A 72,089-nucleotide genomic window follows, 5' to 3' on the forward strand; every position below is an offset into this window, starting at 1 on the left:
TCCCAGGCACTGTGTCACTCAGCACACAGAAGTACTTGGCCGAGTCTTTCCAATGAGCTGGTATTTTCCTCAGGTGGAAGGACTTCTCACTCCTCCTCAATTCAGCCTCAAAACCTTTGATGCCTGAAATAAGATTGTCTCCAGACTCGTACTTCAGGAGAAGCTGGAGTCCTTGGTTGGGGTACTGCACGTACCAGAAGAGGTATGGTGAAACAGAAGATGAGTAGTTGCACTTCAGCTCCAGACGGGCTCCTTCAGAGACAGTGATGTGGTCATCAGGCTGGGTCACTGACTGGGCTCCAGCTCCTGATGAAACATCAATGCTGAATCAGTGAACTCAGCTAAAACAAAAAGTTTCTCTTCAACACGGAGCAATATTCCACGTGTGGACAAAGGAGTAAAATGGAGCAGTACTCACTCAGAAACAGGAGCATCTCAAGCATCAAGGTGAACACCAGGGTCATAGTGGGGCAGTGAAGCGGCAGTGAGCTCCTTTCTAACAGGTTCCCCACAAATGAGTCTGAAGACTGGCTGACTTGAACCCAGGTCTCTCTGAATAAGAATGACAAAGGATTTATATTTCTTCTGATGGAGGTTGTAGGGAGGTTGTTAGGAAGAGACGCTGTCTTAACCAAACGCCTACCTCTGGTGTCTGAGATGCTTTACATCTCACTGTGTAAAAAATGGTCAGAATATCTGTTTAAACCATAGCGGTTTTCTGAGGTTCTTCTGATCTTTTACAGAAAAGCCATTTCCAATTTAAGCAGCAGTGCCCTCCAGAGGCCAAATAGAGAACTACGGAGAAGTTCACTGTTCTCATTAACATGCCCCATCTTTTTGCTGCCCTTCTATGGCTGAATTTCTAAGCATTATGATTATGTACAGAAGAGGATTTATATGTTGTCAGCCTTGAACTGTATTAAATTTAGCTTTAAAACACACAGAATTGTAATTTAAAAATTATCTGTGTTACTGAATAGCACCGGGAACCATATTCAATATCCAGGGGTAAACCAAAATGGAAAAGAAAATAAAAAGAAAGTCTATGTATGTATAACTGAGTCACTTTACTCTACAGAAGAAATTAGCATAACATTGTCAGCTATCCTTCAACTTTTAAGTGTTGGATACAAAATAATTTTTAGAATGAAACATAAAATCACAATGTTACAATTTTTTTTAGTTTCCAGATGTAACTATGAGCCAGACCTGACTGAGCAACTTCACTTTGACTTTTCACTTTCATGCCTTGGAGAAGGAAATGGCAACCCACTCCAGTGTTCTTGCCTGGAGAATCCCAGGGATGGGGGAGCCTGGTGCTCTGCCGTCTATGGGGTCGCACAGAGTCGGACACGACTGAAGTGACTTAGCAGCAGCAGCAGAAAGAAATAATCCAATATATTTCAACTGCAGAAAGAGAAGGGCCATTAATCCATATGCCTTCACTAGTAAAGGCGAAATTGAGACATTCTCAGGTGAAGGAAAACTAAGAAAGTGGTCACCAGAAGACCTATCCTAATAATGTCTAAAGGAAGCTCTATAAATAGAAATAAAATTATAAAGGAAGGAGTTTTGAAACAACAAGAAGGAATCAAGAATACAATAAGCAAAAATATGGATAAATACAGTAGACTTCAGTTATATTTGGTGAAAATATATTATAGCATTTTATATGTTATATAATAATATAATATAATTATATATCTGGAAATAATGATAATACTGTCTAATGAGGCTCTAAACACACATGGAGGAAATACTAAAGAAAATTATTTTATGAATGGGGAGAATAAATAGGTGTAAAGAGAGGCAATATTTATACACTTCATTCAAATAGGTAAAATAATATTACCAATAGACTGTGTTATGTATAATGCAATAACTGGAGCAACCATATAAAAACATCTAACAATAAGACACATCTAAACATTATAGGAGCTTCCCTTGTAACCCAGACCATAAAAGAATCTTCCTACAATGTGGGAGACCAGGTTCAGTGCCTGGGTTGACAAGATGCCCTGGAGAAGGGAATGGCTACCCACTCCAGTATTCTTGCTTGGAGAATTCTACGGTAGGTTACATCCATGAGATCGCAAAGAATCAGACACAACTGAGCAACTAAGATACACACACACACACACACACACACACACACACAGCACTGCAGATAAATTGAAGTATAATCCTAGAAAATGTTGAATAACTCACAGGAGATTAGAGGGAAAAACATAGGGGACCCCCCAAAAAAAGCACAAAAAAATCAAATAAAATGGAAGGCTAAGCCCTAAAATATCAAGACAGTAAAAGCAAGTGATCTACATACAAAAACTAAGACACAGAAGTTGATCTGAACACACCAGTGACAAAACAGTTCAGACAAAAAGTAGATTAAGAAACATGACCCAACTATAACTATCTGAAAGAAATCCTTTTCAAATAAGACATAGTCATCTTGAAAGTAAAAGGATGGAAAAAGATGTATTGTGCAAACAAACATTAATCAAAGTATAATGGCCATATTAATACCAGATAAAGTGGACAGACTCCTGAACAAAGGAAACTACCGGAGACAGAGAAACATTATCTGCTGATGAAGAGGATGATTTACCGAGAAGACATAGCAATCCTATGTATATGTACCAACTAACAGAGCTGAAAAATAAGTGGAACAAAAATTAGAACTAAAAAGAAAAGAGACAAATCTAGAAATATAGGTAAATACTTCAATATTCCTCTCTCAACAACTGGTAGAATAACTTGCCAGAAAATCAGCAGATCTATAGAAGAACTCAGTATCACCATTAACCAGTAGGATTTAATAGTCAGCTATACAACACTCCACCCAACCAGAGCAGAATATACTTCTTTTCAAGTGTCCATGGAATATATACCAGGTAAGTCCAAATCTTGGGACCTTAAAAAACTCAACAAATCTAATGTAAAAAGCTGAAATAGAAAGAGTATGTTCTCTAACCACAATGAAATAATAGTATAAATAAATAACAGAAAGATACAGGAAAATTCCCAAACATTTGGCAACCAAACAACACACTTCTTAATCATCTATGGGTCATAGAGAATGTCTCAAGGGAAATCATTGAATTTCTCATGAATTGAGTAAAAACGAAAATACAACATACCAAAACTGGGGGGACACAGCCAAAGAAGTATTGAGAGTGAAATTTTAGCACTACATGCAAATATTAAAAAAAAGAATAAAATCTCAGATAGATTATCTAAGCTTCTACCTGAAGAACCTAGACAAGGAAAAGATAAATTAATCCAAAACAAGCATAAGAAAATAATAAAGATAAATGGAGAAATCAATAAAATTTAAAAGAGATAAACAATAGAGAAAATCAATGAAACAGAGTTAGTTCTCTAAGAGAATCAGTAAAACTGACAAACTTCTAGCAAAACAGATGGGTGGAGGGGGATGGGAAGAACAGGGACAATGTCAGCAGGCTAATTAGCAGTATGGCATCCTTTGTGATTGGATAAGGATGAACCATATAGTGCATACACCTGAACCATATAGCTCCCTCATAGCTCAGTTGGTAAAGAATCCCTCTGCAATGCAGGAGACCCCGGTTCGACTCCTGGGTAGGGAAGATCCACTGGAGAAGGAATAGGCTACCCAGTAGTCTTGGGCTTCCCTTGTGGCTTCCCTTGGGCTTCCCCTGTGGCTCAGCTGGTGAAGAATCCCCCTGCAATGCGGGAGACCTGGGTTTGATCCCCTGGAGAATTGAAAGGCTACCCACTCCAGTATTCTGGCCTGGAGAATTCCATGGACTGTATAGTCCATGGGGTCACAAAGAGTTGGACACGAGTGAGAGACTTTCACTAACTAACAGTTGGTCCTGAGTTGAATGAACTTCCAAAGTATTATGATAAGTAAAATAAACAATGCAAGAATGCCATGTGTTGTATGATTCCATTTGCATGAAATACATAAAATAAGTAAATCCATGGTCAGAAAGCACGTTGGTGGCTTCCAGGGACATGTGTGTGGGGAGCATGGGGAGTGACTGCTTCATGGGTGTGTGGTTTCCTCTTGGGGTGATGACAAGGTTTCAAATCTAGGTAGAGGGAGTGACTGTGCCGTGTTGTGAATATACCAGATGCACACTTAGTTGTTCGTTTAAAAGAGTGAACTGTGTGAAATGCTACTTAATCTCAACAAAACTACTGTTTTTTAACTTTTCATTTTATATCAGAGAATAGCTGATTAACAATGCTGTGTTATTTTCAGGTGTACATCACAGCAATTCCGCTATGCACATACATGTATTTATTCTTTTTCAAATTCTTTTCCCATTTAGATTGTAAAACTATTATTTAAATTGAAGCTGATGAGAATCTAAAGATCAAACAATTCACAATATAATTTTAGATCATTTCATCAGATTTTTAAAATTTATTTATTTTAATTGGAGGGTAATTGCTTTGCAATATTGTGATGGTCTTTGCTATATATCAACATGAATCGGCCACAGGTATACCTGAGTCCCCACCAACCTGAACACCTCTCCCACCTCCCCTGCCACCCTATCCCTCCGGGTTGTCCCAGAGCCTGGGCTTTGGGTGCCCTGCTGCATGCATGGAGCTTGCACTGGTCATCTGTGTTACCTATGGGAATGCACATGTTTCAGGGCTATTCTCTCAAGTCACCCTACCCTTGCTAACTGCCTCTATCTGGAAGGAAAGTTAATATAGGAACCGCTTAATGGGAAAAGTTTCCTTAGTGCCAAGACAGGACGTGGTTGGAGCCTCATCTGCAGTCTGAGTACTGGGAACAGGTTCCCTGGGTGCACTGCGCCTCACAGCACAGAGGTAGGTGGTCGAGTCACTGTGCTGAGAAGTTGCAATGTATAAAGCACTGTGTCTTGATGATTTATCCAACGAGACTGTAATTCTTCCACGTGCTTGCTCTTTCTGGTTCGCCTGAATTGACAATAGAGATGCGGGCCCTTTCCCGGGATCCTGCCTGAACCACTGAAGGGACCACAGAGCGCTGTCGGTGTGACTGCGGTTGAGAACCAAGCCTTCTCCCTCTCGCGTGCAGAGCTTCAGGACTCTGACTCGCGTCCTGTTTACTGCTCGCCCCTGTTCAGAAAGGGAACACAGAGACAGGCTGGTTAGCGGCGGATTGTTCTTTGGAAACTAAGTTTAAGTTTACTTTTTTGCTCTCCACAGGAACTCCCGGAGACCACGCAGGTACAGCTCCCTGACTTTCTCTCTTTCCTGGAGAGGAATATCAGGGAGTTGCCCCTTCTTTGCCCGTTTCCAAATCCCTCTAACTCACAGTCTAGTTGTAACCAAATGATGAGCAGGCTCAGGGATGCGTCCATTCCTCTGTCACGCAGACTCACTGAGAACTGAATTCTTGTGTCTGTAAAATGTTCAAGGACTCACAGGATAAAAGATCTGCTTTGCTGCCTCTTGTGTTCCCAACTTTCTACAGGAAACAGCGTCAGCCCAGCCAATCAGAGCAAGTCACAGGCAGGAAGGAGGACGGCGCCAGAAGCCCAGCTGCCAAGAGTGGGAGTTGCCATGGAAACACCATCATCTCTGGACCCAGCCCAGCCTTGCAGGATACTGCTCATCTCTTTCCCTCCTACTGGGGAAAACAATTGTTAACACATCAGATCTGTAGTATGTGGCTAAGTATGTACTTAGAGGGGCTTCACTGACAGCTCCAGCAGTAAAGAATCTGCCTACAATGCAGGAGACCCAAGTTCGATCCCTGGGTGGGGAAGATCCCCTGGAGATAGGAATGACAATCCACTCTAGTATTCTTGCCTGGAAAATTCCATGGACAGAGGAGCCTGGTGGGCTACAGTCCATGGGGTGGCAAAGACTCAGACACTACTGAGTAACCAATACACAGAGGAACCTAGAGAGAAATGTAAGCATAAATGCTTATGCTAGAAAAGAAGAAATCGTAAGTTTTACTGCACAGCTGCAGCTGAACCTCTTCAGATTCCTGTAACTGCTCCCTCCTCTTGCCACTTCAGTTCTTAAGATTTGTTTTCTTTAATTCACACTTTCTTGAAAATCCCTTTCTATCATTTCTCACCCATCAGGTTGCAAAAAGAGTTAAGAATCATAATATTCACATTCAATGTGTGTGATAAATCAGGAAATGGGCACTTTCACATTCTATACCTGAAGTATAAGCTAAATAAGATTCATAGGTACTATTTACATATCATTGGCCAGAAATTCCACTTGTCTGAGAATTTTTTAAGAAATAGCCTTATAAATACATTATAAAATTGCATATTGTATGCAGCAAGGATATTTAAATATCCTTCAATACATATATTCAATATGTTATGATAGATCTGTATTATAATATACTATACGGTTGTCAAAGGAGGAGGCAATGGCACCCCACTCCAGTACTCTTGCCTAGAAAATCCCATGGAAGGAGGAGCCTGGTAGGCTGCACTCCATGGGGTCGCGAAGACTCAGACACGCCTGAGCGACTTCCCTTTCACTTTTTACTTTCATGCATTGGAGAAGGAAATGGCAACCCACACCAGTGTTCTTGCCTGGAGAATCCCAGGGATGGGGGAGCCTGATGGGCTGCCGTCTATGGGGGTCACACAGAGTTGGGCACGACTGAAGTGACTTAGCAGCAGCAGCATACAGTTGCCAAAAGAGTAAGTAGACCATTTCTGACTTGCAAAGATTTTTTGACTTATTCAAACTGGTTATTTACATTTTAAATTAATTCTTTTTGGAGTGTAACTGATTTACAATGTTATGTTACTTTCTGCTATATAGCAGAAATATTTTTGAACTGTTTAACTCTGGAGATTTTATTTTTTAATTCTCATTTTATGTTGCCTGCAGCATTTATCATAGAAATCCCTTCATCTTTACTTTTTAAAAAATTTTTTAGTTTTTTATTTTTTTAATTTTAAAATCTTTAATTCTTACATGCGTTCCCAAACATGAACCCCCCTCCCACCTCCCTCCCCATAACATCTCTCTGGGTCATCCCCATGCATCAGCCCCAAGCATGCTGTATCCTGCGTCAGACATAGACTGGTGATTCGATTCTTACATGACAGTATACATGTTACAATGCCATTCTCCCAAATCATCCCACCCTCTCCCTCTCCCTATGAGTCCAAAAGTCTGTTATACACATCTGTGTCTTTTTGCTGTCTTGCATACATGGTCGTCATTGCCATCTTTCTAAATTCCATATATATGTGTTAGTATACTGTATTGGTGTTTTTCTTTCTGGCTTACTTCACTCTGTATAATTGGCTCCAGTTTCATCCATCTCATCAGAACTGATTCAAATGAATTCTTTTTAACGGCTGAGTAATACTCCATTGTGTATATGCACCACAGCTTTCTTATCCACTCATCTGCTGATGGACATCTAGGTTGTTTCCATGTCCTGGCTATTATAAACAGTGCTGCGATGAACATTGAGGTACATGTGTCTCTTTCAATTCTGGTTTCCTCGGTGTGTATGCCCAGAAGTGGGATTGCTGGGTCATGAGGCAGTTCTATTTGCAATTTTTTAAGGAATCCCCACACTGTTCTCCATAGTTGCTGTACTAGTTTGCATTCCCACCAACAGTGTAGAAGGGTTCCCTTTCCTCCAAACCCTCTCCAGCATTTATTGCTTGCAGATTTTTGGATTGCAGACATTCTGACTGGTGTGAAGTGGTACCTCATTGTGGTTTTGATTTGCATTTCTCTAATAATGGGTGACGTTGAGCATCTTTTCATGTGTTTGTTAGCCATCTGTATGTCTTCTTTGGAGAAATGTCTATTTAGTTCTTTGGCCCATTTTTTGATTGGGTCGTTTATTTTTCTGGAATTGAGCTGCATAAGTTGCTTGTATATTTTTGAGATTAGTTGTTTGTCAGTTGCTTCATTTGCTATTATTTTCTCCCATTCAGAAGGCTGTCTTTTCACCTTGCTTATATTTTCCTTTGTTGTGCAGAAGCTTTTAATTTTAATTAGGTCCCATTTGTTTATTTTTGCTTTTATTTCCAGAATTCTGGGAGGTGGATCATAGAGGATCCTGTTGTGATTTATGTCGGAGAGTGTTTTGCCTATGTTCTCCTCTAGGAGTTTTATAGTTTCTGGTCTTACATTTAGATCTTTAATCCATTTTGAGTTTATTTTTGTGTATGGTGTTAGAAAGTGATCTAGTTTCATTCTTTTACAAGTGGTTGACCAGTTTTCCCAGCACCACTTGTTAAGAGATTGTCTTTACTCCATTGTATATTCTTGCCTCCTTTGTCAAAGACAAGGTGTCCATATGTGTGTGGATTTATCTCTGGGCTTTCTATTTTGTTCCCTTGATCTATATGTCTGTCTTTGTGCCAGTACCATACTGTTTTGATGACTGTGGCTTTGTAGTAGAGCCTGAAGTCAGGCAAGTTGATTCCTCCAGTTCTGTTCTTATTTCTCAAGATTGCTTTGGCAATTCGAGGTTTTTGTATTTCCATACAAATCTTGAAATTATTTGTTCTAGTTCTGTGAAAAATATGGCTGGTAGCTTGATAGGGATTGCATTGAATTTGTAAATTGCTTTGGGTAGTATACTCATTTTCACTATATTGATTCTTCCGATCCATGAACATGGTATATTTCTCCATCTATTAGTGTCCTCTTTGATTTCTTTCATCAGTGTTTTATAGTTTTCTATATATAGGTCTTTAGTTTCTTTAGGTAGATATATTCCTAAGTATTTTATTCTTTTTGTTGCAATGGTGAATGGAATTGTTTCCTTAAATTCTTTTTCTACTTTCTCATTATTAGTGTATAGGAATGCAAGGGAAGAAATCCCTTCATCTTTAAACATGTTTAAGGCTCAATTGCACTCATCTCACACACTGGTAAAGTAATGCTCAAAATTCTCCAAGCCAGGCTTCAGCAATATGTGAACTGCGAACTTCCAGATGTTCAAGCTGGTTTTAGAAAAGGCAGAGGAACCAGAGATCAAATTGCCAACATCTGCTGGATCATGGAAAAAGCAAGATTGTTCCAGAAAAACATCTATTTCTGCTTTATTGACTATGCCAAAACCTTTGACTGTGTGGATCACAAGAAACTGTGGAAAATTCTTCAAGAGATGGGAATACCAGACCACCTGATCTGCCTCTTGAGAAACCTATATGCAGGTCAGGAAGCAACAGTTAGAACTGGACATGGAACAACAGACTGGTTCCAAATAGGAAAAGGAGTACGTCAAGGCTGTATATTGTCACCCTGCTTATTTAACTTATGTGCAGAGTACATCATGAGAAACACTGGGCTGGAAGACGCACAAGCTGGAATCAAGATTGCTGGGAGAAATATCAATAACCTCTGATATGCAGATGACACCCCCCTTATGGCAGAAAGTGAAGAGGAACTTAAAAGCCTCTTGATGAAAGTGAAAGAGGAGAGTGAAAAAGCTGGCTTAAAACTCAACATTCAGAAACCTAAGATCATGGCATCTGGTCCCATCACTTCATGGGAAATAGAGAAACAGTGGAAATAGTGTCAGACTTTATTTTGGGGGCTCAAAATCACTGCAGATGGTGACTGCAGCTATGAAATTAAGAGACGCTTACTCCTTGGAAGGAAAGTTATGACCAACCTAGATAGCATATTGAAAAGCAGAGACATTACTTTGCCAACAAAGGCCCATCTAGTCAAGGCTATGGTTTGTCCAGTGGTCATGTATGAATGTGAAAGTTGGACTGTGAAGAAAGCTGAGCCCTGAAGAATTGACGCTTTTGAACTGTGGTGTTGCAAGGAGATCCAGCCAGTCCATTCTAAAGGAGATCAGTCCTGGGTGTTGTTTGGAAAGAATGATGCTAAAGCTGAAACTCCAATACTTTGGCCACCTCATGCGAAGAGTTGACTCATTAGAAAAGACTCTGATGCTGGGAGGGATCGGGGGCGGGAGGAGAAGGGGATGACACAGGATGAGATGGCTAGATGGCATCACCAACTCGATGGACATGAGTTTTGGTGAACTCCAGGTGTTGGTGATGGACAGGGAGGCCTAGTGTGCTGCAATTCGTGGGGTCGCAAAGAGTAAGACATGACTGAGCAACTGAACTGAACTGAAAGCTAAGTTTTCTTACCTGAGGATAGATTAATATTAGTTTGTTTGTTTTAGATTATAAAAAGAGTATCTAAAATGCTGAGTAATGGACTTGACATATGGTAGTGGTTCAATAAATGATAATAAACACTCTGATGTTGAAGATGAAAATGACAAAAAGACAGCAGGTAGAAATAAGAATCTCATGATAATTCTCTGATCTATTCCACTGAAGACATTGGGCAGACCTTAAAGCTATATACCCAAGATTAAAACTGAACAAAACCAGATGGTATGGATAAGAATACCTTGTCTCTCTCCTTGAATCAGGAAGCTTCCACTTCTTCTTCCCTTCTTTGTAAACCTCCCCTCTTCTTCTACCCACAAAGGGGGAGTGAGGAGGGCTGATTCTGTCATTCAGAGTCCATTTATGAGTAGGAGATTGAAAAAAAAGTGAAAATGCTAGTCGGTCATTGATGTCCAACTCTTTGCGACCCCATGGCTGGCATCCTGCCTGGTTCCTCTGTCCATGGAATTCTCCAAGCAAGCATACTAGAGTGAGTAGCCAATCCCTTCTCCAGGGGATCTTCTTGACCCAGGGATTGAATCCGTGTCTCCTGAACTGCAGGTGGATTCTTTACCATCTGGGCCACCAGGGAAGCCCAGAAGATCAGTTCTCAGTCTAACTTAAAACATACGACTCCAGAGTCCACTATTTCTGCTTACAGCTCCTGCATTTTGAAGTCTTTGCCTACCTGTGATAAAGCATTTCTATCGAGGGCTAATTTAGTGCCCTGGGAATGGCTGCCTCTTCTTTCTCTTTCAGCCCAAATGCCTGAAAAGTAAATCAAATCTTGGCCAATTTGAGGTGTGTCTTATCTTTCCACCTCATCCTTACAGGAATTCTGAGCTTGCTATTCTGGATTCAGAAGGAAGTAGGAAACTCTACTTAGGCATGAACCTCAAACCCACCTTTCCTAGAGGTAATCAGAGGACCAGTGATATTAGGTCCTGGAGGAAATTAGGTCCAGGGGTCAGCTAAAAGTCCTTCTTCACTTTCTGTTTGTATTAAGCTAATATATACAGCATCTTCAGAAATCTTCCCAGTGGTGAGCAGGGCAGAATTTGGCCATTCTTAGGTCCCTGACAATATCACCATAGGATATTAAATCTCCACTTCAAATGGAAATATTTTAGTTGAATAATAATGAATATATGACATATCAAAACACGTAAGATGGAGCAAAAGCAGTACAGAAAGTCCCTTCCTTTCCAACTTTACAATGGTGCAAAAATAATATGGATTCAGTAGAAACTGCACTTCTAATTTTGAAGTTTGATCTTTTCATGGGCCAGTATGATGCTGTCTTTTAATGCTGAACATCAGCAGCCACTTGCAGCTCCCAGTCAGTGACTTGATTGCAAAGGTAAACAACCAACACACAACCATCCTGAACCTAGACAGCCACTCAGTTTTTCATCTTCAGTACAGCGCCAAATACATTATACATGGTAGTCAGCATCAAATTATAAGACAGGCTTTGTATTAGATAATTTTGCCCAACTGTTGGCTAATATAAGTGCTCTGAACATGTTTAAGGTAGGCTAGGCTGAGCTATGATGTTCAGAGTTCAGGTGTATTAAATGAGCTTTTAACTAAAGATATTATCAGCTTATGATCAGTTTTGGGGCACATAACACCATTGTAAGTCAAAGAATATTTGTAATTAGAGACTTTATGAATTTAAATTATATTTGTCAGGAAAGAAGAAATGTTAAGAATTAATAGGCAAAGTTGCACCTCAAAGAACTAGAAAAATATCAAGTTAAAATAAAAGAAAGTAAAGGTAGCAAATAATAAAACATGAGCAGAAAAAAACAATTTATCAACCATCATAAGAGGAAAATAAATATATAAAGAACCCTTTATCTGTTAAACTAACTGAATCCATAACTTAAGGATTATTAAGTTTCTCCCATAAGGCTATGCCTCACTATAGTGAACTTTCTGAAAATTGTTTCTAAATCATTAAAAAGCCTACACAAATTCTTCTATAGGTAGAAAAGCAGCCATAAATTGCAAGTTACCACCATTACAATCTTGATGCTAAAAATCTGACATTAACATGGAAAAGAAAAAGTTGAATACTAGTATCATTCAGGAAAATGAGGGGAAAGTGCTCAATAAAATAATAGCAAATCAATGTTTCATTATGTAAAAAGGACAAAACAACATTCTTAAGAGCACTTAACTCTAGAAACGAAAGTTGGTTTCACATTTAAAAATCAATTTAAATAAATAAAGAATATTTATCAAAAAACATTATCATTAATAATCACAGTGAAATATTGAATGCTTTACCTCTGAGTTTGGGAATAAGAAGAATTCTATTCAACATTTTATAGGTGATCTTAGCCAGTTAAGTAGGACTTGCTATATCATTTGTGGGGTGCAGTTAAAATGAAAATGCAGAACACCAAGTGGGCTGGGGAGTCATCTGGTAGGACCACTGCCCAGACTCCAGACCTACTGAAGAGCTTTCAGTCGGTGAACACACAGAGGTGCTGGGCGAGTGGTCCCTGGAGAGGACGCGGAAGCTCTACAGATCCCCTCACAAACCTGACCCTACACGCCTCTGCCATCCGGATATTCACCTGTATCCTTTATCATAGCCTCTTATAATAAACAGGTAAAAATAAGTGAAATATTTCTCCTAATTCTGTGAGTCACTCTGGCGAATTAATTGAGCCCAGGGTTTGGTTTTGTTTTGTCTTGTTTGGGGAATCTTCTATCTACAGTCTTTTGCTCAGAAGCACAGTTGATCACTTGGGCTTGTGACTGTCATGCTTTTTTCAAGTAGAAAATGTCAGAACTGACTAGAATGATAGGATACTCAGGTGGGATTGCAGAGAATTTGTTGGTATGGGAAAAAACACATTTGGTGACCAGAAATGGTTTGTGTGAGTAGTAAAGGAGACTCATAGGAAAGAAGGACATAATAGGGCAGAGCTGGGTTTTTCCCTACACAAGAAGGAAAAAAATCTGTTTAAATTTTTTTTTCCTCACACACAGCTTTTTTCACAATAGCACAAAACTGTAATCAATCCAAACAACCCAAATATCTACTTCTGGGAGGATGGATAATTAAATTGTTAGATATTCATATAGAGGAACTCTACACATCAATTAAAAAAAGAACAAATAAGAGATAAGCAAAGCAACACCAATGAATTGCAAAGATATTATCTTGAGTGAAGAAAACCAGATATAATATATATACTATGCATGTAGATATTAACCAGGGTGAAACTTCATTGAGTTCTAAGCTTCAGTTTTATACACTTTATTATATGTGTTGTACCTCAGTTACAGAGAGAGAGAGAAGAGAGAGCCAAGAATCATTTTGAATATTGAGATAAATGTCAATGTCATCACCTGAGAATAAAAAGTGGTTCCTCTGGGGAGGCAAAAATAGACTATGTGGAAGAGAGAGAAGAAAAAGAGAGTGCTATTTGATTATGTAAATAAATGAGAGTACTATTTTGACTTAAAAAAAGAAATTTTATTTTAAAAAAGGATGAGAAAGTGAGAATCTCAGATGAGACAAGGTTAAAAATAATCATTGGCTTTATCATCACCAAAGTCACTGGTTTAAGTGAGAACATCTCTCAGAGTAATGCTCACAGAAGTCAGGTTCAAGGAGGGGAGGACTGGACTTGAAGAAATGGAGACAGTAAGTCTATACAGTCAACTAACTGATTATTAAGGAGACGAGAAATGTAGTAATAGGGCTGGTGGAGATATGACCTTCAAGAATGTATTAAAATGGGAAAGATTCCTTTACAGACATGTGGCCAGATTATTACAAGAGAATGTCAAAAAATTTATTTCAGGGAAGAAGGTACATTCCTGTGGCATCTTTTCGAGGGACCAAGACTCCATATCACCACTATCCCTTTCAAATCTACACGAGGGGAGCTCTGAGCTGTTTGAAAGAGCAGACTGACCCATGGGCACATGGGGCGTACTGTCTAGGATCCTGGACAGAATGCCCAGTAATCCCTGCTGTCTGGCTGCGTCACAAGAGTTTGTTCTCCATGGGACCACTTGGGAAGAGGCTCTGGGTGCTCAGCAGGAAGGAAAACAGCAAAGACACCCTTCTAGAGACCCAGCTTCAGGGTTTGGGTACAGTCTGCAGGTGCTGGGGGAGCATTGTGTCTCCACAGCGCAGAGGTAAGTGGTTGAGTCTTCGGGTTTGGGGGCTTCGATGTGCAGAGAACTTCCCTTCTTTAACAAGGTGGCTCTCAGTCTTTCTTCCTGCTTTTCATCCCCAACTGAGTAAAGAAGGAAGAGGAGTTTGGGGCCCTTTCCAGGATCTTGTCTATACCACTGTAGCCTGTTAAAACGGCTGACAGTGTAGCTGCAGTTGAGACTGAGACTGTCCCCCTCCTGGATTCTCAGGGTCTGAGGACTCTGCTCCACTCGGTCTTCACCACTCAACCCTGTTCAGGAAAACAAAATCAGAAACAACACAAAGCTTTCAGTTCAGCAGTACTTAAAAATCCCAACACAAAGCCTGGGATGAGCAGTGTCTAAACTCTTCTCTCTCTCCTCCCCGTCTTTGGGGAAATGTGCCCGTAGGGTCCCATCTCTTAACCTGCAACTTACATCCAAGCTGCAGCCACAAGACTATGAATGCACATTCCAGCATGTTCTCCATCCTGCCGTCTCACTCTTGATGCAATCTTAATGATTCAAATCTTCTCCCCTGAGGAGCTGCTCCTGTGTCTTAGTTCTTCTCTAATGTACAGGAGAGCCTTTCTGTTCCGGGCTCAGCCAATCACAAGCAAATCCTCTAGTAGCTGTCATGCTTTTGACTTTTAAGGCACTGGAAAAATGAAAGGAATGGAATCACTGCCTCCTGGTGGTCACACATATAAACATCTCACAGGACCAACTATGCCACCTACAAAGACAAATATTGAGGGAGGGACATCTTTTATGTTGATAGCCACAGTACGTAGGAGGTCTAACTCAGTAATCAGAAAAGCCTTCTCTGCCTGCAATTTTAATCGTGTCATTGTTCCTTGAATGTACTTTAAAGGTAAACTGCTACCAAGGGTTATAGGAGTTGAGCCCAAGCATCAGTATAATGGGGCTTACCAGGTGGCAGTACTGGTAAAGAACCCATCTGCCGGTGCAAGAGCTGCAAGAGACATGGGGTCAATCCCTGGGTCGGGAAGGTCCCTGGAGGAGGGCATGGCAGCCCACTCCCATATTCTTGCCTGGAGAATCCCATGGACAGAGGAGCTTGGCAGGCTACAGTCCGTGGGGTCACACAGAGTCAGACACGACTGAAGGGACTTAGTAGCAGTGGCATAGGTGTGATGGATTGTGTCTCCCTCTACGGTACACAAGAATCTCACAGTGAGACCGTAAAGAGACTAGAGTGCTGAGGGAAGCAGAGGGATAGAACAGCTGTGCATCTGACTGGAAACCTGTTTGGCAGAGAATTGGGAATATAAGTTAAGAAATCCATTTCTTCAAATAATTTTATGCCCGGCTTCAGGGACCAAGCATAACTAAAACTCAGGGTCAAGAACTTGATAGATCTTGGGAGAACAGAACGGGCGATCATAGCAGAGGGAAAGAAGAGCTCTCCGATATAGACATCAGACAGGTCAGAAAGTCGCAGGGCAGAGTGGGTCGCAGAAGACAAGTACAGCAAAACTAGCGTTGCTTAATGTGCTTGGGTCTATGACACCCACTGGATTTTGTCACTGAACATGTGTCTGTGTTGTGGACTTGACCACCGTTTATAGGAGCTCTCTTAAGACTTGTCTGAGCAGCACACTCTGCCCTAACCCCATCAGCTTCAATGCGGAAAAAGAGCATCAGCTCTCACCCGCACTGCTCTGATGTCACTTGACCCTTTACCCGCTCAGCGACAAGAAAGAAGAAGCAGCACAGACGTTCTTACAGTAACGGTGTTTGGGGTTTGTTGTTCTTGGACTTTTTATTTGAAAATTTGGTAATTTCTCAGTGATTTAAAAGTCATTGAACTAACATATCCATTTTAGCATCCTTTCATTTAATTCATTTTAACCACACTTAGCAAGCTCTCTTACAAGCATATTTAGAGGGCAGCGTTTCTTTGTTTCTAAAGGTGTATCTCAGAAAGAAGATGTGAAAGACAACTGCAAGATAAATGCAGGAACTCTTTGTAGAATAGACACTAAATGAATCCAGGAGCTGGATGAGGGATGTGTAACGAAGCTCAAGAGGTGACTTACAGTTGTGAACTTTATGAAACTTGTATGTCGTTTTAAAATACTTTTAATTTTAAATCACTATAGATTCATGGAAGTTTCCAAAAATGTACAAGGAGTCTCTGTGTACTCTTTATCCGGTCTCTTCCATGGTATCTAAACCAGGAAATTAACATTAGTGAAAGCCACATGTTTCAGTTTTCAGATTTCCCCAGTTTTGCATACAGTCATTTGTGGGTGTCTGTGTGTAGCTCTATTCAATTTTACACACGTACAGATTCATGTACTCATGTGTATCACATGTATAGGTTACACACGTACAGATTCATGGATTCACGGATATCACATGTATAGGTTACACACGTACAGATTCACGTATTCATGGATATCACATGTAGGTTCATCACCACAATCAAGATGCACGACTGTTTCATCATAGCAAGGCTTCCCGAGGCCATGCACACCTTTGCAGCCACACTGACCCCCTTCCCTAATCACTAACCCCACACAATCACTAGTCATTCTTCATCCATACAATTTTGTTGTTTAATAATGTCATAGAGTGGCTTCCCTGGTGGCTCAATGGTAAAAGAATCTGCCTGCCAAGGCGGGAAATGCAGGCTTACTCCCTGGGTCAGGAAGAGCCTCTGGAGAAGGAAATGGCAACCCTCTCCAGCATTCTTGCCTGGGAAATCTCTTGGAGAGAGGAGCCTGGTGGGAGTCCATGGGGTTGCAAAAAGTCAGGCATGACTTTTCGACTAAACAACAACAAAGCCCTAGAAATGGAATTATATAGAAGTAACCAATGAGATATTTTTCTCTTAGCATAAGTAGTAAAATCATGAGATCTATCCAAGTCACTGTATGTGTCCAGCTTGTTGGTCTTTCTATTTCTGAATAGCATTCCATGGCATAGATGCGCCACAGTTTGCTTAGCCAGTAACCCCTCAAGGACACTGGGTTGTTTCCACATTTTGACTGCTGTGAATAAAGCTGTTATGAATATTCAGGTACAAGTTTTTGTGTGAATAAAATCTTTTATTTATTTAGAATAAGTATCCAAATGTGTGATTCCATGTTTAGCTTTATGAGAAACTGCCAAGCTATTTTCCAGAATGTCCGTATCATTTTATATCTTCACCAGCAATTTGTGAGTGATTGAGTTTTCCCCACATGTTTGCCAGAATTTTGTGTTATCACCATTTTTTATTTTAGCCCCACTGAGATTTGTGTAGTGATATTTCATTGTGGCTTTAATTTGCATTTCTCTGATGGTTAATGTTGTTGAACATCTTTTCAGGTGCTGATTTGTAGTCTGTATATCCTTTCTTTGGTGAAATACCTGTTCAAGTCCAAGGCTCGTTTTCTTCCCTCATAGCTCAGTTGGTAAAGAATCCACCTGCAATGTGGGAGACCTGGGTTCGATCCCTGGATTAGAAAGATCCGCTGGAGAAGGGAAAGGCTACCCACTCCAGTGTTCTGGCCTGGAGAATTCCATGGACTGTCTAGTCCAATGGGTCGCAAAGAGTCGGACACCACTGAGCATCTTTCACTTTCACCCCCAGTTCTGTAACTTATCTTTTCATATTTTAACAGGGTCTTTTGCAGAGGAAAGGTTTTTAATTTTGATTCAGTTTGGTGTGTGCATGTGTGTGTGAGTGTATCATGCTTTCAGTGTCAGATCTAAGATTTACTGAGCTGCAAGCCTGAAGTTTTTCTCTTATTTTTTTTTCAGAGTTGTATAGTTTTATATTTTACATTTCAGTCCATGATCCATTTTGAGTTAACCTTTATAATGTATATATTTTTAAATAATTTTTAAAGGGGCTGTGTCATCATCTTTGTTCCAGCCTTTACCTATTTGTTGTTATCAAGTAACTAGTTCAAAGCAACATAACCAAAATGTGGATTGAAGACTTCTCATAGGGGAGTGAGAAAAAATTTGTTCTTTGAGCCTGTGACTTTCCCTTTTTATACTTACTGTGATTTCTCTACCTAAAGAGTAAAGTTAAAATTGTAGTAAAAAGCCAAGCCATTCTTAATTCATCGCCTCTGAAATCCTCCATCATGTATTATAGGGCAATGCTTTCTAGTATAGATTCAGATAATGGTTACATCTGTCTTATGATTGAAGATAACTGTAATCTCTTCTAACATTCACATTTCTTTAACTTTAAAGTTCTCTGAGAAAAATGCCTATCAATCTTTAAGTCATCAAACTGAGCTAAAAGTCAGAATCTCCTTTCTTGTCTATAACTTCTTTCCTATAATTGAGCATGAGTTTCTTGAAGAAGAGAATACTCTTTACAAATTGTCCCAAGAATGAAAATTCCCTCTTTCTGTTATTACTTTTTGAGAAAATTACAGGCTTCTATGGACCTTGTTTTCACAGATAGCATTCCAAGGTCAAACAGCTCATTTCTCCAAGGATGTAGTGATTCTTCTTTCTACTGTCCCAGGGGCAGAGTCTTTTAAATATCAATTTTTAAATACAAATATTACAATTGAGGATAACACTTTCTAAAAATTTTCTTGAGGGTTGTGAATCCAGGAGCTTAAAATTGTTCTTGATCAAAATAAGTCATGCCTTGAAAATAGAAACTAGAAAAAGAGACAAGGCATTTTTCCTGTCTTAGGCTAGGACTCCCAGTGGTAGGAGTGTTTATCCCTAAACTAGGTCTTTAGATTTGAAAGAAAAAAATGTACAAAGAAGCAGCAAAAGTCCTGGCAATGGTAAAGGTAAATAGAGATGGATAGTGTGACACCATGCAGTTGTACTCATGGGCAGTATCTAGTGTATGGAGAATACCTGTTACACAAAGCTCATTTCCTTTGAACCCTAGAAATTAGGATGGAAAGGGAAAGTACTGGGACTCGAAGAAAACTAAGGTAAGTATGACTTCCTTTCATTCTGGACCACTGCTCCTCCTTGCCCACTACCATTCTTAGCTTAATAGGATTCATATCTTTAGCCACAGCAAGTAAATATTCGAGGTTAAAATTCGAAGATTAAAAAGTCTAGAGATGAAAGCAGAAAGAGATAATACAGGGGTACATTAACATTGGCTGAAACCTAGAAGAATCACTGATAAGAGGGACTTCCAAGTTTACAAGAGAACCAGTCTATATACCTTACTATAGACTCACTCAGGTGATTAAGATGGCTCTGTCTATGCCAACAGGAGGGAGACCATTTAATTTAATTGCAAGCCTGAAAATAGTACCATATGAAGAAAATCTGTTCAAACAGAAAGGGAACTTATGACACATATAAACAGAAGTATTCTTATGCTGATGAGAAATGAACTGCAAGAAATAATAGATCCGCAATTACCTAACAGCATCCAAAGGGTAGAAGCTCTATATCTGTTGATTTTATGAATTAATTCTTCTTCTTCAGTCAACCAATATTTGCTGTGTAACCACTCTGCGCTGTGTACTGTGTAATGTACAATGCATTCAGGTTTCCTGACCCTGTGGAGCTCACAGTTATAGTCACAACAGAGATATTACTTTGCCAACAAAGGTCCATATAGTCAAAACTATGATTTTCCAGTAGTCACGTATGGATGTGAGAGTTGGACCATAAAGAAGGCTGAGTGCTAAAGGATTGATGCTTTTAAAGTGCGGAGTTGGATAAGACTCTTGAGAGTCCCTTGGACTGCAAAGAGATCAAACCAGTCAATCCTGAAGGAAATCAGTTCTGAATATTCATTGGAAGGATTGATGCTGAAGCTGAAGCGCCAATACTTTGGCCACCTGATGTGAAGAACTGATTCATTGGAAAGACCATAATGCTGGGAAAGATTGAAGGAGAAGGGGATGACAGAGGATGATGGTTGGATGGCATCACTGACTCAACGGACATGAGTCTGAGCAAGCTCTGGGAGATAGTGAAGGACAGGGAAGCCTGGTGTTCTGCAGTCCATTGGGTTGCAAAGAGTCAGACATGACTGAGCAACTGAAAAATACAATACATAATTATAGATATAGATGTAGATACACAAAAGCATATTAATTGCAACATCCCTTTTGTCTTGGGCTTTGAAGACAGCCTGCAGTACGTGAGAACACACGGAGAGAGACCACAATACAAGCTTGAAGACGCTTGCAAAACATGTATAAGCCACTCTTTAACTTTCCTTAGCCTATTCTGCACAATAATGATACATGAGAAAACTGATAATTCACTAAAGAGTTAGAATAAATAGGGACTTCACAGGTGGTGCAGTGACTAAGACGCTGAACTCCCGTTGCTAGGGACCTGGGTTTGACCCCAGACAGAGAATTAGATCCCATGTGCTGCAACTAAAAGCGGGCACAGCCAAATAGATTTAAAAACATTAAAAACAAAAGGGAACAAAGTGAAGCTGTGGTGTGTGTTTTTTCAATCTTCCTCAAGTTAAGGAGATTCAAAGGATTGACTCAGAGAGTTTGAAATATTCCCCTGGAGTCTGGAGGATTTTGAAGCTCACGTTAGGTTGCAATGACAACTTCTCTCACTTTACTGTGGTAAAGAACCTGACTGCCAATTATAGGAGATGCGAGTTCAATCCCTGGGTTGGGAAGATTCCCTGGAGAAAGAAATGGCAACCCACTCCACTATTCTTGCCTGGGAAATCCCATGGACAGAGGAGGCTGGCGGCTACGGTCCATGGGATTGCAAAGAGTCAATTCTAGGATACATTTTTCTTCTTTCACATGTTTGATTTATTCCTTAAAACTGCTTATATCTATTTTCTTCATTAAAAGTTGGTCTCTAGATGACTTTACTTCCTTCCTTCCAATGAGTTTTACAAAATTCAACTCTTTTAACTAGTTAATTACTTGATGACTCGGCTACGTAAGTCTGTTGTCTCTCTCTCTCATCTCTCTCTCCTTCCTCACACACATGTGCATCGTGCACACACACACACACACACACACACACTTATACTTTCTTTTCTGGAAAGTTGCTCTTTATTGGGATCATTGTTATTTGTACAATAGGGGTAGAAAATCCTTACACAAGGAAGAGTATCTTCCTTTTTGGAATTCCAGATGAAGGCAAACCTACTAGGTTAATTCCCACCTGGTATCACCAAGCAACAGTGCAGAGACTCAGCTCTTTTAGATGTTACATGCCAGCTACTCTGCACATGCGTGGTGCGGAATCATCCAAAACTGAAGCCATCTGGAGTCAACTGGGACTAAAGTATAAAGCAAAGCCTCCATATAAAAGAATTTTGTGAAACAAGGAAAATATGACTGTTTAGTAATTGCAGAGCGAAGATGCTCTATTCTCCAGGGTCACAGAAATGAGCAGGGAGCCACATCAGAAAGATTTAATGGTAAACTCCTATTAAACGCCTAGGAGTCATCAAGAAAACCACCAAATACCTTGTGTTTATTCCAGTATTGTTTACTACAGTGAGTAAAACAATCTAAAAAGCTAGTAAAATGAATTAGCCCAAAAGTATGATAAAATCACACATTGGAATATCACCATTAGAATGTGTGATGTTGACCTGTAAATAATGTTGTGAAATAATTATTTCACAATATACTGTCAGGTAAAAATTCAGACTAGAAATATCCTATAAGGTATGAATCTCTAATAGAGTTTTTTTTTGACTAGTAAAATTGGTGAGTTATTTTGTTTTCAGCATTCCTTCTTTGCATATCCTTTTTTCTACCTTACACATACATAACTTTGTAATCACACATAGGGAATGTGACCAGGTGATGAGGTTAGTTCTGAGCAAACTGTAGGGTTTCATTTCTCCTTGGGGTGAAGATTTGTGGTAACAGTTACTCGATGCACATCATTCCAAGTCATTCATGGCACAGGTGAGGCAGGGCACAGGGAGGGTCCAAGAAGTGTCCTTTCAGAGATATTTCAGATCCACATGATGGCCAGACTTAGCGATGCATAAATATTTGTGCAGAACCTAAAACTCTGACAACTCAAGTGCAGATTTCGTCAAATTCTATTGAAATTTTAAAGCCAAATTTCATACTTTAATAAAGTCACTATTTTAAATTTTAAAAAAATGGCAAACGATCTTCTGCAATATAAAGAATTGAAGATAAAGGTATTTTTGATGAATGACACTTTAAGATATGCTCTCTGAGCCAAAGATAGCATTTTCTTAACAGTGAAGTTTTCACTTCTAACCCCCCTTCCTTCTCCTGTCCTTACCAAGAATCTCACTAAGGTATTCATAGCTGGGGGACTCCACACGTTAACCTCTGAGGTTTCTGTGGGGCTCCCTCAGGCAGCGGCATCACTGTGGTCTCTCAGAGCACAGAAATACACCGCTGAGTCCTCGAGCTGTAAGTCTGTGATGGTGAGGCTGATGGAACTCGTTGCTTTTTGGAAGTTCAAAAAATACTGACCTTTTGTTGTATTCAGCTCATTGTAAGACTCCTGATGAATAAGGAAAATCATTTCCCCACTTGGTGGTTGCTTGTACCAGAATAAATAATAAGTATAGCTATTAGCTTCATATGCACAGTTCAAGGTTACATCCTCCTTCTCCAGCACAGAAATTTCTGACAGATTCTGAGTTACTTTCTGGGCCATGATGGATCCTAGAGAGAAGAAAAAATATATATAGAGAGAGAGAGAGACAGAAAGGAAGAAGCTGATTCTCCTGGTGGAACTCAGAGGGCTTCAAGGAACAAACAGAGGATTAGGAGTTCTCATTCCTCTGCCAGTTAACCAACTCTCCTAAACCCCAACAGACAATAATAACTTGCCCTACCTCTACACATGGGAGCTGAGCAGAGCTGAGTCTGTTTGCAGTCATCCTTACCAGCCTTACCAAGGCAGACAGAGGCTATGACAGCTCTGAGCAGGTCAGGGAGCCCCATGCTGGACGCTCTTCCTCTGAGTGAGATGCTCTGTGTTCTCTCTCAAATCCGGGTGGAGGTGCCTGACCTGTGCCTGCTGGGCACACGCACAGTGACTGAGCTGTGAGGTGCTTCTGCACCAGAGCAGGAAGCGTGACTGGCTGACGTCCGCTTGCCTGTGTCATGCCGTGGCTCGTTGATGTGCTTGGTGACTGTAACCTGCCCATTTAGAAAGTCACTTGGTCATATCTGACTCTTTGTGACTCCATGGACTGTAGCCCACCAGGCTCCTCTGTCCATGGGATTCTCTAGGCAAGAATATTGAAGTGGGTTGCCATGCTGTAATTAAATTAACAACAATTACATCAGGGCTGCTGGGATATTCAGTCAATGCATCTAGGATAGACATACATTTTGTGACAAAAACAATTTATTATGATTATAGTGAGCTCTGAGAACAAATAGTCATCCATTTTTGTATAACTCTTTTTAGTGGGGAGTGATCTGCAGCCAAAATCTACAGTGAAATAAGCTGGCAAGTTTTTCTTTCATACAGGAAGATAAAACTTTACTCTCAATCATCATCACTTTTCTTCCTACACTCCAAGGCGTGGTTTTCTGGGGAAATTTACACTGGATAAAGTTCCTTGTCTGTTTAATGCAATCATAGCAAGTTTCCTGGTGGACAAAATTTGTCCAGCTTTATGTGTCTAACAGTAATCAATAATGTGTGCTAAAATAATCTTGCTTTTAAATATCCATGCTATAGTCAAAATGAATACGAGCTCACCAGACCATGCATTCTTATTTCCTCGTATCAGAAATGTAGCCCTAGAGGCTGCGTGCCGCAGCTACTGAGCGCGTGTGCCGCCTCTGCTGGAGCCCGCGTCCCTGGAGCCCGTGCTGGGCAGCGAGAAGCCACCGCGCTGAGAGGCCCCCGTGCTGCAGCGAAGAGCAACCTCCACTCACTGCAGCTGGAGGAGCCCGAGTTCAGTAACAAAGACCCAACTGAACCAAAACTAAATAAACAGATGAATAATACAAGAAACACAGCCACTCAAAAGTCACAAATGCTTTTTCATCCCACGGCTGCGGCTGCAGCAGCTCCAGTTCAAAGGCTTCCACTGGAAACAGCACCTCAACAGCGTTAGGTCTCAGTCACGTGCAGACTGGTATGTGATTTGCTTAGCACCTCTGTGTTGGTTTATGATTATGATTCAGGTGATGTGGCTTTTAATCATCTATTTCTTTTCTCTAAATGAATTATTAATTCTGTGGCATCTAATATCCATCTTACATTATGAGAAAAATAGATTTTTTTAAAAAAAGTCAGTCTAGAGAAGAGAGGAATCTTTCCGGCTGAACAGGGGTGCTTCTGGGGATTGGAGCTTGGGTCTTCTCTAAGACTGACATCCACCCTATTATCCCTGTAGAGCAATTTCCAACCTCCTGAGTTTCTAGGATTAGACCTGAGCTTGATTGGTTTTCCTGAAAAACTCTAAATGTAAACTAAATTCTGATCAAGGAGAGAATATACCTCTTCCTGACTTCAGCCTCCTGCTCCCCTTGGGTTTGTGCTCAGCTCCCCCGCAGCCCTGTGTCACTGTGTCACTCAGAGCACAGTAGTACACAGCCGAGTCTGATGCTTGCACGGCCCGTTTCTGCAGGTGGAAGGACCTGTCACTCTGAACAAGAGTGGCCTGAAAACCTTCATGCTCTGGCCTCTGGTTTGTCATTGAGCCCTTCAGGAGAAGTTGAGGAGCTTTGTTGAGATGCTGGACATACCAAAAAAGATAGGAATCTGAAAACGTGGCCTGGTAGGTGCAGTTCAGGGTCATGAGAGCCCCCTCTGAGAGAGTCACTGGGCCTTCTGTCTGGTTCACTGAGCCACCATTGGTCCCTCCTACAAGAGAACCACTTTGTTATAGTAGAAATGTACAGGAGGAGAGTTTTCAGCCAAAAAGAAAAATAAAACTTACCTGTTATCACAGGAAAATGAAAAATCATTTTAGGATAAAATGCTACTTACCAAGTATTAAGAGGATGACAAGAACTGAGTGAGTGGCAGAAAACATTCTGGCAACAGTCCTCATTCCCTGGAAACATCAAATCTAACAAAGTTAGTCTCCGGCTGGATGTTACAGAAGCTCCTCACTCAGAAACTGGGAACCCCTTTCTGCACAGCAGCAGTCATCTATCTTGGGGCTACAGAGTAGGCAAGTCAAATCAGCTCCTGAATACGAAAAGGAATCACATCTGAAGGAAGCCCTGCCCTCCGGTGGTGATCTTAAACATTACACCACAGTCATATCTGACAGTTCAGTTCAGTCGCTCAGTCACGTCCAACTCTTTGCGACCCCATGGAGAGCAGCAGGCCAGGCTTCCTTGTCCAACGTCAGCTCCCGGAGCTTGCTCAATGCCATATCCATTGAGTCAGTCATGCCATTCAACCATCTCATCTTCTGTCGTCCCCTTCTCCTCCTGCCTTCAATCTTTCCCAGCATCAGAGTCTTTTCCAATGAGTCGGCTCTTCGCATCAGGTGTCCAAAGTATTGGAGCTTCAACTTCAGCATCAGTCCTTCCAGTGAATATTCAGAACTGATTTCTTTTAGGACTGACTGGTTTGACCTCCTTGCATTCCAAGGGACTCTCGTTTGAACACCACAGTTCAAAAGCATCAGTTCTTCGGCGTTCAGCTTTCTTTTTGGTCCAACTCTCACATCCATACGTGACTACAGGAAAAACCATAGGTTTGACTATAGGGACCTTTGTCAGCAAAGTAATGTCCCTGCTTTTTAATATGCTGTCTAGGTTGGTCATAGCTTTTCTTCCAAGAAGTAAGTGTCTTTTAATTTCATGTCTGCAGTCACCATTCGCAGTGATTTTGAGCCCTAGAAAATAAAGTCTGTCACTGTTGCCATTGTTTCCCCATCTATTTGCCATGGGGTGATGGGACTGGATGCCATGATCTTAGTTTCTGAACTCTTAGTTTAGAGCCAGCTTTTTCACTGTGCTCATCCTGACCTGCTCCTGGCCTAGTCCTCCTGATGATGGCTTTGGGGTGCACACAGGAGGACGGGACAGGACTCTAACAGGAGAGCCCTAAACACAAACATGCTTTGGGAAACATTCCATTATTACGTCCATTATTTTCTGTGTGGTATGGTATCTCCAGCTCTGCAAATAATGCCAGTTAACAATTTTTAGGAAGAATAGTCAGAGGGTTTTTTCTTTACATATGTCTCCATGATTCCCATGGGTCAGGAAAGGACCCTTCTGTATGGAAAGCGCTCCCTCCTCTCCCTAGACCTTCACCTGAATTCACTCTATTCATCCCCAAGACACAGCCCACATGCTGCTGGAATGTTGAAATGCTGTGTAATGTTGGAATCATTGTCTCAGTCAGGTCTCAAATAACGTGCGGCTGAGTGATCAGTAACTGCCCTGTGCCCTGTGCTCTGCTCAGCTGCTCAGTCGTGTCTGACGCTGTGGCCCTAGAGACTATAGCCTGCCAGGCCCCTCTGTCCATGGGATTTCCAGGCAAGAATACTAGAGTCGCTTGCCATGCCCTCCTCCAGGGGATCTTCCCAACACGGGGATTGAGCCAGAGTCTCCTGCATCTCCCACATTGCAGGTGGACTCTTTGCACATCTGAGCCACCAGATCATTTAAGGCAGATCTCATCTAATGCGTGGTTGAATGAGCAGATTATTACCCCTATCCACCATAAAATGTCGTATTTGTAAAATTGAAAAGTAAATTGCTGTTACTTCTTTTTACTGATGAAGGTAGAGTTGACCTTCCAACTAGAAAACTGGACAAAATATGTGAAACAAGTTGTGGATCCTGGACATCAGGTGGCACAGAGATGAGGAAAACAGGTGAGATGAGCCAGGACATCGCCCAGCCTTCTTCACGGAGGCAGCTTCTAGGCACCAGTGCATGAGGCGTTTAACAAAAATGGCCCAACTGTCTCACTGTGAGATGGAATAACATTTTGGGGATCCTGAGGAACTTAGAAATTTGTGGACCAGTGTCCCAGAGAGGAAGGATGTGGGCAAAAGAGAGAGAGGGAGAGAGATGAGGGCAAAGAGGTGGGGGGAGGCATCACTGTGAATCTTGGACTGAGTACTGATCTGTAAGTAAAGAGAGAAGACTCAATGAGTTTGGTAAACCTCCCTGAAGGGGCCTCCTTTGGGGCCCTGGACCCTACTTGGATGACAAGCCACCTTACACCTTTAGCCTCATGAGAGACAGGTGACCTTACTTAGGTAACCTGGTTCTTAAAGCATCTTTTTACCTCTTGTCACATTCTTGCTTTAAGTCAACTAAGTATTATTTTTAGAATGTCAAGTTTAGATGCTTAATATATTAGCCAGGCACTCTTCATTCCTGAGGCCTGTGTGTGGTATTTATCTGTCTCCTGTTTGTTTGGTTGGTTTTTTAGGGATTCAGGAATCTCACTGGAAAGAACTGTTTGCTCAGTGTCTGGCAGCCTCTTTGTCTAGTTTCTTGTGCAATTATTTGTGCTAGTGAAGTGAACCCAGCAGAAGATTTAATGGGGTCATTTCATAGCTTGTTCTTTTCTCTAGGATTGGGTTTATTTTATCCAGGGTCTGACTGTATTATGGTAAGAATTGTTGCCATTGTTCTTTGCTGGCATACACCATTCTAAGGCCTGGGGATGTGTGGCTGCAGACAGCTGGGGGGCTGCCTGACACGGGCTCTCAGGACCACGCTGTCCATCCAGGAACAGTGGCTGTGACTCAGTCAGATGAACCAAGAACAGTCAAATGTGCCTTTTTCACCTACAGAGATTTTCTCACCTGGTAAAATGAATTTTGTTAGTTCTTACCAAAACTGGGGTCAATTTTAATGTGCATCTGTTTGCTGAGCTGTTCTTTTTCTTTGTTTTTTTTTTTTTGTCTGTGCCAGGTCTTAGGTTAGGCATGTGGTATCTAGTTCCCTGACCAGGGATCGAACCTGGGCCTCCTGCAATGTGAGTGCAGAGTCCTACTCACTGAACCAACCCTCCACCTAAAATTAGCATCTTGAGTTGAAGTTATCATGCTGGCAGGACTCTCTGGCTCCGCAGATCACCTAGATTCTCTTAAACTCTTGTGCATTTTCAGGAATCTCTAGCTTCCAGCATTCATTCTGGAAATTTACAGGGTTGTCTGCAATGTGGAAACAAAAATCAGACACAATTCCTATCACAAATTGCTTTCAGTTAATTGAGGAGCAGGTGAGCAAATATATTATATATATATATATATATGTATATATACATATATATATATGTACTACGCTTCTCTGTACTCCCACTAGCCTGGACCCCAATACATGAAATGAGGGATCAGACTGAAAGCAGAGAACTGATGTAGTTACCACCAGGGAAATAAAACCTGCTAGAATACTTGTATTTCCCCACCATTAAGATTTATTTTTGTTCTTTCATCTCCCTCTCCATTTCTAGGCCTCTTGATTAAGCTGTTGAACCCCCAGTGCTCAGGTGGCCAGTACCCAGTGTGCAGGACTCCAGGATGTCAGGGAGGAAGGCAGTGCGTACGTTCAGGTGGGTGTGGATTCACCCTAAGTGAAGATGGTGACGACATCTGCCAAGACCATAAAACTGCTGTAACTACTAAACTCTGCATTTAAGTAGTTGTGTCCATAAATTGGGTTTCCCCAATGGCTCAGCAGTAAAGAATCTCCCTGCCAATTGAGGAGATGAGGGTTCAATCCCTGGGTCAGGAAGATCCCCTGGAGGAGAAAATAGCAACCCGCTCCTGTATTCTGCCTGGAAAATTCCACGGACAGAGGAGCCTGGCAGGCTACAGTCCACAGGATTGCAAAGAGTCGGACGCCACTTAGCAACTGAGCACCAGACACAATGCACACACGCCTATAAATTATGAAATGACAGTGATTAGTGTCCTGGCCACATCTCACAGCCTGCCCTGCAGTCAACATGCATATCTCCCCACCTATTGGGCCCACCACTGTCCTTCCAGAAAGTCTGCTCCTGGAAGTTGAGACAGGAGCTCAGCCTGAAAAGATGAGGGGACGCTCTGTGCAACCGGCACGAGTGTATCAGAGACACAGAGAGTGACCCAAGAGGCTCCGCATTCCTGCTCGTGATTAGAGGAATGTGGAGACATTCCTGCTTGGCGAGTGGGTGGTAACCTCTCCTAGTCTCTGGAGTAGGCGAAAAGCCCACTGCACTGCCAAGACAGCTTACTGTGAGAGCACATGAACACTTCTCCTACGTGTCTGAAATACGGCTGACTGGTGAATTAATTTCCCCTGCTTTTGCTGCTGTTCCATCTCTAGGTCATGTCTGACTCTTTACGACCCCAGGAACCGCAGCACATAAGGCTTCCCTGTCCTTCACTATCTCCCAGAGTTTGCTCAAACTCATGTCCATTGAGTCAGTGATGCCATCCAACCTTCTTACCCTCTGTCACCTTCTGATCCTCTTGCCCTCAGTCTTTCCCATCACCAGTGTCTTCTCCAGTGAATTGGTTCTTCACAATCAGGTGGCCAAAGAATTGGAGCTTCAGTTTCCGTATTCCAGCAGGTTTAATCCGCTGGTGGTGACTGCATCAGAATTCCAGATTCAAGGTTGCTGCTTAGCCTTCTTTATGGTCCAGCTTTCACATCCACACATGATTAATGGGTAAACCAGAGCTCTGACTACAGGGACCTTTGTCGGTAAAGTAATGTCTCTGCTTTTTAATACACTGTCTAGGTTTGTCACGTCTTTTCTTCCAAGGATCAAGCGTCTTTTAATTTCACGGCTGCAGTCACCATCTGCAGTGGCTTTGGAACCCAAGAAAATAAAATCTGTCATTGTTTCCACTTTTTCCCCATCTATTTGCCATAAAGTGATGGGACCAGATGCCATAATCTCAGTTTTTTGAATGTTGAGTTTTAATCCAGCTTTTGCATTCTCCTCTTTCACCCTCGTCAAGAGGCTCTTTACTTTCTCTTTGCTTTCTGCCATTCGAGTGGTACCATCTGCATATCTGAGACTGTTACTATTTCTCCTGGCAAACTTGACTCCAGCTTGTGAATCATCCAGCCCAGCATTTCACATGGTGGACTCTGCATGTGAGTTAAATAAGCAGGGTAACAAAATCTAGCCTTGGAGTACTCTTTTTCCAAATTTGAACCAGTCCATTGTTCCATGTGCAGTACTAACTATTGCTTCTTGCCCTGCATACAGGTTTCTTGGGTATTCCCATAATTTAAGAATTTTCCACAGTTTGTTGTGATCCACACAGTCAAAGGCTTTAGAATAGTCAGTGAAACAGAAGAAGACTTTTTTTAATTCCCTTGCTTTTTTCTGTGATCCAGCCAGTGTTGGCAATTTTGTCTCTGGTTCCTCTGCCTTTTCTAAACTCAGCTTGTATGTCTGAAGTTCTTGGTTCACGGACTGCTGAAGCCTACCTTGAAGGATTTTGAGCATAATCTTGCTAGCATGTGAAATGAGTGCAATTGTACGGTAATTTGAACATTCTTTGGCATCCATTTCCCTGAGATGAGGTTATTAGCAAAGAGAATATCCTGTACCCACTGTACACAAACAATGCACACAACACCTGCGATGTTTACAGAGTGGGCTGCTCTCATCTGCAGGGCCCTTGACAGAAGGAGTATCTTCTCAGAAACTCTCCTCCTGGAACTTACTTAGGCAGCAGCATTTCTGGAGCAACCAGAAGGGATGGAAAAGTCAAGGAAAGAGAGAATAAAGCTCCAGTCACTGAAGATGGAGGGTCTGCAGGTGAAACTCAGCAGAATACACAATCTTGGACTGAATTTAAAAAACCAGAGACTAGCTTCCAGGTCACACAGTCATCCATCAACAATGTGCCCTGGAATTTTCCTTAACACATTGTGAAATAGTTCAGCATATATAATCTGAATTGTCATTGAAGAGTTAATGTCGCTTTAAGGGATTCTATCTGGAGGGATGTCGATGGGCTGAAAACAGGCATTTCTGGAGAAAAGCTCTTAGGTTCCTTTCTGCACTGTCCCACTCCAGATTCCTCTCTGTAGGGCAACCCAAGAATTCATAGGTCCTTGGCTCTGAGGAGCAGATTGGAAGTGCTTTGACAGTTTCTCTAGGAGAGCTCACTGGAGAGAGAAACAACACCCCTCACAGGGCTGCCCACAGCCAGAGCCCCATCTGCACTCTGGGTTTGTGCTCAGCTCCCCTGCAGCCCTGTGTCACTGTGTCACTCAGAGCACAGTAGTACACAGCCGAGTCTGATGCTTGCACTGCCCATTTCTGCAGGTGGAAGGACCTGTCACTCTTAACAAGAGTGGCCTGAAAACCTTCATGCTCTACCTTCTTGTCTGCTGTTAAGCCCTTCAGGAGGAGTTGAGGAGCTTTGTTGAGATGCTGGACGTACCAGTAAAGATAGGGATTCGAATATGTGGTCTGGTAAGTGCAGCTCAGGGTCATGAGAGCCCCCTCTGAGACAGTCACTGGGCCTTCTGTCTGGTTCACTGAGTCACCATTGGACCCTCCTGGAATAGAATCACTTTGTTATCGTAGAAAATACAGGAGGAGAGTTTTCAGTCAGAGAAGAAAAATACAACTTACCTATAGTTATACGAAAGTGAAAAATCATTAACATTTAAAATAAAATGTTACTTACCTAATACTAAGATGATCAGAAGAACTGAGTGAGTGACAGGATGCATGTTCACAAAAGAAAACGATCCTTGTTCTCTGGAATACACCAGTCTAACAAATCTAGTCTCCATCTGGATGTTACAGAAGCTCCTCTCTCAGAAACTGAGAGCTCTTTCTGTACTGCAGCAATATTGTGTCTTGTGGCTACAAAGCAGGCAAGTGAAACCAGCTCCTGAATACAATGAGGAACCGCATCTGAAGGAAGCCCCGCCCTCTGGTGGTGATCGTGAAAATTGCACCACAGTTCTGTCTGACCTGTTTCTCCTAATAGTTTGTGGGATTACTTACAGGAGAATGGGACAGGACCCTAAGGAGAGAGTCCTAAGCATAAGCGTGCTTACGGAAATATTTTATTATTACTTCCATAATTTTTTGCATGGTACAGGTATCCCTAGCTTCGCAGGAAACCCCAATTACAATTCCTAAATGGAATAGTCAGAAGTTTCTTCCTTGCATATGCCTCCAAGATTCCCATGGGACAGAGAAGGATCCCTCTGTATGGAAAGTGCTCCCTCCTCTCCCCAAGTCATCTCTCTGAAGTAGTTATATTCATGTTGACTCTGTCAACATGCCGTGGAGAAAAGTTCATCTAAGATTGATGTATAATAATGTACAGTTAAATGATAAGGTTTTATCCTGATTTATCATGGAATGACATATTTGTAAAACACAATAAAAGTAAAATATGTGACTTCTTTTTCACTGATAACAGTAGAGTTGATCTTCCAACTGGAAAACTGTTTTTGGACCTTGAACATCAGGGAGCACAGAGATAAGGAAAACAGATGAGATGAGCACTAACATTGCCCAGCTTCCTTCATGGAGGCAGCTTCCAGGCACCAGTGCACGAGCAATTTACCAAAATACTGCAGCTGTCTCATTGTGGGACTGAGACAGAATAGGAGAATGGAGATCCTGAAATACCTAAAAATTGTGGACCTCTGTACCAGCGAAGAGGAAATTTGACAAAAAGAGAGAGAGAGAAAAGCACAAGGCAGGGCTTAGGGGGCGGGGGGGAGAGTAAGGGGGGAGTTGGACCATCCTTGGAGGACAGCAACCTTACCCCTTTAATCTCATGAGGGACAGGTGACCTTACTTAGGTAACCTGGTTCTTGAAACATCTTTTTACCTCTTGTCACATAGTTGTTTCATTCAACTAAGTATTTTTTTAGAATGTCAGGTTTAGATTCTTAATATATTAGCCAGGCACTCTTCATTCCTGAGGCCTGTGTGTGGTTTATCTGTCTTCTGTTTGTTTGTTTTATTAGGGATTCAGGAATCTCAATGGAAAGAACTGTTTGCTCAGTGTCTGTCAGCCTGTTTGGCTAGTTTCTTGTGCAATTATCTGTGCTAGTGAAGTGAACCCAGCGGAAGAATTAATGGGGTCATTCATAGCTTGTTCTTTTCTCTAGGATTGGGTTTACTTTATGCAAAGTCTAACTATAATATGGTAAGAAGTCAAAACATTGTTCCTTGCTGACATAAACCATTCTAAGACCTGGGAGCGTGTGGCTGCAGACAGCTGGGGGGCTGCCTGACACGAGCTCTCGGGGCAGCGTTGTCCATCCAGTAACAATGGCTGTGACTCAGTCAGATGAACCAAGAACAGTCTTCTTCAAATGGGCCTTTTTCACCTACAGATATTTTCTCACCTGGTAAAATGAATTTTGTTAGTTCTTACCAAAACTGGGGTCATTTTTAACGCACATCTGTTTGCTGAGCTGTTCTTTTTGTTGGTTTTTTGTCGGCACCAGGTCTTATTTTAGGCAGGTGGGATCTAGTTCCCTGATCAGGGATCGAACCTGGGCCTCTTGCAATGTGAGTGCAGAGTCCTACTCACTGAACCAACCCTCCACTTAAAATTAGAATTTTGAGTTGAGGTTGTCATGCTGGCAGGACTCTCTGGCTCCGCAGATCACCTAGATTCTCCTCAACTCTTGTGCATTTTCAGTAATACTTAGGCTCCAGCATTCATTCTGGAAATTTACAGGGTTGTCTGCAATGTGGAAACAAAAATCAGACACAATTCCTACCTCAAATTGCTTTCAGTTGATTGAGGAGCAGGTGAGCCAAAAAAAAAAAAAAAATCCTATGCCCTGTCTGTACTCCCACTAGCCTGGACCCCAGTATGTGAAATGAGGGATCAGACCGAAAGAGAAGAACTGACGAGTTACCACTAGGGAAATAAAACCATCTAGAATACTTGTATTTCCCCACCATTAAGATTTATTTTTGTTCCCTCATCCCCCTCTCTATTTCTAGGTCTGTTTATTAAGCTGTGAACCCCCAGTGCACAGGTGACCAGCACCCAGTGTGCAGGACTCCAGGATGTCAGGGAGGAAGGCAGTGCTTACCTTCAGGTTGGTGTCCAGATTCTCCCTAAGTGATGATGGTGAGTCCATCTGATAAGACCATAAAACTACTATGACTATTAAACTCTGCGTTTAAGTAGTTGTGCCAACAAATTTGCTTCTCAGGTGATAAGTGATAAAGAATCTGCTTACCAATTGAGGAGACGAGGGTTCATTCCCTGGGTCAGAAAGATTCCCTGGAGAAGGGAATAGCAACCCACTCCAGTATCTTGCCTGGAAAATTCCATGGACAGAGGAGTCTGTTGGGCTACAGTCCACGGGGTCACAAAGAGTCAGACACCACTTAGCAACTCACACACACCTATAAATTATGAAATGACAATGATTAGTATCCTGGCCACATCTCACAGACTGCCCAGCAGTAAAATATACATCCCTTCCCGCCTGCTGAGCCCACCGCTGTCCTTCCAGAAAGTCTGCTCCCGGAAGGTGCAGACAGGAATTCAGCCTGCAGAGATGCAGAGGCACTCTCTGTGCACTGAGCACGATTGTATCAGAGACGCAGAGCAGTGACACAAGCGGCTCCGCATTCCTGCTCCTGAGCAGAGGAGTGGGGAGATGCTCCCGCTAAGGGAGGGGGTGATAATTTCTCTAGTTTCTTGAGCAGGTGAAAGAGCTCACTCTGCTGCCAAGATAACTGATTGTAAGAGTACATAAACACTTCTTCCATGTGTCTGAAATATGACTGATTGATGAATTGATTTTCTGTGTTTTTGTTGCTGTTCAGTCCCTAGATCATGTCTGACTCTTTACAACCCCAGGAACTGCAGCACGCCAGGAGCTTTGTTCTCTCTTTCCTTACTTTTCTATCCCTTCTGGTTGCTCCAGAAATGCTGCTGCCTAAGTCAGTTCCAAGAGGACACCTTCCTGACAAGATAGTCCTTCTGAAGGGCCCTGTGGATCAGAGCAGCTCACTCTGTAAATATTGCAGGTGTTGTGTGTCCTTCCCTGTCCTTTACTATCAACCAGAGTTTGCTAAAGTCACGTCCACTGAGTCAGTGATGCCATCCAACCATCATATCCTCTGTCACCTCCTTATCCTCTTGCCCTCAATCTTTCCCAGCATCAGGGTCTTCTCCAGTGAATCTGTTCTTCACATCAAGTGGCCAAAATATTGGAACTTCAGCTTCAACATAAGTCCTTCCAATGAATATTCAGGGTTGATATCCTTTAGGATTGACTGGTTTGCTCTCCTTGCAGTCCAAGGGACTCTCAAGAGTCTTCTCCAACATCACAGCTAGAAAGCATCAATTCTTTGGCACTCAGCCTTCTTGATGGTTCAACTTTCACATCCATACATGATTACTGGGAACCATAGCTCTGACTATATGGACCTTTGTGGGTAAAGTAATGTCTCTGCTTTTTAATATGCTGTCTACTTTGGTCATAACTTTTCTTCCAAAGAGCAAGCATCTTTTAATTTCATGGCTACAGTCACCATTTGCAGTGATTTTGAAGGCAAAGATAATTAAATCTGTCACTGTTTCCACATTTTCCCCATCTATATGCCATAAAGTGATGAGACCAGATGATGCAATCTTAGTTTTTTAATGCTGAGTTTTAATCCAGCTTATTCACTCTCCTCTTTCACCTGCATCAAGAGGTTCTTTAGTTTCTTTTCACTGTCTGCCATCAGAGTGGAATCATCTACATACCATTGAGGTTGTTATTTCTCCTGGCAATCTTGATTCCAGCTTATGAGTCATCCAGCCCTGCATTTCACATGATGTACTCCACATATAAGTTAAATAAGCAGGGTGACAATATATAGCCTTAACATACTCCTTTCCCAATTTTGAACCAGTCCATTGTCCCATGTCCAGCACTAACTGTTGCTTCTTGTCCTGCATACAGGTTTCTTGGGTATCCCATCTCTTTAAGAATTTCCCACAGTTTCTTGTGATCCACACAGTCAAAGGCTTTAATGTAGTCAATGAAGCAGAAGCAGATTTTTTAAATCCCGTTACTTTTTCTGTGATCCAGCAGAAATTGGATCTGCTCTGGTTCCTCTGCCTTTCCTAAACCCAGCTTCTACAACAGAAATTCTTGGTTCATGTACTGCTGATGCCTAGCTTGAATGATTTTGAGCATAATCTTGCTAACAGGTGAAATGAGTGCAGCTGTATGGTAATTTGAACATTCTTTGGCATTCATTTCCCTGAGATGAGGTTACTAGGAAAGAGAATATCCTGTACCTAGTTTGAATACAAAAAATACACACAATACCTGCGATATTTAGAGCGGGCTGCTCTGAGCCGCAGGGCCCTTGACAGTAGGAATATCTTGTCAGAAATTCTCCTCCTGGAATTTACTTAGGCAGCAGCATTTCTGGAGCAACCATAAGCTATGGAAAAGTCAAGGAAAGAGAGAATAAATCTCCAGTCACTGAAGATGGAGTGTCTGCACTGAAACTCAGCAGAATACACAATCATGGCCTGAATTTTAAAAACCAGAGACTAGCCTCCAGGTCACACAGTCATCTACCAACAATGTGCCCTGGAATTTTCCTTAACACATTGTGAAATAGTTCAGCATATATAATCTGAATTGTCATTGAAGAGTTAATGTCATTTTAAGGGATTTATGCCATCTGGGGAAATGTGGATGGGCTGAAAGGAGGCATTCTGGGAGAGAAGCGCTTAGGTTCCTCTTTACACTGTCCTGCCCCAGATTTCTCTGTAGGGCAGCCCAGGAATTCCAACGTCCTCGGTTCTGAGTATCAGAGCTGGAAGTGCTTTGACAGTACTTCTGGAGAGAGAAACAACACCCCTTGCAGGGCTGCCCACAGCCAGAGCCCCATCTGCACTCTGGGTTTGTGCTCAGCTCCCCCTGCAGCCCTGTGTCACTGTGTCACTCACAGCACAGTAGTACACAGCCGAGTCTGATGCTTGCACTGCCCGTTTCTGCAGGTGGAAGGACCTGTCACTCTTAACAAGAGTGGCCTGAAAACCTTCATGCTCTACCTTCTTGTCTGCTGTTAAGCCCTTCAGGAGGAGTTGAGGAGCTTTGTTGAGATGCTGGACGTACCAGTAAAGATAGGAAGAAAAATCAGCAGTCTGGTAAGTGCAGTTCAGGGTCATGAGAGCCCCCTCTGAGACAGTCACTGGGCCTTCTGTCTGGTTCACTGAGTCACCATTGTTCCCTCCTACAAGAAAATCACTTTGTTATAGTAGAAATTTACAGAAGAGGAGTTTTCAGTCAGAGAAGAAAAATTAAACTTACCCATGGTTATAAGAAAGTGAAAAATCATAACATTTGGAATAAAATGTTACTTACTGAATATTAAGACGATCAGAAGGACTGTGTGAGTGGCAGAATGCATGTTTGCAAAAGAAAACGATCCTTGTTCCCTGCAATACACCAGTCAAACAAATCTAGTCTCCATCTGGATGTTACAGAAGCTCCTCACTCAGAAACTGAGAGCCCTTTCTGTACTGCAGCAATATTCTGTCCTGTGGCTACAAAGCTGGCAAGTGAAACCAGCTTCTGAATATAGTGAGGAACCGCATCTGAAGGAAGCCCCGCCCTCTGGTGGTGATCGTGAAAATTGCACTACAGTCGAGTCTGACTTATTCCTCCTGATAATAGTTTGTGGGATTACATACAGGCGAATGGGACAGGACCCTAAGAAGAGAGTCCTTAACATCAGCGTGCTTAGGGAATATTCTATTATTACTTCCATAATTGTTTGCATGGTACAGGTATCTCTAGCTTCACAAGAAACTCCAGTTACAATTTCTAAACAGAATAGTCAGAGGTTTCTTCCTTGCATGTGTCTCCAATTCCTATAGGTCAGAGAAGGATCCCTGTGTATGGAAAGTGCTCCCTCCTCTCCCCAAGTCATCTCTCTGAAGTGGTTATGTTCATGTTGACTCTGTCAACATGCCGTGGAGAAAATTTTATCTAAGGCAGGTGTCAAATAATATATAGTTAAATGCTAAGGTTATTATCCTGATTTATCATGGAATGACTGATTTGTAAAACAGAATAAAAATATAATGCGTGACTTCTTTTTCATTGGTAACAGTAGAGCTGATCTTCCAATTGGAAAAATATTTTTGGACCTTGAACGTCAGGGAGCACAGAGATAAGGAAAACAGATGAGATGAGCACTAACATTGCCCAGCTTCCTTCATGGAGGCCGCTTCTAGGCACCAGTGCATGAGGGGTTTACCAAAAATAGTGCAGCTGTCTCATTGTGGGATTGAGACAGAATAGGAGAATGGAGATCCTGAAATACCTAAAAATTGTGGACCTCTAAAGGAGAGGAGGAATGTTGACAAAAAGAGAGAGAGAAATAAGTGCAAGGCAAGAGTGGGAGGAGTCGGGGAGGGGGGGTGCAGTTGGACTATCTTTGTATGACAGCAACCTTATGCCTTTAGCCTCATGAGGGACAGGTGGCCTTACTTCGGTAACCCGGTTCTTGAAACACAATCACTATCATTTTACGTCTTGTCACACAGATGTTTTAACTCAACGAAGTATTTTTTAGAATGTCAAGTTTAGATGGTTAATATGTTAGCCAGGCACTCTGCATTCCAGAGGCATGTGCACGTGGTGTTCATCTGTCTTCTGTTTATTTGTTTTATTAAGGATTCAGGCATCTCTACGGAAAGAACTGTTTGCTCAGTGTCTGTCAGCCCATTTGTCTAGTTTCCTGTGCAGTTATCCAGGCTAGTGAAGTGAACCCTGAAGAAGATTTAACGCGGTCATTTCACAGCTTGTTTTCTCTAGGGTTGGGTTTACCTTATGCAAAGTAGGCTATATTACGGTAAGAAGTCAAGACATTGTTCTTTGCTGACATACACCATTCTAAGGCATGGGAATGCTGCTTCCACAGACAGCTGGGAGGTTGCCTTACATGGGATGTCAGGGCAGTGCTGTCAACCTAGGAACAATGGCTGTGACTCTTAGTTGAATTAAGTCCAATTTGTTTATTTTTGTTTTTATTTCCAATACTCTAGGAGGTGGGTCAAAGAGGCTTGTACTGTGATGTATGTCAAAGATTGTACTGCCTATGATTTCCTCTAGGAGTTTTATGGATTCTGGCCCTCATTCAAGTCGTTAATCCATTTTGAGTTTATTTTGTGTATGGTGTTGGGAAGGGTCCTAGTGTCATCCTTTTACCTGTAGATTTCCAATTATCTTCAAATTAAAAATAAATGTTTCTAAATGACAATGACCAAGTCAGTTGAACTCAGGAGCTGCTGCTAAGTCGCTTCAGTCATGTCTGACTGTGTGCAACCCCACAGACGGCAGCCCACCAGGCTCCCCCATCCCTGGGATTCTCCAGGCAAGAACACTGGAGTGGGGTGCCATTTCTTTCTCCAATGCAAGAAAGTGATAAGTGAAAGTGAAGTCGCTCAGTCGTGTCGGACTCTTAGTGACCCAATGGACTGCAGCCCACCAGGCTCCTCCGTCCATGGTATTTTCCAGGCAATAGTACTGGAGTGGGGTGCCATTGCCTTCTGCGGAACTCAAGAGCAATCTTCTTCAAATGATACCTAATAATGGACATAGAATTTCTCAACAGTCAAAATGACCTATTTTTCTAAAATTAGGGTATTCTTTTTTTAATGCACGCTGTTTGCTGAGTTGTTCTGTTTTGTTTTTGGTTTTGGCTGTGCCAGGTCTGAATTTCAGTTTCTGAGATCCAGTTCCCTGATCAAGGATCAAAGTCAGGCCCCCTGCATTCAGAGCGCAGAGTCCTAGCCCCTGGACCAAAGTTCCCCCTACAATTAGGGTCTTGAGTCAAGTTCTCATGCTGGCAGCACTCTCTGGCTCAGCGGATCCCCGAGGATCTCTTAAGCTTGTGTGCATGTTCAGGAATCCCTGGGCTCCAGCATTCATTCTGGAAACTTACAGAGTTGTCTAAAATGTGGAAACCAAAACAGACATGATTCCTATCTCCAACTGCTGTTAGTTGATGAGGAGCAGGTTAAAGAAAGAAAAAAAAAGAATCCTCTGCCCTGTCTGTAGTCCCACTAGCCTGGACCCAGAGATGTGGAATGCGGGATCAGACCGGAAGTAGAGAGCTGACACAGTTACCACCAGGGGAATGAAAACTGCTTGGATACTTTCCTGTCACTGTTCAGATTTCGTTTTGTTTTTTCATCACCCTCTTCCTTCCTAGGCCCTGTTTATCAAGATGCTGAAGCCCCAGTGCTCAGGTGTCCAACACCCAGTGTGCAAGACTCTAGGTTGTTTGGAGGAAATCTGTGTTTACCTTCAGGTGGGTGTTCAGACATCCCCCCTGTTAAATACGGATGGGGACTACATCCTCCAGGAAATAAAACCATTATAACTATTAAATTCTGCGTTTTTATAGTTGTGCCTATAAATTTTTAAATGACAATGATTCAGTGTTTATGCCACATCTCCTAGACTGCCCAGAAATAAAACATATACCTCTTTTCTCCTTCAGTGTCCCCCACTGTTCTTACAGCAAGTCTGGTCCCAAAGTTGCAGACAGGAGTTCAGCCTGCAGAGATGCGCAGGGTAAACTCTGTGCAATGGGCCCAGTTGTAGCAGAGATGCAGAGACTGGCCCAAGGGGCTCCACATTCCTGCTCATGAGCAGAGGAGTGGGGAGAGGTTCCAGCCTTGGGAAGGGCTGACACTCTCTCCTAGTTTCTTGGAGCAGGTGAGAAACTCAGTCCACTCCAACGGCAGCCTGTCTTCAAACTGGGGACGGGATGAGAATATCCTCTTTGCCAGTGATCACGTCATCTCAGGGAAAATTAATTCATCAATCATATTTCAGATATATTGAAAAAGTATTTATATAGCCTTAAAATAAAAACAGAAAAAATCCCCCCTTAACTTATAGAGATATTCTGTCTCACAAGTTATCCAATAGCAGTACATTTTTTTTCAGGTGAAAAAATGCCATTTCTTCATTATCTTTTATCTTGACGTGTGGAACTTTGCTGAATGTTTACTAACTGTGTGCAAGGCTGAAAGCAAATCAGTTTGAAGGCTGCAGTGAATATTGATCAGGGCTTAGAGCATTCTTTCATTGACTGTCAACAAATATGGGAAAATACACCTTCAGTTATATAGCCAGGGGAATTAAAGTGTCCCTGCCTGGCCCTGAGAAGGGTACTTTTATGTTGAGCATAAGTCACCTGCTCTTCTCTGTCAGGACTCGGGGCTTGTCTGGAGGGGCTGCTGAGAATGAAAACATTGACCACAGGGCTACCAAACCCTGTAGGAAACATTAGTAGCAGCGCCGACATGGCCCTGGCTTTTTACTGAGCTTGGGTTCCTTTCCTGGAAAATAAGGAGAAACCTTGTGTTATAAAAATAATGACATGAATGAAAATCTGATGTAGGTACTGGAACAAATTCTGCCTTTTACATTAATAACGGTCATCAGTGAGTGATCCCTGCTGTATCAAGATGCCATAATACGTACCTATGCTTAAAATTTTATTTCTATAAAACACACAGGCAGGTGTGTTTATATATAATTTAATTTTATAATGATTTTAAACAGATAGAGATATATAGATGATTTTGATTCTTAAATCCATGAAGTATGTTCTATTATTACCATTTTACATATTAAGAAACTGATGCACAGAGAGGCTAAGGAGTGCCTCAAAAGTCAAGTTGTGATGCAGATGACAGAGTTTGAATCCAGCTAATTTCAATTCATCCTTTTATTAAGGATGATATCAAATGTATACAAAAGTGTTTGGGATGAAAGAGCGAAGTCTGGGCCTGTCCTCCCCTCCTGCCTGCATGCCTGTGCCTTTTCCTCCGGCCTCTCCCGTCCAGCGACTCAGAACAGTACTTCTGATGTGTTAAAGGCAGGTGGCTTCCCTCGTCACTCTACTCTCTTCCTGCACCCGTGGCTTCTTATTACACTGGGAAGCGATGTGAGCAGCGCCTTGATAACTTCTACAACATCTAATAGTCCTTTCTTAAGTCAGGGAGGGTGTTAGGAACTCAAAAAGGATAGTGAACTAAGCAGTCCTGTGAGGTGAGTAAAATTTTGGAAAGGACTTCCCTGGTGGCTCAGATGGAAAAAATATCTGTCTGCAATACAGGAAACATAAGTGCAGTCCCTGGGTCGGGAAGATCCCCTGAAGGAAAAAAATGGCAACCCACTCGAGTCATCCTGCCTGGGGAATGCCATGGACAGAGGAGCCTGGCACCCTACAGTCCACAGGGTCGCAAAAGAGTTGCACACGACTGAGCGACTCACACTAACTCAACAACAGCTTCATGACTAACCTTTACACTTTACAGATGAGGAAGCAGAAAGTCAGAGCGAACGACCTGCTTAAGGTCACACAGTCTGTGCTGTGAGGTCCTTTCTGCCTCCTATCCTGTACTGGAGACCATACAGCCCCCTGGGACATGAGCTCCATCAAAGCAACATCACATCTGTTTTGCCAACTAATGTTTCCCCAGTGCTGGCCAGAAAACCAAGAATTAATGAATAAACTATACTGAAATTTCTCACACTGGGATTCATGCTGTGATGATAAAAATCACAGGGAAGAAAACAGGTATATTTCCATGAGACGTTAATTCAGATTTGTTTGCTTTGTGGATCAGCTTCTATATTATGACTAATAATTTAAAATTTTATTTTTGGACTATTCATGTTGTGTATGGTAAATCTGCATAGATTTTAAACATAAAATGAGTCTATGTCAAAGGCATTATGCAATCAGACACGACTTTTGACCTCTATCCCAGAGGATGTTGTGCTCTTAGAGATTTTTATAGAGAAGCTAGAAATCCAGTTTTTGATGTGATGTCTGATTTTTAAATAATAACCATAACTACTAGCTTCATATGCACAGTCCAAGGTTGCAGCCTCCTTCTCCACCACAGAAACTGCAGACTGGACTTGAGTTACCTTCTGGGTCATGGGGGATCCTGCAGGAAAGAGCCTTTATTTACACCCATGATGGTACAGGGGATGAAGTGCCTTAGGACCTAATGCCCCGATTCCATTGCCCATTATCCCTGCCTTTCCAGATGCATCAGGTAGCAATGCTCTACTCCGCCCCACCAACCTTGGCACTGAGAAAGGGCATGAGTCCTGTGTGTGGCCACCCTCACCAAGACAGACAGAGGCTCTGCCCGCCCTCGGCGCACTGGCAACCAGCATATGGGCAGCTCCTCTCTACAGTGATGCATCCTCTGCTCCATTTCAGATCCAGATCTGAATTCTGGACCCTGTGCTCAAGAGGTCCAGGCAGAGCTTCGGGGCTGTGGGATGCTTCTGCCCCACGCAGGAAGCTGAGTCAGCAGCTGGAAGGCAGTGTGTCTGTGTCGGGTCACAGCTTTCCTTCCTAGGAGGGAAATGCTAGACTTCTGCACATCAGTTTGTCGAATTAGAACACTCTCAGACTAGAAATAAACAATAGTAAAATGGAATCATGTTCAGTTCATTCTCCTTCGCATCAGAGAATCAAAAGGAACAATGGGGTTTCGACTCTAACAGAAAAGCAGAATTTTTCGCTTCAATCCTTGTTTCTGCCTCCTATGGAATCTGGTAAAAGTTACCTGCAAAATATTTTGTTGTCTATGAATGATTTCATATCTTGCCTCTGCGTCACAAAATCTGTCAAGTGTGTGCCATGTTAAATAGCAGCAGGGGGAGAGATACATGGGTATGTGATCACAATTTGCATGTGTGTATGTGTGTAAACAAAAGTAAATTCAGAAAATTTTAGTCAGTGCCTAAATATAAGAACTCCTGTTAAAACTCAATGCATATATTTGTGAATCACCCCCAACTCTTCCAAACCACACCCATTAATGTGGTGCAAATTATGATAGGGAAAACCCTAAAAATACACAAATCCGGAGCCAAAGCATTATCAAAGTCAATAGAAATCCTGTTAGAAATGCCAGCACAATTCAATCTCCATTGACATCTGTTGCTTGCATCATAGTCTTAAAACTCTTTGACATCTTAAATATTAGGAGTTGTGTCTCACTGCTCTAGACATAGGTCCATGAGAACATGTAAGACCAAGGTCATCAAAATTTCTTCATAAAGGCTTTCCCTGGTGGCTCAGCTGGTAAAGAATCAGCCTGCAGTGTGGAAAACCTGGGTTTTCCCTGGGTTGGGAAGGTCCCCTGGAGAAGGGAATGACTACCCACTCCAGTATTCTGACCTCGAGAATTCTTGATAAATCAATTTGCTTAATGCTAGAGAGGAAGATGGACCAGCATTCTTTTTACCCTCCCTCTCAGCTTTATCAGGTAGCTTTCACTTGAAAACCCTAGAAATTCTTGAAGCCACTAAAGCAAACACTAGATTTTAGGCTTTTATATTGAGAGAAAATTGCCTTTGAAAGGTTTGCTTTGGCACATATTACTAATGTGCTTTGAAAAAGCAATGAAACTTCCTCATCATGCCCATATTGTTGTTCTTTAGTTGCTACGTTGTGCCCAACTCTTTCCAACCCCATGAACTATAACCCACCAGGCTCCTATGTCCATGGGATTTCCAAGACCAGAATACTGGGTTGGGTTGCTATATATTTCTCCAAGGTATCTGCTCAACCCAGGGGTTGAACTCATCCTGAAGAAGATCTTCTGCATATGCAGGCAGATTCTGTACCACTGAGCCCCTGGGGAAGCCCAGACCCATAATTACTAATTGTCTAAAAAAGAATTTGCTTTAATAAGATATACACTGTAGCAGAACAGAAAATGTTATGTCTTATAGTCCCAATGAGGAGACATATTTGCCACACGAAGGGGTTTTTTTAATTTGAAAAATATAGTCCTCATTTCCATGGCAAAGACCTGTAATGTATGTCCCCTTTCATATGGCTACTGAGGCTCAGCTATTAGCCCTGGAATAAGCAGGTCATTCAGTCACAGAAATCTGAGCAACTTTATGTTCAAAGACATAAAAGATGATGACTCCAATTTTTTGGCTTCAGTGTTCAGGAATATATACAGACTACTGTGATTGCCCATGGAGGAAAATATAGCTTTGATTATTACATTAACTTATTTTTCATCAAATGAAAATTTCAAAAATTATAAAATTCTAAGAAGACAATGGTATTTAACAACAACAAAAAAACAGATTTCATGATGGTTCTATCAACTAGCTTTTAAGAATATTAGTCATGCTTCAGAATGATTGACATCCTACCCAAGCTCTGCTCCTAACTGGTTATGTAACCTTGATTAAGTTACTAAACATGTCTACACCTCAATTTTAAGATTTGTAAATTGGAAGTTTTCTAGTATCCACCTGAAGAGGTAGAGAGGGATTTAAAATGCTTAGCCCATTGCCCATAAACCTGCCAATGTCACATACTGGAGACAAGCAGAGCTCAGTGAGTGAATAAAATGATTTGTGAAAGAAACATTATTTTAAGACACGTGTGTTGTCTTAAAGCAATACAATCCTAAAGCAGGAGACTCGGTCATGTATACTATATTCTCAACACTTATTCATATGGCTGGAGAAGGCAATGGCAACCCACTTCAATACTCTTGCCTGGAAAATCCCATGGATCGAGGAGCCTGGTAGGCTGCAGTCCATGGGGTCGTGAAGAGTCGGACATGACTGAGAGACTTCACTTTCACTTTTTACTTTCGTGCATTGAAGAAGGAAATGGCAACCCACTCCAGTGTTCTTGCCTGGAGAATCCCAGGGACGGGGGAGCCTGGTGGGCTGCCATCTGTGGGGTCGCACAGAGTCAGACACGACTGAAGCGACTTAGCAGCAGCAGCAGCAGCATTCATATAACTGACACATATGAGTATGTGCTCAAAAGTTTTCCTGAGTGAATGCAGGTATAGCTTGGAATGATTGTATCTCAAGTAAGCATTAAAGCATAATTTTAAAGAGCATTTTCTCTTGTACTTACTCATTTTACATCCATAAGGAAATGTTGGTACCAAATAAAGCAAAATGAAATGAAACAAATATGAAAACACAAAACATCAAACCTCTAACTGAAAGTACATTCGCTTAGAGCAATAGAGCTGCTGCACATGAGTGCTCATACAGCATTTTTCATAAGAGCTAAAAAGTGGAAATAACCAAAATGTTTACAAAACAATAATTCTTCAAGTGGAGAATGGATAAGGAGAATAGGTGGTATCACAGAGCAGCCTATTAAGTGACCATAAGGCGTAGTGAGGAGCTGATATGGAGACACGCCATGGAGAGACTCCACGAGGCGAAAGAAGACAGGTACAAACAGTCATATGTGAGCTGATCCTATCTCTAGGAAACGCCCAGAACCATCACATCCACAGAGACAGAGAACAGAGGTGTGGATGCCCGTGTCTGGGGGAAACGGGGAATGGGAGTGACTGCTAATGGGCACCAAGTTTCTTCCTGGGGTGGTGTTCTGGAATCAGATAGTGCTGATGACTGTACAACTCTGTGAACATGCAAACCACTCAGTTGTACAGTTAAAAGCGTGAAGGTGATGATATGTGAATCATCTGTATAAAGCTGTTATTTAAAAAGTGATAGAGCTGAAAATACTCATATTAATTACAGATCAAGTGCTGAGACATAAAGAGTCCTGGGGGGTTCTAATCTGCCAATATCAGGGCAAAGTAAGATGGTTATAATGCTTTGATATTAAAGAGGAGGGTAAAATTTATGGAGAGGGTTTACCATGAAGCAAATTCAGCTTGTATTTCAGCATCCCTTAGTGTCCTGGGCCCAGGAAACTTGACTCTGCAATGTCATTTCTTTTCCTTAAGAAGTCTCTGAAATCACAGAAGGCTCAGGCTCTGCAAAACCTTCATCTTTACCTGTCAGTCCCACAGAACCATACAAGAGGGATAAAGGACGGGTGAGGTTCAGAGACCTCCAGAATGCCAGGACGAATTTCTCTCAGTGAGTTTTATTCATTGCAAGTTACAGTGAGAGCCACACATTTCTCTGTTTTCTGCTCCTCTGCTGTGGGAACATTGTGAATACGTCAAGAATTTAGAATCCCGGTCAACAAAAGTCCATGGGCCCTCTTTTCACTAACGGACTGAATGTTTATTTGGTCACTGAATTTGAGCCATTTCAAAAGGATTAGGGGCCCCAATACAGCGAAAAAAATAATATTTCAGGTTCCGTGGTCATCCTTATGTCCAGAATTTCTCACAGCACAGATTCTCAAGACCCACGATTGGGATCACAACCTAGCATTCTTAAAGAGCTGCCATGATGACAAGATGCGGGTGGAGCTGTGTCACCAACATATAAGCAAGAACCTCATGCACAAAATGTTCACTGACTAGACTGCCCTGGCCCATGGGGCCCTTGACAGAAGGAGTATCTTCTCAGGAAACCATCTTCATGGGTCTCACAGCAACAGCATTTCTTGAGCAACCATAAGAGGTGGAAAAGTCAAGGGAAGAGAGCGTGAAGGTCCCAGTCACTAAAGATGGACTGTCTGCAGGTGAAACTCAGCAAGACACAAAATTCTGGGCTGAATTATAAACTCAGACAGAAGCTTCAAGGCCATACATTCATCCATGAACGAGGTGCCCTGGGAGTTTCCATCAACAGGTTGTGACATATTTCAGCATATATCAACTGAACTGTCCTTGAACAGAATTAATGTCACTTCCAGGAATTCTATGTCATCTGGAGAAATGTGACTGGGCTAAAAACAGGCATTTCTGGAGAAGGCCATTTAAATTCCTCTTTTCACTGTTCCTCCCAGATTCCTCTCTGTAGACCAATCCAAGAATTGCAGGGTTCTTGGCAATGAGCGTCAGAGCTGAAAGTACTTTGATGATGCCTCTGGCATAAAACAGGGCCTCTCAGGTGGCTCAGTGGTAAAGAATCTGCCTGACAAACAGGAGACATGGGTACCATTCCTGGGTTGGGATAATTTCCAGGAGAAAGAAACGGCAACCCAGTCCAGTCTTCTTGCCTGGGAAATCCCATGGACAGAAGAGCCCACTACAGTCACAGGGTCGCAAAACTGTTGGACATGACTTAGTACATAAACAACCACACAACTAGCATAAAACACCTAAGACAGAAAGAGCCACCCCCTTGCAGGGCTGCCCACAGCCAGAGCCCCATCTGCACTCTGGGTTTGTGCTCAGTTCCCCCTGCAGCCCTGTGTCACTGTGTCACTCAGAACACAGTAGTACACAGCCGAGTCTGATGCTTGCACTGCCCATTTCTGCAGGTGGAAGGACCTGTCACTCTGAACAAGAGTGGCCTGAAAACCTTCACTCTTTGGCTTCGGGTCTGACATCGAGCCCTTCAGGAGGAGTTGAGGAGCTTTGTTGAGATGCTGGATATACCAGAAAAGATAGGGAGAAAACTCAGGCGTCTGGTAAGTGCAGTTCAGGATCATGAGAGCCCCCTCTGAGACAGTCACTGAGCCTTCTGTTTGGTTCACTGAGTCACTATTGGTCCCTCCTGGAAGAGAATCACTTTATTATACTAGAAATGTACAGGAGGAGAGTTTTCAGCCAGGGAAGTAATATAAAACTTACCTATAATCATAGGAAAATGAAAAATTATTAACATTTACAATATAATGTTACTTACTGAGTATTACGATGATCAGAAGAACTGAGTGAGTGGCAGAATGCATGTTCGCAAAAGAAAACGATCCTTGTTCCCTGCAATACACAAATCTAATAAATCTAGTCTCCATGTGAATGTTACAGAAGCTCCTCGCTCAGAAACTGAGAGCCCCTTTCTGTACTGCAGCAATATTCTGTCTTCTGGCTACAAAGCAGGCAAATGAAACCAGCTCCTGAATACAGTGAGGAACCGCATCTGAAGGAAGCCCCACTCTCTGGTGGTGATCGTGAAAATTGCACCACAGCCTGGTGTGACTTATTTCTCCTGATAATAGCTTGTGGGGGTACATACAGGCGAATGGGACAGGACCCGAAGAAGAGAGTCCTAAACTTAAGCGTGCTTAGGGAAATATTCTATTATTACTTCCATAATTTTATGCATGGTACAGGTATCTCTAGCTTCGCAAGAAAGTCCAGTTACAATTTCTAGATGGAATAGTCAGAGGTTCCTTCCTTATGTCTGATTCCCATGGGTCAGAGAAGGCTCCCTCTGTATGGAAAGTGCTTCCTCCTCAACCCAAGTCATTTCTCTGAAGTAGTTATATTCATGTTGACTCTGCCAACATGCCATGGAGGAAATTTTATCTAAGGCAGGTGTCAAATAATGTGTAGTTAAGTGATAAGGTTATTATCCTGATTTATCATGGAATGACAGATTTGTAAAACACAATAAAAGTAAAAACGTGACATTTTTCACTGATATTGGTAGAGTTGATCTTCCAATTGGAAAAATATTTTTGGACCTTGAACATCAGGGAGCACAGAGATAAGGAAAACAGATGAGATAAGCACTAACATTGCCCAGCTTCCTTCATGGGGGCAGCTTCCAGGCACCAGTGCGTGAAGGGTTTACCAAAAATAGTGCAGCTGTCTCATTGTGGGATTGAGACAGAATACGAAAACGGAGATCCTGAAATACCTAAAAATTGTGGACCTCTGTACAGGAGAGGAGGAATGTTGACAAAAAGAGAGAGAGAGATAAGTGCAAGGCAGGGCTTGTGGGGAGAGAGCGGGGGCGGGGGGAGTCGGACCATCCTTGGATGATGGCAACCATATGCCTTTAGCCTCATGAGGGACAGGTGGCCTTAATTAGGTATCTTGGTTCTTGAAACACAAACACTATCGTTTCCCTTCTTGTCACATAGTTGTTTTAACTCAACTAAGTATTTTTAGAATGTCAAGTTTGGATGCTTAATATGTTAGCCCGGCACTCTCGTTCCAGAGGCATGTGCACGTGGTGCTCATCTGTCTTCTATTAGTATTATTAGGGATTCAGGCATCTCTATAGAAAGTACTGTTTGCTCAGTGTCTGTCAGCCCATTTGTCTGGTTTCCTGTGCAATTATTTGTGCCAGTGAAGTGAACCCAGCAGAAGATTTATGGGGTCATTTCATAGCTTGTTCTTTTCTCTAGGATAGGGTTTATTTTATGCAAAGTCTGACTACATTATGGTAAGAATTGTTGCCATTGTTCTTTGCTGACATAAACCATTCTAAGGCATGGGAATGCTGCAGCTGCAGACAGCTGTGAGGTTGCCTTACATGCGCGCTTGGGGCAGCGTTGTCAATCCAATAACAATGGCTGTGACTAAGTCAGTTGAACTCAAGAACAGTCTTCTTCAAATGTGCCTTTTTCACCTACAGAGATTTTCTCACCTGGTAAAATGAATTTTGTTAGTTCTTACCAAAACTAGGGTCATTTTTAATGCACATCTGTTTGCTGAGCTGTTCTTTCTCTTTGTTTCTTGTCTGCACCAGGTCTTATTTTAGGCGTGTGGGATCTAGTTCCTTGACCAGGAATTGAACCTGGGCCTCCTGCAATGTGAATGCAGACTCCTAATCACTGAACCAACCCTCCACCTAAAATTAGCATCTTGAGTTGAAATTATCATGCTGGCAGGACTCTCTGGCTGAGCAGATCACCTAGATTCTCGTAAACTCTTGTGCATTTTCAGGAATCCCTAGCTTCCAGCATTCATTCTGGAAATTTACAGGGTTGTCTGCAATGTGGAAACAAAAATCAGACACAATTCCTAACTTTAATTGCTTTCAGTTGATTGAGGAGCAGGGAAGCAAAAAAAAAAAATCCTTTGCCCTGTCTGTACTCCCACTAGCCTGGACCCCAATACGTGAAATGAGGGATCAGACTGAAAGCAGAGAACTGATGTAGTTACCACCAGGGAAATAAAACCTGCTAGAATACTTGTATTTCCCCACTGTTAAGATTTATTTATTTATTTTTGTTCTTGCATCCCCCTCTCCATTTCTAGGCCTCTGTATTAAGCTGTAGAACCCCCAGTGCTCAGGTGGCCAGCACCCAGTGTGCAGGACTCTAGGATGTCAGGGAGGAAGGCAGTGCTTACCTTCAGGTGGGTGTGGATTCACCCTAAGTGAAGATGGTGACATCTGCCAAGACCATAAAACTACTGTAACTACTAAACTCTGCATTTAAGTAGTTGTGTCCATAAACTGGGATTCCCCAGTAGCTCAGCAGTAAAGAATCTGCCTGCCAACTGAGGAGATGAGGGTTCCATCCCTGGGTCAGGGATGGACTCTGCATGTGAGTTAAATAAGCAGGGTGACAATATACAGCCTTGGAGTGCTCTTTTTCCGAATTTGAACCAGTCCATTGTTCAATGTGCAGTACTAACTGTTGCTTCTTGTCCTGCACACAGGTTTCTTGGGTATTCCCATCTCTTTAAGAATTTTCCACACTTTGTTGTGATCCACACAGTAAAAGGCTTTAGAATAGTCGATGAAACAGAAGAAGATTTTTTTAAATTCCTTTGCTTTTTTCTGTGATCCAGCTGGTGTTGGTAATTTGATCCCTGGTTCCTCTGCCTTTTCTAAACTCAGCTTGTACATCTGAAGTTCTTGGGTCACGTATTGCTGAAGCAGAGCTTGAAGGATTTTGAGCATAATATTGCTAGCATGTGAAATGAGTGCAACTGTATGGTAATTTGAACATTCTTTGGCATTCAATTCCCTGAGATGAGGTTATTAGCAAAGAGAATATCCTGTACCCATTGAATACAAACAATACACACAACCCCTGTGATGTTTACAGAGTGGGCTGCTGTCATCCACAGGGCCCTTGACAGAAGGAGTATCTTGTCAGAAACTCTCCTCCTGGAACTCACTTAGGCAGCAGCATTTCTGGAGCAACCAGAAGGGATGGAAAAGTCAAGGAAAGAGAGAATAAAGCTCCAGTCACTGAAGATGGAGTTCTGCAGGTGAAACTCAGCAGGATACACAATCTTGGCCTGAATTTTAAAAACCAGAGACTAGCTTCCAGGTCACAGTCATCCATCAACAATGTGCCCTGGAATTTTCATTAACACATTGTGAAATATTTCAGCATATATAATCTGAATTGTCACTGAAGAGTTAATGTCACTTTAAGATATTCTATCTGGGAGGATGTCGATGGGCTGAAAACAGGTATTTCTGGAGAAAAGCTCTTAGGTTCCTTTCTGCACTGTCCCACTCCAGATTCCTCTCTATAGGGCAACCCAAGAATTCATAGGTCCTTGGCTCTGAGGAGCAGACCTGGAAGTGCTTTGACAATACCTCTAGCAGAGCACACTGGAGAGAGAAACAACACCCCCTCGCAGGGCTGCCCACAGCCAGAGCCCCATCTGCACTCTGGGTTTGTGCTCAGCTCCCCCACAGCCCTGTGTCACTGTGTCACTCAGAGCACAGTAGTACACAGCCGAGTCTGATACTTGCACGGCCCGTTTCTGCAGGTGGAAGGACCTGTCACTCTGAACAAGAGTGGCCTGAAAACCTTCATGCTCTACCTTCTTGTCTGCTGTTAAGCCCTTCAGGAGGACTTGAGGAGCTTTGCTCAGATGCTGGACGTACCAGAAAAGATAGGCAGCAAAATTAGCAGTCTGGTAAGTGCAGTTCAGGGTCATGAGAGCCCCCTCTGAGACAGTCACTGGGCCTTCTGTCTGGTTCACTGAGTCACCATTGGTCCCTCCTACAAGAAAATCACTTTGTTATCGTAGAAATGTACAGGAGAGGAGTTTTCAGTCAGAGAAGAAAAATATAACTTACCTATGGTTATAAGAAAGTAAAAATCATTAACATTTAGAATAAAATGTTACTTACTGAATATTAAGATGATCAGAAGAACTGAGTGAGTGGCAGAATGCATGTTCGCAAAAGGAAACGATCCTTGTTCCCTAGAATACACCAGTCTAACAAATCTAGCCTCCATCTGGATGTTACAGAAGTTCCTCGCTCAGAAACTGAGAGCCCCTTTCTGTACTGCAGCAATATTCTGTCTTGTGGCTACAAAGTAGGCAAGTGAAACCAGCTCCTGAATATAGTGAGGAACCGCATCTGAAGGCAGCCCGCCCTCTGGTGGTGATCAAGAAAATTGCACCACAGTCCGGTCTGACCTATTCCTCCTGATAATAGTTAGTGGGATTACATACAGGAGAATGGGACAGGACCCTAAGAAGAGAGTCCTAGATATAAGCGTGCTTGGGGAATATTCTATTATTACTTCCATAATTTTTTGAATGGTACAGGTATCTCTAGCTTCGCAAGAAACCCCAGTTACAGTTTCAAGATGGAATAGTCAGAGGTTCCTTCCTTGCATGTGCCTCAGTTCCCATGGGTAGAGAAGGAGCCCTCTGTATGGAAAGTGCTCCCTCCTCTCCCCAAGTCATCTCTCTGAAGTAGTTATATTCATGTTGACTCTGTCAACATGCCGTGGAGAAAATTTTATCTAAGGCAGGTGTCAAATAATGTGTAGTTAAGTGATAAGGTTATTATCCTGATTTATCATGGAATGACAGATTTGTAAAACACAATAAAAGTAAAATACATGACTTCTTTTTCACTGACAATGGTAGAGTTGATCGTCCAATTGGAAAATTATTTTTGGACCTTGAACATCAGGGAGCACAGGGATAAGGAAAACAGATGAGATGAGCACTAACATTGCCTGGCTTACTTCATGGAGGCAGCTTCCAGGCCCCAGTGCACGAGGGATTTACCAAAATAGTGCAGCTGTCTCATTGTGGAATTGAGACAGAATAGGACAACGGAGATTCTGAAATACTTAAATATTGTGGACCTCTGACAAGGAGAGAAGGAATGTTGATAAAAGAGAGAGAGAGATATGCAAGGCAGGGGTTGGGGAGACAGAGTGGAGGGGAGTTGGACCATCCTTGGATGTCGGCAACCTTACCCCTTTAGCCTCATGAGGGACAGGTGACCTTACTTAGATCCTTGGTTCTTGAAACACAATAAATATCGTTTTACTTCTTGTCACATAGTTGTTTTAACTCAACTCAGTATTTTTTGGAATGGCAAGTTTAGATGCTTAGTATGTTAGCCAGGCACTCTTCATTCCAGAGGCATGTGCACATGGTGTTTCTCTGTCTTCTGTTTGTTATATTGTGGATTCAGGAATCTCTATGGAAAGAATTGTTTGCTCAGTGTCTGTCAGCCCATTTGTCTGGTTTCCTGTGCAATTATTTGTGCCAGTGAAGTGAACTCAGCAGAAGATTTAACACGGTCATTTCATAGCTTGTTTTCTCTAGGGTTGGGTTTACCTTATGCAAAGTAAGACTGTATTATGGTAAGAAGTCAAAACATTGCTCTTTGCTGACATACACCATTCTAAGGCATGGGGATGCTGCGGCTGCAGACAGCTGGGAGGTTGTCTTACACGGGCTCTCAGGGCAGTGCTGTCAAGCCAGGAACAATGCTGTGACTTATAGTTTAATTGAGTCCAATTTGTTTATTTTTGTTTTTATTTCCAATACTCTAGGAGGTGGGTCAAAGAGGATCGTGCTCTGATGTATGTCAAAGAGTGTACTGCCTATGTTTTCCTCTAAGAGTTTTATGGATTCTGGCCTTCATTTAAGTCGTTAATCTATTTTCAGTTTATTTTGTGTATCGAGTTAGGAAGGGTTCTAGTGTCATCCTTTTACCTTTAGATTTCCGATTATCTTCCAATTAAAAATAAATGTTTCTAAATGGCAATGACCAAGTCAGTTGAACACAAGAGCAATCTTCTTCAAATGATACCTACTAATGGACATAGAAATTCTCAACAGTCAAATGATCCATTTTTCTAAAATCAGGGTATTTTTCATGCAAAGATGGGCTTGATAAAGGACAGAAATTGTATGGACCTAACAGAAGCAGAAGATATTAAGAAGAGGTGGCAAGAATACACAGAAGAACTGTACAAAAAGGATCTTCATGACTGGGATAATCACGATGGTGTGATCACTAACTTAGAGCCAGACATCCTGGAATGTGAACTCAAGTGGGCCTTAGAAAGCATCACTACGAACAAAGCTAGTGGAGGTGATGGAATTCCAGTTGAGCTATTTCAAATCCTGAAAGATGCTGCTGTGAAAGTGCTGCACTCAATATGCCAGCAAATTTGAACAACTCAGCAGTGACCACAGGACTGGAAAAGGTCAGTTTTATTCCAGTCCCAAAGAAAGGCAATGCCAAAGAATGCTCAAACTACCACACAATTGCACTCATCTCACATGCTAGTAAAGTAATGCTCAAACTTCGCGAAGCCAGGCTTCAGCAATACGTGAACCATGAACTCCCAGATGTTCAAGCTCTTTTTAGAAAAGGCAGAGGAACCAGAGATCAAATTGCCAACATCCACTGGATCATGGAAAAAGCAAGAGAGTTCCAGAAAAACATCTACTTCCGCTTTATTGACTATGCAAAAGCCTTTGACTGTGTGGATCACAATAAACTGTGGAAAATTCTGAGACAGATGGGAATACCAGACCACCTGACCTGCCTCTTGAGAAATCTTTATGCAGGTCAGGAAGCAACAGTTAGAACTGGACATGGAACAACAGACTGGTTCCAAATAGGAAGAAGAGTATGTCAAGGCTGTATATTGTCACCCTGCTTATTTAATTTATATGAAGAGTACATCAAGAGAAACACTAGACTGGAAAAAAACACAAGCTAGAATCAAGATTGCCGGGAGAAATATCAATAACCTCAGATATACAGATGACACCACCCTTATGGCAGAAAGTGAAGAGGAACTAAAAAGCCTCTTGATGAAAGTGCAAGAGGAGAGAGAAAAAGTTGGCTTAAAGCTCAACATTCAGAAAACGAAGATTATGGCATCTGATCCCATCACTCCATGGGAAATAGATGGAGAAACAGTGGAAACAGTATCAGACTTTATTTTTTTGGGCTCCAAAATCACTGCAGATTGTGATTGCAACCATGAAATTAAAAGACGCTTACTCCTTGGAAGAAAAGTTATGACCAACCTAGTTAGTATATTCAAAAGCAGAGACATTACTTTGCCGACTAAGGTCTGTCTAGTCAAGGCTATGGTTTTTCCTGTGGTCATGTATGGATGGGAGAGTTGGACTGTGAAGAAAACTGAGCACTGAAGAATTGATGCTTTTGAACTGTGGTGTTGGAGAAGACTCTTGAGAGTCCCTTGGACTGCAAGGAGATCCAACCAGTCCATTCTGAAGGAGATCAGCCCTGGGATTTCTTTGGAAGGAATGATGCTAAAGCTGAAACTCCAGTACTTTGGCCACCTCATGCGAAGAGTTGACTCATTGGAAAAGACTCTGATGCTGGGAGGGGTTGGGGGCAGGAGGAGAAGGGGACGACCGAGGATGAGATGGCTGGATGGCATCACGGACTCGATGGACGTGAGTCTGAGTGAACTCCAGGAGTTGGTGATGGACAGGGAGGCCTGGCGTGCTGTGATTCATGGGGTCGCAAAGAGTCAGACACGACTGAGCTACTGAGCTGAGCTGAGGGTATTTTTTAATGCGCGGCTGTTTGCTGAGCTGTTCTGTTTTTTTTGTTTGTTTGTTTGTTTCCTGCTGTGCCGGGTCTTAATTTCAGCTTGTGAGATCCAGTTCCTTGATCAAGGATCAAACTCAGGCCCCCAGCATTGGGAGCACACAGTCCTAGACCGTGGACCAAAGTTCCCCCTGAAATTGGGGTCTTGAGTCAAGTTATGCTGGAAGGACTCTGTCTCAGCGGATCACCGAGGTCCTCTTAAACTGTTGTGCATGTTCAGGAATCCCTAGGCTCCAGCATTCATTCTGGAAACTTACAGAGTTGTCTGCAACGTGGAAAACAAAACCAGACATGATTCCTGTCTCAGACTGCTTTCAGTTGACGACTGCTGCTGCTGCTAAGTCGCTTCAGTCATGTCCGACTCTGTGCGACCCCATAGACGGCAGCCTGCCAGGCTCCCCTGTGCCTGGGATTCTCCAGGCAAGAATACTGGAGTGGGTTGCCATTTCCTTCTTCAATGCATGAAAGTGAAGAGTGAGGAGCAGGTGAAAGAAAAAAAAAAAATCCTCAGCCCTGTCTGTAGTCCCACCAGCCTGGACCTAGAGATGTGCAATGCGGGATCACACCAGAAGTAGAGAGCTGACACAGTTACCACCAGGGGAATGAAACCTGCTTGGATACTTTTCTTTCACTGTTCAGATTTCGTTTTGTTTTTTCATCTCCCTCTCCCTTCCCAGGCCCTGTTTATCAAGATGTTGAAGCGCCCCTGTGTTCAAGGGTCCAACACCCAGTGTGCAAGACCCTAGGTTGTTTGGAGGAAATCTGTGTTTACCTTCAGGTGGGTGTTCAGACATCCCCCCTGTTAAATAAGGATGGGGACTACATCCTCCAGGAATATTAAAACCATTACAACTATTAAATTCTGCATTTTTATAGTTGTGCCTATAAATTTTTAAATGACAATGATTCAGTGTTTATACCACATCTCCTAGACTGCCCAGAAATAAAACATATATCTTTTCTGCTTCTGTGTCCCCCAGTGTCCTTACAGAAAGTCTGGTCCTGAAGTTGCGGACAGGAGTTCAGCCTGCAGAGATGTGCAGGGTAAACTCTGTGCAATGGGCCCAGTTGTAACAGAGATGCAGAGACTGACCCAAGGGGCTCCACATTCCTGCTCATGAGCAGAGGAGTGGGGAGAGGTTTCTGCCTTGGGAGGGGCTGACACTCTCTCCTAGTTTCTTGGAGCAGGTGAGAAACTCAGTCCACTCCAACAGCAGTCTGTCTTCAAACTGGGTGCAGGATGAGAATATCCTCTCTGCCAGTGATCACATCATCTCAGGGGAAATTAATTAATCATTCAATCAAGTTTCAGATATATTGAAAAAATGTTTATATACTCTTAAAATAATAACAGGAAAAACTCTCTCCTTAACTTACACGAAGATTTTGTATCTCACAAGTTATCCAATGGAAGTATAGTTTTTCTAGGTGAAAAATGCCATCTCTTCATTATCTTTTATCCTGACATGTGGAACTTTGCTGAATGTTCATTAACTGTGTGCAAGGCTGAAAGCAAATCAGTTTGAAGGCTGCAGTGAATAGTGATCATGTCTTAGAGCATTTTTCCATTGATCTGTCAACAAATATGGGGGAATACACCTTCAGTTATATAGTCGGGGGAATTAAAGTGGCCCTGCCTGGCCCTGAGAAGGGCAGTTTTATGTTGAGCATAAATCACCTGCTCTTCTCTGTCAGGACCGGGGGCTTGTCTGGAGGGGCTCCTGAGATGGGAACATTGACCCCAGGGCTACCAAACCCTGTAGGCGACATTCCTAGCAGCGCCAACAAGGCCCTGGATTTTCACTGAGCTTTGGTTCCTTTCTTGAAAAATAAGGAGAAACTTCGTGTTATAGGAAAAATGACATGAATGAAAATCTGATGTAGGTACTGGAGCAAACTCTGCCTTTTATATTAATAAAGGTCATCCGTGAGTGATCCCAGCTGTATCAAGATGCCATAATGTTTACCTGTGCTTAAAATTTTATTTCTATAAAACACACAAGCAGGTGTGTTCATATATAATTTAATTTTATCATGATTTTAAACAGATAGAGATATATAGATGATTTTGATTCTTAAGTCCATAAAGTAGGTGCTATTATAGCCATTTTATACTAAGAAACTGATGCACAGAGAGGCTAAGGAGCCCCTCAAAATTCAAGCTGTGATGCAGATGACAGGGTTTGAATCCAGCTAATTTCAATTCATCCTTTTATTAAGGATGATATCAAATGTATGCAAAAGTGTTCAGGATGAAAAAACAAAGTCTGGGCCTGTCCTCCCCTTCTGCCTGCATGCCTGTCCCTTTTCCTCCTCCCTCTCCCTCCAGGGAGGCAGAACAGTGCTCCTGATGTGTTAAAGGCAGATGGCTTCCCTCGTCACTCTACTCTCTTCCTGCACCCGTGGCTTCTTATTACATGTGAAGCGATGTGAGCAGCGCCTGGATAACTTCTACAACATCTAATAGTCCTTGCTTAAGTAAGGGAGGGTGTTAGGAACTCAAAAAGGATAATGAACTAAGTGGTCCTGTGAGGTGAGTAAAATTTTGGAAAGGACTTCCCTGGTGGCTCAGATGGAAAAAAATATCTATCTGCAACACAGGAGACCTGGGTTCAGTCCCTGGGTCGGGAAGATCCCCTGGAGGAAAATATGGCAACCCACTCGAGTCGTCCTGCCTGGGGAATGCCATGGACAGAGGAGCCTGGCACCCTACAGTCCACAGGGTCGCAAAAGAGTTGCACACGACTGAGCAACCCACACTAACTCAACAGCAGCTTCATGACTAACCTTCACACTTTACAGATGAGGAAGCAGAAAGTCAGAGTGAACAACCTGCTTAAGGTCACACAGTCTGTGCTATAAGGTCCTTTCTGCTACTATCCTGTACTGGAGACCATACAGCCCCCTGGGACAAGAGTTCCACCAAAGCAGACATCACATCTGTCTTGGCAACTAATGTTTCCCCAATGCTGACCAGAAAACTAAGAATTAATGAATAAACTATACTGAAATTTCTCACACTGGGATCCATGCTGTGATGATAAAAATCACAGGGAAAAAACAGGTATATTTCCATGAGATGTTAATTCAGATTTGTTTGCTTTGTGGATCAGCTTCTATATTATGACTAATAATTTAAAATTTTATTTTTTGGCTTTTCATGTTGTAAATGGTAAATCTGCATAGATTTTAAACATAAAATGAGTCTATGTCGAAGGCATTATGCAATCAAACACGACTTTTGACCTCTACCCCAGAGGATGTTGTACTCTTAGATATTTTTATAGAGAAGCTAGAAATCCAGTTTTCAATGTGATGTCTGATTTTTTAAATAGTAGCCATAACTACTAGCTTTGTATGCACAGTCCAAGGTTACAGCCTCCTTCTCCACCACAGAAATTGCAGACTGGACTTGAGTTACCTTCTGGGTCATGCTGGATCCTGCAGGAAAGAGCCTTTACTTACACCCATGATGGTGTAGGGGATGAAGTGGCTTAGGACCTAATGCCCTGATTCCATTGCCCATTATCCCTGCCTTTTAAGATGCATCAGGTAACACTGATCTGCCCTCCCCGCAACCTTGGCTCTGAGAGAGGGCATGAGTCCTGTGTGTGACCACCCTCACCAAGACAGACAGAGGCTCTGCCCGCCCCCGGCACACTGGCAACCAGCATATGGGCAGCTCCTCCCTGCAGTGACGTGTCCTCTGCTCCATTTCAGATCCAGATCTGAATCCTGGACCCTGTGCTCAAGAGGTCCAGGCAGAGCTCCTGGGCTGTGGGATGCTTCTGCCCCACGCAGGAAGCTGAGTCAGCAGCTGGAGGGCAGTGTGTCTGTGTCGTGTCACACGCTTCCCCTCTAGGAGGGAAATGCTAGACGTCTGCACATCAGTTTGTCGAATTAGGACACTCTCAGACTAGAAATAAACAGCGGTAAAACAGAATCATGTTTAGTTCATTCTCCTTCGGATCAGAGAATCAAAAGGAACAATGGGGTTTCCACTCTAACAGAAAGGCAGAATTTTTTGCTTCAATCTTTGTCTCTGCCTCCTATGGAATCTGGTAAAAGTTACCTGCGAAATATTCTGTTGTCTATGAACCATTTCATATCTTGCCTCTGTGTCACAAAATCTGTCAAGTGTGTGCCATGTTAAACAGCAGCAGGGGGAGAAATACATGTGCATGTGAGCACAATTTACATGTGTGTATGTGTGTAAACAAAAGTAAATTCAGAAAATTTTAGTCATTGCCTAAATATAAGAACCTCTATTAAAACTCAATACATGTATTTGTGAATCACCCCCAACTCTTCCAAACCACACCCATTAATTGTGGTGCAAATTAAAACCCTAAAAATACACAAATCCGGAGCCAAAGCATTATCAAAGGCAATAGAAATCCTGTTAGAAATGCCAGCACAGTTCAATCTCCATTGATGTTTGTTCCCTGCATCACAGTTTTAAAACTCTTTGACATCTTAAATATTAGGAGTTGTGTCTCGCTGCTCTCACACAGGTCCATGAGAACATGTAAGACCAAGGTCATCAAAATTTTAAATGTTATTGCTCTTCATAAGGGCTTTCCCAGGTGGCTCAGCTGGTAAAGAATCCACCTGCAATGTGGAAGACCTGCGTTTGATCCCTGGGTTGAGAGGGTCCCCTGGAGAAGGGAATGACTACCCACTCCAGTATTCTGACCTCGAGAATTCTTGATAAATCAATTTGCTTAATGCTAGAGAGGAAGAAGGACCAGCACTCTTTTTACCCTCCCTCTCAGGTTTATCAGGTAGCTTTCACTTGAAAACCCTAGAAATTCTTGAAGCCACTAAAGCAAACACTAGATTTTAGGCTTTTTAATTGAGAGAAAATTGCCTTTGAAAGTTTCTGTTTTGGCGCAAATTACTAACGTGCTTAGAAAAATCAATGAAACTTCCTCATCATGCCCATATTTGTTGCTGTTTAGTCAGTAAGTTGTGCCCGACTCTTTGCAACCGCATGAACTGTAACCCACCAGGCTCCTCTGTCCATGGGATTTCCAAGACCAGAATACTGGGGTGGGTTGCTATATCCTTCTCCAGGGGATCTGCTCGACCCAGGAGTTGAACTCATCCTGGAGAAGATCTTCTGCATTGGCCGGCGGATTCTGTACCATTAAGCTCCCGGGAAGCCCAGGCCCAAATTTACTAATTGTCTAAAAAGAATTTGCTTTAATAAGATATATACTGTAGCAGAACAGAAAATGCTGTGTCTTACAGTCCCAATGAGGAGACATATTTGCCACATGAAGGGTTTTTTTTAATTTGAACAATATAGTCCTCATTGCCATGGCAAACACCTTTAATATATATCCTCTTTAATATGGCTGCTGAGGCTCAGCTATAAGCCCTGGAACAGGCAGGTTATTCAATCACAGAGAATCTGTGCAACTTTATGTTCAAAGATATAAATGATGATGACTGCAATTTTTTGGCTTCAGTGTTCAGGAATATATACAGACTCCTATGATTGCCCATTGAGTAAAGGACAGTTTTGATTACTGCATTAACTTATTTTTCATCAAATGAAAATTTCAAAAATTATAAAATTCTAAGAAGGCAGTGGTATTTAACAAAAAAGAAACAGATTTCATGGTGGTTCTATCAATTAGCTTTTAAGAATAAAAGTCATGCATCAGAATGATTGACATTCTACCCAAGCTCTGCTCCTAACTGGTTATGTAACCTTGATTAAGTTACTAAACATCTCTACACCTCAATTTTAAGATTTTTAAATTGGAACTTTCCTAGTATCCACCTGAAGAGGTGGAGAGGGATTTAAAATGCTTAGCCCATTGCCCATAAACCTGCCAATGTCACATAGTGGGGACAAACAGAGCTCAGTGAGTGAATAAAATGATTTGTGAAAGATACATTATTCTAAGACACGTGTGGTGTCTTAACAATACAATCCTGAAGCAGGAGACTCGGTCATGTCTACTATATTCTCAACACTTATTCATATGACTTACACATATGAGTATGTGCTCAAAAAGTTTTCCTGAATGAATGCAAGTATAGCTTGGAATGATTATATCTCATGTAAGCATTAAAGCATAATTTTAAAAAGCATTTTCTCTTGTACTTACTCATTGTACATCCTAAGGAAATGTTGGCACCAAATAAAGCAAAATGAAATGAAACAAATATAAAAACACAAGAAGTTGAACCTCTAACTGAAAATACATTCGCTTAGAGCAATAGAGCTCCTGGACATGAGTGCTCATACCAGCATTATTTATAAGAGCTAAAAAGTGGAAATAACCAAAATGTTTCCAAAACAATCACTCTTCAAGTGAAGAATGGATAAGGAGAATAGGGGGTATCACGGAGCAGCCTATTAAGTGACCATAAGGTGTAGTGAAGTGCTGATATGGTGACACGACATGGAGAGACTCCACGAGGCGAAAGAAGACAGGTACCAACAGTCATACGTGAGCTGATTCTGTCTCTAGGAAATGCCCAGAACCGTCACATCCACAGAGACAGAGAACAGAGGCATGGATGCCAGTGTCTGGGGGAAACAGGGAACGGGAGTGACTGCTAATGGGCGCCAAGTTTCTTCCTGGGGTGGTGTTCTGGAATCAGATAGTACCGATGACTGCACGACTCTGCGAACATGCAAACCACTCGATTGTACAGTTAAAAGTGTGAAGGTGATGATCTGTGAATCATCTTTATAAAGCTGTTATTTAAAAAGTGATAGAGCTGAAAATACTCATATTAATTACAGATCAAGTGCTGAGACAGAAAGAGTCCTGGGGGGTTCTAATCTGCCACTATCAGGACAAAGTAAGATGGTTATAATGCTTTGATATTAAAGAGGAGAGTAAAATTTATGAAGAGGGTTTACCATGAAGAAAATTCAGCTTGTATTTCAGGATCCCTTAGTGTCCTGGGCCCAAGAAACTTGACTCTGCAATGTCATTTCTTTTCCTTAAGAAGTCTCTGAAATCACAGAAGGCTCAGGCTCTGCAAAACCTTCATCTGTACCTGTCAGTCCCACAGAATCATGCAAGAGGATAAAGGACGGGTGAGGTTCAGAGACCTCCAGAATGCCAGGACGAATTTCTCTTGCTGAGTTTCACTCATTGCAAGTTACAGTGAGAGCCACACATTTCTCTGTTTTCTGCTCCTCTGCTGTGGGAACATTGTGAATATGTCAAGAATTTAGAATCCCAGTCAGCAAAAGTCCATGTGCCCTCTTTCACTAACGGACTGAGTGTTTGGTCACTGAATTTGACCCATTTCAAAAGGATTAGAGGCCTCAATACAGCGATAAAGATAATACGTTAGGTTCCATGGTCATGCTTATGTCCAGAATTTCTCTCAGCACAGATCCTCAAGACCAGGATCGGGATCATGACCCAGCGTTCTGTAAAGAGCTACCATGATGACATGATGCGGGTGGAGCTGTGTCACCAATATATAAGCAAGACACCTCATGCACAAAAGGTTCACTGACTAGACTGCCCTGGCCCATGGGGCCCTTGACAGAAGGAATATCTTCTCAGGAAACCATCTTCATGGGACTCACAGCAGCAGCATTTCTTGAGCAACCATAAGAGGTGGAAAAGTCAAGGGAAGACAGCGTGAAGGTCCCAGTCATTAAAGATGGACTGTCTGCAGGTGAAACTCAGCAAGACACAAAATTCTGGTCTGAATTATAACACTCAGACAGTAGCTTCAAGGTCATACATTCATCCATGAACGAGGTGCCCTGGGAGTTTCCATCAACAGGTTGTGACATGTTTCAGCATAAATCAACTGAACTGTCCTTGAACAGAGTTAATGTCACTTCCAGGAATTCTACGTCATCTGGAGAAATGTGACTGGGCTAAAAACAAGCATTTCTGGAGAAGGCCATTTAAATTCCTCTTTTCACTGTTCCTCCCAGATTCCTCTCTGTAGACCAATCCAAGAATTGCAGGGTTCTTGGCACTGAGCTTCAGAGATGGAAGTACTTTGATGATGCCTCTGGCATAAAACAGGGCCTGTCAGGTGGCTCAGTGATAAAGAATCAGCCAGACAAACAGGAGACATAGGTACCATTCCTGGGTTGGGATAATTTCCAGGAGAAAGAAACGGCAACCCAGTCCAGTCTTCTTGCCTGGGAAATCCCATGGACAGAAGAGCCCACTACAGTCACAGGGTCGCAAGAGTCGGACATGACTTAGCAAATAAACAGCAACACAGCTAGCGTAAACACCTAAGAGAAAGAGCCACCCCTGTGCAGGGCTGCCCACAGCCAGGGCCCCATCTGCACTCTGGGTTTGTGCTCAGCTCCCCTGCAGCCCTGTGTCACTGTGTCTCTCAGAGCACAGTAGTACACAGCCGAGTCTGATGCTTGCACTGCCCGTTTCTGCAGGTGGAAGGACCTGTCACTCTGAACAAGAGTGGCCTGAAAACCTTCACTCTTTGGCGTCCGGTCTGACATCGAGCCCTTCAGGAGGAGTCGAGGAGCTTTGTTGAGATGCTGGATATACCAGAAATGATAGGGAGAAAAACCAGCAGTCTGGTAAGTGCAGTTGAGGGTCATGAGAGCCCCCTCTGAGACAGTCACTGGGCCTTCTGTCTGGTTCACTGAGTCACCATTGGTCCCTCCTGGAAGAGAATCACTTTGTTATAGTAGAAATGTACAGAGGAGAGTTTTCAGCCAGAGAAGAAATATAAAACTTACCTATAATCATAGGAAAGTGAAAAATCATTAACATGTAGGATAAAATGTTACTTACTGAATATTAAGATGATGAGAAGAACTGAGTGAGTGGCAGAATGCATGTTCGCAAAAGAAAACGATCCTTGTTCCCTGCAATACACAAACCTAATAAATCTAGTCTCCATCTCGATGTTACAGAAGCTCCTCGCTCAGAAACTGAGAGCCCCTTTCTGTACTGCAGCAATATTCTGTCTTCTGGCTACAAAGCAGGCGAATGAAACCGTCTGCTGAATACAATGAGGCACCGCATCTGAAGGCAGCCCCGCCCTCTAGTGGTGATCGTGAAAATTGCACCACAGTCTGGTCTGACCTATTTCTCCTGATAATAGCTTGTGGGATACAGATAGGAGAAAGGGACAGGACCCGAAGAAGAGAGCCCTAAACATAAGCGTGCTTAGCGAAATATTCTATTATTACTTCCATAATTTTTTTCATGGTACAGGTATCTCTAGCTTCTCAAGAAACCCCAGTTACAATTTCTAGATGGAATAGTCAGATTTCTTCCTTCCATGTGTCTCCAAGATTTCCATGGGTCAGAGAAGGATCCTCCTGAATGGAAAGTGCTCCCTCCTTTCCTCAAGTTCTTACCTGAACTAGCTCTGTTCATCCCCAAGACTCAGTCAACATGCCATGGAGGAAATCTTATCTACGGCAGGTGTCAAATAATGTGTGGTTAATGATAAGGTTATTATTACATACCCTACCATCATAAAATGACACAGTTGTAAAAATACCCCCAAAAATTACCATTACTTCTTTTTCACAGTTAAAGGACCTTACAACTAGAAAACTGGACAAAATATATGAAACAGATTTTGGATCTTGTACACCAGGTAGCACAGAGACAAGGAAGACAGATGAGATGAGCACTGACATTGCCCAGCTTACTTCATGGAGGCAGCTTCCAGGTGCCAGTGCAGGAGGGGTTTACCAAAACTGTCTCACTGTGGGATTGAGATGGAACCTAGAAATTTGTGGACCACTGTACAAGAGACGAGGGATGTGGACAAAAAAGAGAGAAAGGGAGAGACAAGGGCAAGGCGGTAGCATGAAGAGGGAGGAGATCCAAGTGAATCTTGGGCTGAATGACAATCTGCAATAAAGAGAGAAACCTCAGTGAGTTTGGTAAACCTCCCTGAAAAGATCTCCTTTGGGGCCCCTGGACCACACTTGGATGTAGCACTTGTCACATTCTTGTTTTAATTCAACTAAGTATTTTTTTTAGAAAGTCAAGTTCAGATGCTTAATATATTAACCAGCCTTGCTTCATTTCAAAGGCATGTGTGCGGTGTTTATCAGGCTCCTGTTTATTTATTTTAGTAGAGATTCAGGAATCTCAGTGGAAAGAGCTGTGTGCTCAGTGTCTATCAGCCTGTTTGTCTAGGTTCCTGTGCAATTATTTGTGCAAGTGGAGTGAACCCAGCAGAAGATATAACAAAGTCATTTCACTGCTGCTGCTTTTTCTAGGATTTACTTTATGGAAAGTATGGTTGTATTATGGTAAGAAGTCAAAACATTGTTCTTTGCTGACATAAACCATTGTAAGGCATGGAGACTTTGTGGCTGCAGTCAGGTGTGAGGTTGCCTTACGCGGGTTTTCAGGGCAGTGCTGTCAATCCAGCAACAGTGGCCATGACTTGGTCACTTGAACTAAGAGCAATTTCAAAAACAATCTTCTTCAAATGTACCTTTCCACCTACAGAGATTTTCTCACCAGTTAAAATGAACTCCTACTAAAATTAGAGTTACTTTTTAATTCACAGCTGTTTGCTGAGTTGTTATTTGTTTATGGCTGCCCTGGGTCTTAGCTTCAGCTTGTGAGATTTAGTTCTCTAACCAAAGACTGAACCCGGGACCCCTGCTTTGGGACTGCAGAGCCCTATCCCCTGAATCAAAATTGCCCCTAAAATTAGGGTCTTGAGTCAAGTTATCATGCTGGTAGGACTCTCTGGCTCAGCGGATCACTTAGGTGCTCTTAAATTTTTTTGCATGTTCAGGAATCCCTAGGGTCCACCAGACATGATTCCTATTTCAAATTGTTTTCAGTTGACTGAGGAGCAGGTAAGCAAAAAAAAAAAAATCCTCTGCTCTGTCTGTAGTCCCACTAGCCTGGACCCAGAGATGTGGAATGAGAGATCAGACCAGAAGTAGGGAGCTGATACAGTTACCACCAGGGAAATAAACCCTGCTTGAATACTTTTTTTTTTCCATTGTAAGATTTATTTTTGTTTTTTCATCTCCCTCTCCCTTTCTCTGGCCTGTTTACCAAGATGTTGAAGCCCCAGTGCTCAGGTGGCCGACATCCAGTGCGCAGCACTCTAGGATGTTAGGGAGGAAGTCTGCACTGAACTTCAGGTGGGTGTCCAGACATCCACGCTGTTAAATGAGGATGGGGACTACCTCCTCCAGGACCATCAAAACTATTCTATTAAACTCTGTATTTTGATTGTTGTGCTTATAAATTATGAGATGACAAATAATCAGTGTCTAGGCCACATCTCCCTGACTGCCTGGCAGTAAAACATATCTCTTTTCACACCTTCTGTGTCCCCCACTGTCCTTCCAGAAAGGCTGGTCTCCAAAGGCGCGGACAGGAGTTCAACCTTCAGAGATGCAGAGGGGCTGCTCTGTGCACTGGGCATGATTGTTGCAGAGCGCTGACCCAAGGGGCTCCACATTCCTGCTCACGAGCAGAGGAGTGGGGAGATGCTCCTGCCTTGGAAGTGGGTGATATTTTCTCCTAGTTTCTTGGAGCATGTGAAAAGCTCACTCCACTCCAAAGATAGCTTATTGTAAGAGTACATAAACACTTTTTCCATATATCAGAAATATGACTGATGAATAGATTTCCCCTGAGGTGACATTATTATTGGCAAAGAGAATATCCTGTATCCTGTTTGAATACAAACAATACACAACATGCCTGCAATATTTACCACCTGGGCTGCTCTGACCCACAGGGCCATTGTCAGAAGGATTATCTTGTCAAAAAACTCTCCTCCTGGAGCTTACTTAGGTAGCAGCATTGCTGTAGCAGCCATAGGGATGAAAAAGTCAAGGGAAGAGAGAATAAAGCTCTTAGTCACTGAAGATGAAGTGTCTGCAGATGTATCTCAGCAAGACATACAAGTAGTCTGAATTATTAAAACCAGAGACTACCTTCCAGATCACACAGTCATCCATTAACAATGTTCCTGGGAGTTTTCATTAACAAGTTATGAAATATTTCAGCATATATCAACTGAATTGTTACCGAAGAGTTAATGACACTTCAAGGGATTCTGTGCCTTTTGGGAGAATGTGAATGGGCCAAAATCAGGCATTTCTGGAGAAAAGCATATAGGTTCCTCTTTACACTGTCCCACGGAATTCCAGTTGAGCTATTTCAAATCCTGAAAGATGATGCTGTGAAAGTGCTGTGCTCAATATGCCTGCACATTTGGAAAACTCAGCAGTGGCCACAGGATTGGAAAAGGTCAGTTTTCATTCCAGTTGCAAAGAAAGGCAATGCCAAAGAATGCTCAAACTACCACACAATTGCACTCATCTCTCATGCTAGTACAGTAATGCTCAAAATTCTCCAAGCCAGGCTTCAGCAATACGTGAACCGTGAACTTCCTAATGTTCAAGCTGGTTTTAGAAAAGGCAGAGGAACCAGAGATCAAATCGCCAACATCCACTGGATCATGGAAAAGCAAGAGAGTTCCAGAAAAAAACATCTATTTCTGCTTTATTGACTATGCCAAAGCCTTTGACTGTGTGGATCACAAGAAACTGTGGAAAATTCTGAGAGAGATGGGCATACCAGACCACCTGACCTGCCTCTTGAGAAATCTGTATGCAGGTCAGGAAGTAACAGTTAGAACCAGGCATGGAACAACAGACTGGTTCCAAATAGGAAAAGGCTGTGTATTGTCACCCTGCTTATTTAACTTCTATGCAGAGAACATCATGAGAAACGCTGGACTGGAAGAAACACAAGCTGAAATCAAGATTGCCGGGAGAAATATCAAGAAACTTAGATATGCAGATGGCACCACCCTTATGGCAGAAAGTGAAGAGGAACTAAAAATCCTCTTGATGAAAGTGCAAGAGGAGAGTGAAAAAGTTGCCTTAAAGGAACAACATTCAGAAAGCGAAGATCATGGCATCGGTCCCATCACTGCATGGGAAATAGATGGGGAAACAGTGGAAACAATGTCAGACTTTATTTTGGGGGGGCTCCAAAATCACTGCAGGTGGTGACTGCAGCCATGAAATTAAGATGCTTACTCCTTGGAAGAAAAGTTATGACCAACCTAGATAGCATATTGAAAAGCAGAGACATTACTTTGCCGACTAAGGTCCATCTAGTCAAGGCTATGGTTTTTCCAGTGGTCATGTATGGATGTGAGAGTTGGACTGTGAAGAAGGCTGAGTGCCGAAGAATTGATGCTTTGAACTGTGGTGTTGGAGAAGACTCTTGAGAGTCCCTTGGACTACAAGGAGATCCAACCAGTCCTTTCTAAATGAGATCAGCCCTGGGATTTCTTTTGGAAGGAATGATGCTAAAGCTGAAACTCCAGTAGTTTGGCCACCTCATGAGAAGAGTTGACTCATTGGAAAAGACTCTGATGCTGGGAGGGATTGGGGGCAGGAGGAGAAGGGGACAACAGAGGATGAGATGGCTGGATGGCATCACCAACTCAATGGATGTGAGTTTGAGTGAACTCCGGGAGTTGGTGATGGACAGGGAGGCCTGGCGTGCTGTGATTCATGGGGTCGTGAAGAGTCGGACATGACTGAGCAACTGAACTGAACTGAACCCCAGATTCTTCTCTGTAGGGCAATGCAAGAATTTCAAGGTTCTTAGCTCTGAGCTTCAGAGCTGAAAGTACTTTGACGATGCCTCTAGCATAGAACTCTGGAGAGCTGCCCACAGCCTGACCCCATCTGTGCCCTTGGGTTTGTGTTCAGGTCTCCTTGCAGCCTCTCTCACTGTGTCACTCAGGGCGCAGTAGTACACAGCTGAGTCTGATGTTTTCACGGAGGATTTCTGCAGGTGGAAGGAGCTGTCACTCGAGATATGAGTGGCTTCAAAGCCTCTGCTGGTCACCTTCTCGTTTCCTAATGAGCTTTTCAGGAGCAGCTCAAGCTCTTTGTTTTGGTACTGGACATACCAGAAAAGAGAAACTGAATAGCTGGACTGATAAGTACACTTCAGAGTCAGAGATGCCGTCTCGGGGAGGGTAACAACACTTTCTGTCTGGGTCACCGAGTCTGCACTGGTCCCTCCTTAAAGAAAAAAACCACACACACACACACACAGTAAGACTTTGTTAAGTTGGCTAAGGAAGAGGGACCATCTCCCGCTTGATAGAGGTTACATGACATCCTAAAACAAAGGACTAGAACATCTTAGAAATTTTAAATAAACGTTACTCACGCATTATCAACAAGGTCACAAGTCCTAAGTACAAAGCCGAGAGCATAGCTGGCTCAGAAGCAGTGGAGGCTGAGTTTGGGGATACACGAAAGTTGAAAAAACTACTCCTCTAGTTTCTTGATCCTTTGTTGAAATCTTCAAGAAAATCTTGGTTCATGTGTTATGCAAGACAAACTCCCCTACAGGATCATGCTGTAGGATGAGCAAGAGAGAAAGTTTCTCAGAATTGAAAGATGAATTTATTATCAAACCACCAACGAAAGGGAGCAGCGCCCTCTGTCGTTCTCCCTCTGTTTCTGCAGTCTGCTGTACATCTTTTGGTATTTACCCTGAAAAGGAGCTCAGTTCAGTTCAGTCGTTCAGTCGTGTCCGACTCTTTGCAACCCCATGAATTGCAGCATGCCAAGCCTCCCTGTCCATCACCAACTGCCGGAGTTCATCCAAACCCATGTCCACCGAGTCGGTGATGCCATCCAGCCATCTCATCCTCTGTCGTCCCCTTCCCCTCCTGCCCCCAATCCCTCCCAGCATCAGAGACTTTTCCAATGAGTCAACTCTTTGCATGAGGTGGCCAAACTACTGGAGTTTCAGCTTTAGCATCAGTCTTTCCAAAGAACACCCAGGACTGATCTCCTTCAGAATAGACTGGTTGGATCTCCTTGCAGTCCAAGGGACTCTCAAGAGTCTTCTCCAACACCACAGTTCAAAAGCATCAATTCTTCAGCACTCAGTTGTCTTCACAGTCCAACTCTCACATCCATACGTGACTACTGGAAAAACCATAGCCTTGACTAGACAGACCTTTGTTGGCAAAGTAATGTCTCTGCTTTTGAATATGCTGTCTAGGTTGGTCATAACTTTCCTTCCAAGGAGTAAGCATCTTAATTTCATGGCTGCAGTCACCATCGGCAGTGATTTTGGAGCCAAAAAAATAAAGTCTGAAACTGTTTCCACTGTTTCCTATCTATTTGCCATGATGTGATGGGACCAGATGTCATGATCATTGTTTTCTGAATGTTAAGCTTTAAGCCAACTTTTTCACTCTCCTCTTGCACTTTCATCAAGAGGCTTTTGAGTTCCTGTTCACTTTCTGCCATAAAAGTGGTGTCATCTGCATATCTGAGGTTATTGATATTTCTCCCAGCAATCTTGATTTCAGCTTGTGCTTCTTCCAGCCCAGCGTTTCTCATGATGTTCTCTGCACATAAGTTAAATAAGCAGGGTGACAATATACAGCCTTGACATACTCCTTTTCCTATTCGGAA

The 72,089-nt window shown here is 42.4% G+C and overlaps 2 pseudogenes and 3 gene segments (V, D, J or C); all 5 read right to left on the reverse strand.

Annotated features, from left to right (window-relative positions):
• Nucleotides 1-4,189: 4,189 nt before the first annotated feature.
• LOC121818484 (T cell receptor alpha variable 21-like) lies at nucleotides 4,190-5,460 on the reverse strand (annotated as a pseudogene).
• Nucleotides 5,461-13,616: 8,156 nt separating this feature from the next.
• On the reverse strand, nucleotides 13,617-31,987 carry LOC101116461 (T-cell receptor alpha chain V region CTL-F3-like). The segment is given in 5 exon segments: nucleotides 13,617-14,578; nucleotides 14,745-14,964; nucleotides 22,724-22,918; nucleotides 24,717-25,082; nucleotides 31,846-31,987. Coding segments are annotated over 4 exon segments (678 nt in total).
• A 4,979-nt stretch (nucleotides 31,988-36,966) lies between these two features.
• LOC114115729 (T cell receptor alpha variable 18-like) lies at nucleotides 36,967-37,723 on the reverse strand (annotated as a pseudogene).
• A 10,890-nt stretch (nucleotides 37,724-48,613) lies between these two features.
• LOC114115727 (T cell receptor alpha variable 18-like) lies at nucleotides 48,614-53,111 on the reverse strand. The segment is given in 3 exon segments: nucleotides 48,614-48,643; nucleotides 51,175-52,793; nucleotides 52,925-53,111. Coding segments are annotated over 2 exon segments (519 nt in total).
• A 16,588-nt stretch (nucleotides 53,112-69,699) lies between these two features.
• LOC121818483 (T cell receptor alpha variable 18-like) lies at nucleotides 69,700-71,025 on the reverse strand. The segment is given in 2 exon segments: nucleotides 69,700-70,673; nucleotides 70,825-71,025. Coding segments are annotated over 2 exon segments (459 nt in total).
• Between the last annotated feature and the right edge of the window lie 1,064 nt (nucleotides 71,026-72,089).

This window comes from Ovis aries, unplaced genomic scaffold (genome assembly GCF_016772045.2).
Source record: "Ovis aries strain OAR_USU_Benz2616 breed Rambouillet unplaced genomic scaffold, ARS-UI_Ramb_v3.0 scaffold_244, whole genome shotgun sequence".
Lineage (NCBI taxonomy): Eukaryota > Metazoa > Chordata > Mammalia > Artiodactyla > Bovidae > Ovis > Ovis aries.